Source organism: Octopus bimaculoides, chromosome 18, assembly GCF_046866305.1.
Source record: "Octopus bimaculoides isolate indiv1 chromosome 18, ASM4686630v1, whole genome shotgun sequence".
Taxonomy (NCBI): domain Eukaryota; kingdom Metazoa; phylum Mollusca; class Cephalopoda; order Octopoda; family Octopodidae; genus Octopus; species Octopus bimaculoides.
The window spans coordinates 25,690,705-25,762,793 of record NC_142945.1 but is presented as its reverse complement, the minus strand read 5'-3'; positions in this window follow the sequence as shown (position 1 = coordinate 25,762,793).

The window sequence follows — 72,089 nt, the reverse complement described above, 5'->3', positions numbered from 1 at the left end:
AGAATGTTGCACTCATGATCTAGCGATCGTGAATTTAATTCCTTGACCGGGCGGTGAATTGTGTTCCTGAGCAAAACACTTCATCTCACTTTCCTCTGCGATCACGCCCACACTTGACGCGTGGTACACAGTCCACCTGTTCAGATAACGTCAGTTTGATGGAGACAATGAGCTAATGTACAGCACATGTACTATAAACAAATCATTTGTGCAGGGCGTTCGGCAAAAGCTGGACGTTCATAAGTCGTCTTCCAGGGGATACTCTATCTTTATTATCGTTCCCTTTGGTATAGTGATACTAATAACCAGCTGGTAGAACTAAATATTCGCAAACTTAACAACAAAGCATCAGTCGGATACAGAGCAGTAATAAGAAACTAAAATGACAAGGGTGTGAGGAATTATGTCATGAAATTCATTGCCTTACAGTAGTTTCTGCTATAAGATGCAATGCACTCACATTTGAAAGCTCCTGTGATACATAGTTCACTTAACCCATCCGCTGAATAAATCTTGAACAAAGCTGCATAGTAATGTCTACCTCTGAGGAATATGTGCTGCAACTGAACCAACTAAATGTACATAAAGGCTACATCAAAGGACATCAGGACATTTATCCAGCCGAAAGACATGTCGGACTAAAATTGAAAGTGTATTTAATGAGAATAATACTGCAAGAAACATATTTCGAAGATGCATAATTCTCCATTCTCATTTATGGTACCTTTTGTATATATAAGGCAACCGAAGTTTCGGGCTTTACAAGCCATTAATAAATGTTATAAGATATGAAAATTATACATCATTATAAAAGCTGAATGTGTCTTTATTTTGTTTTACAGTAAATATATTCAGATTTAAAAATTAGGTCATAGCTATGGACCGAAATATAGTCATAACCCACCTGAAAGGAGGCGAAAGTAAAACAGCTATAGAAAAAATGATTAAAGTTAACCAAAAACAATCTGCAAAATTGTCACGAAATTTCAAGTGATAGGTTCCACTGCTGGTCGACCTAAACATGGCAAAAAAAAAAAGGTAAAAGCAGTGTGCGGACCCCTCAGAGCAAAAATAAACCGAACATCGATGTATCGTGTGTTGAAGGAGGATCGCAGACCCACCTCTGCAAGATGATCCGCCGTCATGAGCTCACGTAAGTTTATATGGCCATGAGAATATAGAGAAGTAGTCTTATACTACGTCAGATTGCTGAAGGCATGCTTCCAAGTTGGTGCTCATTGATGAAAAGAAATTTCACATCGAACAGACAGTAAATCATCAGGATGACCGACTTCGGAATCTATGTTATTCTGTGGAGGCTAAACACAGAAATCGACATCAAAATCCATAGTCAGTTACGGTTTGGTCGGCTCTGATAGCCACTGGATGGTCTCTCCTCATTTTTGTGCCCTCTGGTGTTAGAATATTAGGACTTTCGAGATGCCCCTTCCCACAACTCCAAACATACACAACACTGGATTTAGAAAAACATTCCATCCATCATAAGCAAGGATGTATACCTCTCTAGAAGCCCCGATTTGAACCTGCTGGATTTCGTTTGTTTGGTCCATTTTGGAGACGAGTGTCTCGAGCGCTCCTCCTGCTTCTCTCGGCACGCTGGAGACAAAACTGCGCCAGAAATGGGCTTCTATTCCGTAAGAACACCTGCGTGTGGCGTGTGAAGCATTCACACGGCTATGATTCGAAACAGATTTGGTCACATCGAACAAATGTGGTTGTCATAATTATGTTTGCTTTGCTATTGCATTGCAACGCACGGACCCGAAATATAACAATATTTTGCTTTGGCAAAATCGAAAAAAGTTGGTTGTCTTAATTCCGGGACAGCCTGTTGATGTAAACAGGAAAAACGGCTTGAAATAGGAATATATTTTTATTAATATTAGAACAGAAGTAACAGAGTGACTCAAGGCCATGCGTTGACATATATATATATATATATATATATATATATATATATATATATATATATATATATATTTATATATGGACACACACACACACACACACACACATATGTATATATATATATATATATGTATATATATATATATATATATATATATATATATATATATATATATATATATATATATATATATATATATATCCGTTCCGTGTCATACTAGTTATCGGTATACCAACATTAGCAGATAGTAGAGATAGTCGTTACAGTAACTTACTGTTTGCATACACATAGTTTTTCCGTCCAAATGATTTTGAAGACTGCGCAATAAGTGATAATAGGATAGGGAATGTCCGGCGAATATGGTGGGTGGGGCAACGTTTACCGTTCAAACTTCTCCAGGCTTTGGAATGTCATCCTCACTGTCTGTGGCCGAGCATTATCCTGGTGGAAGAACATGTTTCGTCTTCAAACCAAATATGGTCGTTTTTCTTCAAGCGCTGACTTAAGTCGCTCAAACTGCTCGCAGTAGATCTGCTTTGTTATCATTTCCTTTGGGTTTAAAAGTTCAGAGTAGATTAAACCTTTCATATCCTACCAAACATATAACTGCATCTGACGTAGTTGAAGACCTTCTTTAGCTTGGGGTGCCGGTGTTTCTCTTTTGCCTACACACTGTCCCCGGCGCTTGGCATTTTTATAGAGAACCCGTTTCTCATCACCAGTTACTATTCGGTAGAAAAAAGGTTCATTCGTGAGACGTGACAGCAAAGAAGAGCACTCCCTGCGCATAATGAGACTTGGAATGTTTGTGAGGAACCCATTGACCCAATTTGCTGAATTTCATTTTCCGATGGTACGCAGGTGTCAATGAATGGTTGAATTACCAAATCCAAGCTACTCTGCTAGTTGCTCAACAGTTACGATGAGGATATTGTCCCACCATAGTTTGTAGAAGTCTCTCGTCGAGCTCTGCAAATCTTCCAGGACGAGGCTCGTCTTCTAGGCAATAGCTTCTGGCTCGGAATTTCTGGAACCACCGTTGACACCGGCTTACGGTTATTGCCCGATCCTCATATACTGCATTAATATTCCTCGCATTTTCCGTTACGTTGTTTCTTTTATTGAACTCATAAAACAAAATACGCCAAGTATGCTCCTTTGTCATTTCCATCATAGCTTTGAAAAAATAAGTGTTAAAATCGAACTACACTCTTCAAAACACGCATGGGGAATAAGCACAAGGTAAACTACTACCTGCTTTTATAGCTAGTAGATGCAGGTAATTTATCCCGTCCCCATCCGACTTCTAGTTCATGTAATTGAAAAAACTGCATTATTTATGGGATGAGCTTGTAAACACACACACACACACACATATCCCTTTAAAGTATCTTAGTAGAAACATCAAAATGCAAAACGCGTCAAGTACATTTATGTGCAGAACAAACACATTTGGTGACTTGTAGGAGAAAAGCACTCTAGAAACGCAATGTCTCGGCAGAAAATGATAACCTACACGTAGAGGTACATCTACATATACAGTAAATATGCCTTTTATTGTCAAAGATTTATAGAGATTATTTGACTTCATAATTCCTGCGACATTCCATTTTATGGGTTGTAATATTTAGCATTAACTACCCCTATGTTTCACCATCTTATAGCATAAACAACAATTTCATATTTATTGAGCTGTAGAAAAGACAATTTAAAATGTGTTTTCTGTATAGCTGCGAGATATTTATTCCTGTTGTAATCAGAGGGTGATCATCTAAGAACAAAAGTTACATGAACAATCCAGCTCCAGCTCGTGTTTATCTCTTCATCATTGGTTTCTGCGAAACGAAAATCGACGGTGTTTTGCAGCGAATAATTTTCTTTTTCTTCCCGTTTTTATTCGTTTGACCCTACTGTCAGATATAAAAATTATTTTCCCGCCCAAACAACCAAATGTTGTAAGAAACGGAGAAGTAAGGTCAATAAGTAAGCAGTGGCAGAAAACTATTAGACAAACGAGACCATGACTCAAACGCAGTCTTAAAATATCCCAACAAGATAGATAGCGATCAGTGAGTTACAGAAGAAATTGCGGGGGTTGCATTAATTATCTCTACGTTCATAATCCAAGCTATGACACCCATATAAAGATGTAACTGCTGCTCAGTTTTATTTATACATACACTGTATTCACATTATAGACAGAACACTAATTTCGACAGTGAATTCTTGGGAAAGATATGAAAACAAAGCAACTTTTCCATACTATCAATAAATGCACTTTAGAAAAACATCGACCAAAATCATGCTGTTATTTTCGACATCATCACTTAAACTCCCTTCCTAATAAAATGTCCATATGTGCATTTGATTATGATGCAAATTTACATGGTCAGTATTTCCTTAACTCGACATCATTCTATTAGTAACATTACAATTAATATTGATATCTTCGCATGAAGGTGTAATAACTATTTGGTTGAGTGTCAAGTTTGTGTTCATTATAGATTAGCTAAGATTATACTTACAAAATAGCTGAAATTTTTCTTTTAATATTTCTCGTTGTCTAGAACATCATATTTACAATCAGACTAACAATCACCTCATTCGATTCTATAGACTACAATAGTTGTTTCATGTCGAATAATATGATATTTCTGAACCGTTAATTTATATGTTCCGTTTTTATTTCCTGTAAAATCATGTGAAATTTACATATGGAACACGCATCATTAGAGAAATCGAAATGGAAGATATCTTCCAAATGCAAAATTCATAACAGGAGTCGTTAAATACTAATTCGTCCAGTCATAGTAAATGTCTTTGATACTTTTTCCTAAGCTCATCGTTCTAACCTATTGCTTTCATTCGTCACTACTGTTCACCCTGCACAATGACCAAATATTCTACGGCTGGATGCACTTTAGTTATATTACTAGCAAAATATGCATATTAATGAATTACACAATACGCATTTTATAAAAACATTTATTGTCAATAAAATAACTTCATAATTGGACGTAAATCAGTATCTTTGACTTGAGAAAAAAACAAAAAAAAACGAAAGCTAAATAAGCAGTTGATTTCATCTAGAAGTGTTAACTTTTCTACCACTTCAAATTGTCATTGTTGCTAGGTACTCCAGCTTCTACACTAGTTTCAATTACAGCAGGATAGACAGTGTTCCTAAGAAGTGCGCTCACGCACACACATTCACAGACATACATACATACACACCCACACACTTACACAACACACGCTTAAACACACATTTTTCATAGGCAAACATTTCAGTAAATTGTTCAATTGATATTATGCATACAAGCATGAATGCGTACGTACATTCCTACTCACACACATAGGTGTCTGTTTGTGTGCGTCTGTGTGTTTTTTGCAGCCGACCATCTAGTGGTACAAAGGAAGCTTTGTTTCTGCTGGTTTGAAAGGGCTTGAAGTATTTGTCAATTTTATCTCCTGATATAAGAAATACGTTTCTTTTCCTTTTTTCGTGGCCGTGCAGGATATTTGAAATTATGATGTAAAGAAAGAGAATCGCTGTTGCCAAGCATTCGGTCTAACACTCTAAAATTACTGCCAACATACAATCCGGTGTTTAATACACTATTTATTGAGACTGAAAATATGACACCTATAGGATACTTGAGTGGGATTTGAAGACTGAGTGCGGATAGTCTAAACAAATGCAGCAAACTTCGAGTGACACTACCAATCGGTAGGTTTAATACTAAAATTTATCTATCTATATATTTGTCTTTCTCTGCACACACACGCACACAGACACAGACACACACACACACACACATGTATATACATACACATGTATGCATACACACACGCACACATATATATATATATATATATATATATATATATATATATATCCAGACATAGAAATAGTTGTACACGCACACACACACACACACACACACATACACACACACACACACATGCATATACATAGCTACCTACCCACAGATATGCGTGTCTGTGCGTGTGCGTCTGTGCGTGTGCGTCTGTGCGTGTGCGTCTATGCGTGTGCGTCTGTGCGTGTGCGTCTGTGCGTGTGCGTCTGTGTGTAACTCCATAGAAACCAAGGAAGTCAATGGATCTTCTAATATACGATTCGTTCTTGTAAAATTAATTAGGGAGGAGATAAAATGATAAAAGGAATCCAGCAGACAAAGAAGTTGTGAAACATGCAACATTGTTTATTGATTTGCGCTCTTGCTCTTCATAGAGAGCCACAGAAATCATATCAATGAGTGTATAAATGTTTTTCCTCAATAGTCCAAATACACAAGGATTTATGCAACTCAAATCTGCCGACACAAGCATTTACTTCTTCTCTCTCCCATTTTCTCCCTTACGCACACATATACATAAACACATGCAAATACATAGTTGTTTAATAAGTACCGAATATTGTATAATAGCAACAGACAACTATATAAAGTTGTTACGTCTTTCATGCGAAATTTCTGTTATTTGTAACTAGAATATTCTAAAGTATTTTTCAACAGTATTATAAAATGATAATAAAAATTAGAATAAAAACAAGTAAATAGGTATCTCACTAACCTTTCTATTTTGTTGCAACTATTGCAGAAAACAGAAGTCAGTCATTGTAAGTTAAAACGCACTTGTTTAAATGCGATAGCTCTACGACTCACACTCTGTTAAAGCCTGTTGCTTCTTCACTGCACTCGTTTCTATCTTTCAACACCTGCTCAATTGCAGTTATCTCACTTGAATAATAATGTGCTTTTGATTTATGATAACAATGCACGTTCATTTAAAATCTAAGGACAATATCTTATTTTATTATAAACTAATAGAATTTGCGAGATCCAGTAGATTCTGTGTATTGCATAATAACCAACGTGGAATTAATGTTGTGTTGCTATTATTGAATTATAATCAGGTGTGCGGCGGTTAAAGGCTGTGCTCATTTATATGCATATCTATATGTTTTGGATTCAAACGCTCCTGGTTGGTTTTACATTTGACTCTTCTGAGCTAATTATAAAAATGTTTGCGTTAATTATATAGGTGTAGACTTATTGCTTTATTTGGTACTACAATTTAGTAACTCTTCCAAATATTTCAAGATATTTTATGGACATTTTCTCTCGGAGTCAAAAGTAAGCGATATAAACATTTTATTCACTCGTTATCATACACTATTACGAGTGAGATATTTCTCGACATACCAGACATAATACATGATTCGGATTTACACCAGCACCTGACCTCAAAATATTCTACTCAGTTACAAGCATCATTAACAACAAATTTTTACTCTGAAAATAACTTTCATTCTACGTGTAGCTATTTTCCGATGAACTAAAATAAGGTGTTGGCCGATTTCCTTTATCCTAATGATTAAGTCCTCAAAAAATAAAAATAAAAAAATAAAAAATAAAAAGGCATGTGATTGTATCGCAATTACATAACTACATATTCTAAGTCATCTTGCAATCCAACGTTTGAGAACAACTGCTGAATTGCAAAATTGATGGCGATATGTAAACTGACTGTGTATACGGAATACACATGCATAAAAACATAAAGAACACACATATAAGAAAAGGCATACGTATATATATATATATATATATATATACACACACATAGACACCCACATACACAGACACACAGAAACACACACATATACACACACATATATTTACGCACATTGATGCAAATATGATTACGGATATACAGATAGATGAAGAAATAGCTCGTATTGAATACAAACAGAAATCAATTAGAGAAACCATATGTAAAAAGCACATTTTACTTCATTTATAGGACATAATGCAGATATACAGTGATATAACTAATCACACACACACACACACACACACGCAGAGAGAAATAAGCACACACACACAGAAGCACACTCACACACTCACACACACACACACACACACACTCACACACACACACACACTCACATACTCACACACACACATACACCCACACAAACACACACGCGCGTGCCCGCACCACAGGCATATAAAATCTAAATGATTGGAACTGCATAAATACGAATATAGGAAAATGTAAATACGCACACAATAACAGAATCACATATCCACTAATACACAGTTGGAATGACATAGGCACCGCTTTGATGTTTGATTTGCTCATTAGTATATTTTTCTACATCACAGTATTTGGTATTTTATGAATATTTTCAAATATAATTAGAATAGTTTGTTTTGTTTATCTTTTCTATTATTAATTATAGTCGCTCGAATTTCGACAGTGTACTGAACTTTCTAATACATCACCTGTACAATTTCTCGATACACGGATGTAAACAAACCGATACAAGTAGTCAAGCGCACACTCACACACACGGATACACACACACGCATCTCTCCCACTCTCCCAGACATGTATGTATGTATACATTCGCTGCTTTCTTCCAAGGAATCTAATGCTCTTAGCTTAGTTTTTTCTTGGCGCTGGCCAGATTGGAGCAATAGCAAAAAAAAAAACATCCGAAATTGCAAGTATAATCTGGGTGGCGACTGAGGAAAGAAAACACCTAATGACCTGTCCCTGTTTTCTAGATATCGTCTATCTGGATGTTTTGCGTTCTGCGTCCCATTCTGTATTATATATATATATATATATATATATATATATATATATATATATATATATATATATATTTATATATACACCTACATACGGAGGCTGGAGGTATCTTATGATGGAATCAATTTATACCATTAGTTTGGACCACCAACTACTCCAAAACAGCTGCTAGACTCGTAAAACTCCTACTCAAATTCCTTTAGTTCCTGATATCATTTACATCGTATCTCCTTACGTTTATTCCTCTAATATCTCAAGTTAAAAGCGCTTGAGCACTATCACGAGCATCCTGTACAAAGCGTACCTGTCTCTAATCTATCTATCTATCTATCTATCTATCTATCTATCTGTCAGATTCTAATAAAGTATTTAATTGGAAATCAGTTAGGAACAGAAATCGATTAGAAACTGTGTAAAACGGCATATATTTCATTACTAGCTCTAGAAGGATATATAAACTCAATAATCATACACACACACACACACACACACACACACATATATCACATATACATACATACATACATATATATGCATATATACATATGTATGTATATATATTTATGTGTGTGTGTATATATAAATATATGTATATGTATATATATATATATATATATATATATATATATATATATATATATATATATATATATATATATATATATATATATATATATATATTGAAGTCATAAAATTATGCTTATGCATGTTTATATGTACGTAAACACAAACATATCAGAACATAGTAAAAAAGCCCTCATCACGTTAGAAACGATAAAGAATTTTGTTTGATGTCTCAGTTGTTCATTAGTATATTTTTGCACATCATAGTGATTAGTATGGTTTCTGAACATTTGCTAGCATAATTAGAATTGTTTTCTTTGTTTATAATTCATAGTCGGCCAATGCAAACCAATTTAACCTTTCGTTTGAAGGTTAAATTAAAGTGTACATTTGTTTATATTGAGAGAGAGTGCTTGGCAAATGGGTTAAGGAGGAGCGTTACGCAGACATGTTTAGAGAAACTTACAGGTGTGCACAGATATGCAATGATGAAAACACGCGCACAAACACAAACACATTCCAACACCTATACAAAGACGCACGCAAGTACTCAAGTACACACATTAATACTACATGCATACGCGCACACGTATACAGACGAACACACCTATACACATTCACCTACACGCACAGATACACAGACACGCACATGTAGGCATACACATATACAGATATATTATACACAAGCAATCTCACGGAGAGGTATTCATTGAGAAGTATATTTGCACAGAAACATAGTAAACTATATATAAAACAGCCAAACAGAAAACAGGCAGTAAAAATGGGAAAGAGATCCGAAAGGGTTCCTATTCTATAATTTATATTTAATTTAATCGTTGCATTTGCAACGTGGACGTTGAAACTATGGAAGTTGATATTAAACTAAAATTATCCAGTGAGATAAATCATACTGGGTCAAAAATGTACGCATGATGCAGCTACTGCTTGCATGAGAGCCAATGTTTTAGCAAAAATCAGTGAGCATGAAATTATGCCCCCTCTCACCTATTTAGAGAAGAAATTTCCTTAGCAGTTGAATATGAAATCGAAATTAATTTCATTTGCAGTCGCATAACGAGAATACGGGATTAAGTAATTAGGGACAATTTAATTTTGTTTTTCATCCTCTCATAAAACATATGAATTAAATTTATTAAGTATTAGAAAAGAGATTTGTTCTTTTAGTTCGGCTATATACTGTTGGTATAAAAAGGAAAATTCGAATTATTTGAGAGGCGACTATAACGGCCTCCTCTCAAATCACTTCAAAACAAACGTTGATAACGTTATTAAAACCATTTCCATCAGACTATTAAATCTAACCGGTATTAAACAAATATCTACATATATTCAATGACTTCGCAACAGAGTGGAGTTAGCATCTTCCTAAAGATTAAATACACTTTCGAAAAAATAATTACATTTACGAAAACTTTAGACGCACTAATATTAGAAAAAAGGAATATACGTAATACACTGTAGCCCACCGGCAATATGTACTGCAGTAGAAAGATGTTTAACAACGTGAAGCCTCTTTTCATCGTTAAACACTGAATAAGCAATCCAATGTATATGATAAATTTTACAAAATCTTTGTCATTTACAGTTAAAGAATACCGTATTCTACCGCCCTGACTATGACCTTATGTTTTCCTCTGCCAAACTCGCAATAAACAAATACCTAGACCTGCAGCACAAATATTTCCAACAAATGTGCTTTGAAATCCAAGTTCCACCACAAAGACAATGCCTCCCTAGGCAGAAATAATGGGTCATACATTTATTTATTATAAGCTGACATATTTTGCGGATACCCATTTGGGTGCTTTCAAGATTTTATTCAAACCACTGTTTGACCGACTGAAAATAGAGAGAAAATCCTTACAATGGTGTTTTCGTCTCAGCTACAACAAATCAACTGCCAAAGAAAAAAAGAAAAGAAGAGAAAAAGGATGAAATTTAGTCCTTGTGGCATTTATTCAAAACGAGGTCGCCTGTTTCAAGACATCACCCTCAAGCTGTAGAAGCGCTGAGATGTATTGAAAGATACAGAAATAATTTATTAGCAAACGCATGATAATACAATAGCATGAACAGGATAACTTATCCATATATTGCAGAAAAAATGTTACCGGCCAGCCACGAGACTGAAACTCACATCCCTGTGATTACGTGGCAAGTGCTTTACCTTTAAGCTAAACTACCCAGTAACGAATTGTCCTGCAACTTGAGGATTTATAGATCTAGATTTATAAGACGCTAACATTAAATTCAACTTACGATGAAAGTAAACAAAAAGGTTTGCCTTAGAAGCGCTGAGAGGAATTGAAAGATAAAGCTAGATTTATAAATCTTAACAATTCGTTACTGGGTAGATTAGCTTAAAGGTAAAGCACTTGACACGTAATCACAGGGATGTGAGTTCGAGTATCATGGCTGGCCGGTAAACGATATTTTCTACAATATCTGGGTAGTTTATCGTGTTCATGCTATTGTATTAGCATTATCATGCATTTGAGCATAAATTATTTCTGTATCATCAAGTAATGAAATTTGATGACCCACAACCTCCTTATGGTCAGATTCAGGTTTTTAACATTTACTACAATATTTTTAGAAACGATGTTAGGTCAGTGGTAGGTTTGGTGTTTCCTGTTATATGTTGGGGGACTATATAAGGGGAAAATATTTGAAAATGTACAAAGCAAAAAGCAGCTATTATTTTCAAAGTCAATTATCAACTTCTACCTTATTAATTACCAGAATGTGACATAAATACAAACATTTAACCGGAGTAATAACAAATAGTTATCAGGAATTATAAATGAATAAACTATCACAGGTAAAAAACAGTGACGCTAAGACTACATGTAATACTAAATTATGGCAGTAAGTATCATAGGAATAGCTGCAGTAATAAGACTACGATATAATCCTTAAATAGGGTGACAGGATAAATTACACAAGAGCTAAGAAAAGGTAAACTCAAAACGAAATCAAAGAAAGCGAGAGGCAAAACAAAAGTAACAAAATTAAAAATAAATATAAAAGGTAAAATACGAAAATAAATAAAAGGAAACATAAAAGAAGTGATACATGAAAATAAAAAGTAAAAAGGATATCTTATCAGCAAATAAATAGAGAGAAGAGAAAAGAAAGGGAATCTATAATTCTAACAATTAAGAAGATTCTTAAATTAAATATGTATTATCTTTGAACTTTAGGAGGTGTGCGAGGGTAATCTATTTTAGTTATTACACTTGATGTTTGTAGTGGACTGTAACATCCATTTCACAAACCAATCGAAGATGTTAAGTATGTTAGCCTCAACTCATATCATACAAGATGTATTATAAATTCTATAGTGAAGCCAACAAAGAAATCTTTAAACCACACAAGAGATATTGCAACCTAGTCCTAATGGAAGGAAGTCTCACTGAACAAACTAAATACATTCCAAATAAGTATTCGGTATAGTAATGTTAAACATTGTACGTAATTACGATTCTGGTGACTGCCATAGTAATAGAAAGTAATCCAGGGCTAGTTCTAAAGAATACAATAGGAAATTTAATCATAACACGAGTCGTGTGACTGAATCAACGGACATAGAAACACCGGCGCTAATGCAGAAGCGCTCCTCTCCTTGAAAAATGCATCTTTTTGAAAAATCTTTTACGGATTTCTACGTTTTAGATGTCGGAGATTACGAATATACAAAAAAAAAAAAATCCCCTCCCAATTCTTCCCGCCATCCCCCATTTAAAATTTTGAACTTTTTCGAATTTCTGTTCCCCTATGCTTTAGATGATGGAGATTCCGAATATTCAAGAAACCCCATTTTCAAAATGTTAAATTAAACAAGCATTTAGATATGTGTATAAAGAGATAGATAGATAGATAGATAGATATGAACGTCTTTCATGGGCTAAAAACAACAGTAACACCGTCTTCTGCAGGACCGCCACATTTAGTTGATAAATATATTTTATGAATAAACGTACAGGGATAAACAGACAGACAAATAAATAAATGGATGAAAAAGTTCAAAATTTAAAATCGGGGGAGGGGGTAAAATTTGATTCCCTTATTAAAATTGATAACATTTACTATTAAATATTAATGTTTGTTTCTCATAAAATGGTGTATATTTAATTTACATTCAATTATTATTTATGATTATTTAAGGCAAACACAAGTAAAATGTAATTTCTTTTCACTTTAATATTTTTTTGTCGATATTTAATTTCGAGTTGCATATGTTCGTCAATTCGCAACAATCTCTTTAAAGTAAATAAAATCAAAATTTTAAATTGATGGAGGTGGGGGTGGTTGAAATATTTATCTATTTTTTTTTTTTGTATATTCGTAATCTCCGACATCTAAAACGTAGGAATCCGAAAACATTTTTTCAAAACAACGCATTTTTCAAGGAGGGGTGCGATTCTGCATTAGTTGCACCCTCAGCTAACTGTAAAGAATATAAGCTAAATGAACATAAACATAAAACCGCCAACATTAACACTAGTTCGAGTAAATCCATTGATAAATATAAATTACCCCCAACATGATAACGACAAGAGGAAGATATCAAAAGTGATGAATAGATAAGAATAGTAGTGAATGTAGTAACTCTAAGTGAAGGAGAGATAGATCAATACAAGTAACCTGGCATAATGCAATACTGGAGTATAATATCCCACCAAGAACATTCTTCACGACCTTAGAGAAGCATTTTCCACGCCGAGTAGCTTATCAAAACGCCCGTAGACTTAGGGAGTCCAGCTACAACATGCCTAAAGAGTTTACAAATTATAGTTCTTATCCACTGGAAATCGGACCCAAACCAGACCCCGAGCAGTTTAACTGGTCCGTCGGTCCAGTGTCTGATGATGTCCTCCGATTGCAACAACCTGCCTCTCCAGGAGTCCAGCCACAAGCCCACGGATTTTTCGGCTTTGATTTTAACTCCTGCAACCGACTCATATTAATTTAAGATGATACCAACAGTCTCCAATTCGGTCACGATGAATTCGTCCGCATATGCCGGCACTACCCTTCTGTGTCGCAGTTCCAAAGGGACGCCCATTAACTGTTCCAATTTTCGCAGCAGTGGCTAGAGTGCAATACAAACAGAAGAGATGATAACGTGCGATGCCAAACGGTTCCGATAGGTAAACGTTTATGTTGACCGCTGAATAGGTGCCGCTGTATTTGGGTGACTGTATCGTTGTTGTTGTTAGAGTAGCTCATGGATTGCGTAAAGTTTCCTCCTCATGTCTTTTCTATTTCAACTTAGGACAGACTTTTTTCGAACTATTTTTCTGCTTTTAACCAACACAAGTCCTTCTTGGCGGATACAATTCCTCCTCGTCGCATGATAAGGCTTCTGAATCGCCAGAGTCAGGAGTACATGGTGTATCCGTGTCATCCGTCTGTAGGGATGGTTGAAAGTTGCTTATTTCCACTGCTACAGTTGTTAGTGTCATTGTGGTGAGATTCTGTTGTTGAAGATATTGCTTTAATGGCTATTTCTGCATTGATTGTTGTTGTAGCTTTTGGTCTTCTTGTGGTGGTGGTGGTTACAGGGCCCACGTTCTCTAGCTCTATTTTGCTGTTTATGTGGGCAGAGGGCCTTCAAATGTTTGTTAAACCCACAAGTGTGACACCTTGTTTTTTTTTGCCTTCCAACACAATCTGGAGTTGTTCTCTGTTGGGCAGCTCGATGATGTCGAGAACCTTGTCCAGAAAATTGGGTTTTACCTGGATAAAAATCTCCGACTTGGTCCTGGACCAGTTCTCCTTCTGATATTTTTTAATTTATAGGAGCGAATCCGGGCCTTCGACCACAACGCACGTGACCAACCACCAAATGTCTAATTCTGGAGGCACATCTGATATTTTAACCTTTACCACCCGTCGTCCACGGTATACGGGGAGGAGGAGAATATTCTCGTGTTTGTACTGGACCATTGAGTGATTTGGGGTTAGTGCCTCTGTGAGAAACCCTACTTCCACACAACAATATTGTCTTCCCTAGGTGAGGAAATCAATATCAGTCCAAATGCCTTCAAGCATTTCTCTACTTCGATGTGTGGTGCATTGAAAATGTTCCTCGTATTTAGCGACACAAATCTGTATACGATGGTCCCTCTGGCCGTCTTCTTCATCAAATCTGAAGGGAGAGCAATCTTGGTTTTCCTATCTCCTCTATTGAGGAGTTTTTCTACTTCATTCAGGTACGCATGTTTTCCTTCCAGGGAGCAAAATCTCCCTGGATGGAAAACATGCGTACTCTTTGACACTCTTGCAAAGGAGTTGTTTTTATCGTTGCTGTTATTGTCGGTGTTAAGTAAATCGTTTTGGCTGCTGATTCTGTTCTTGTCGTTGTTGGAGTTGGAGCCAAAGCGACGCTATTTTTTCTGGCGAAGTTCATGTCGTCGACCGAAGTAACCGAGCTAATTGCTAGCGGTTGTAGCTGTACTGCTTATTTTTCTCTCCCGTCGAAGCTTTACTACTGTTGCTGTTGTTGATGGTGCTGTTGTTGTTTGTAGTGGTGGTGGTGGTGGTGGTGTCGAAGTTATGCTTTATGATGGAGATGTTGTTATGCTTACTTGAGTGTCTAGTAGTAACGCTAACAGGCGAAGAGCTGTCACTCTCTCTCTCTCATTTTTGTCTTTCCACCTCTCTCATCGACGACTGAAACTCCCTGGAAACTATTTGTTGCTCTCATTGAGCAGAAATTCTAAATTTTCCCACGGCGAACAAAAAAATTGGTTAAATTTGATAAGTAACCCAAGAAATAGGGAGACTGTAAAAAAAAACAGAAAGCAGAACCTAACCAGTAGAAGAAGACTCACCTATTCTCCACCCCGAGTGAAAATGACTGGAAAGCACAGCTATTTTCCGGAGAAAACTGACGAATTTCGAAAACAAAATACGGAGCCGAGGTCAAGTGTGGTCTCTCCGGCCGGCTGACGGCCATAATAATGATGATGATGATAATAATAACGATAATAATAATAATAATAATAATAATAATAATAATAATAATAATAATAATAATAATAATAATAATAATAATAATAACAGCACCGGGTTGAATAACAACATGGATGTGCTACACCGGGCTCCCTATACAAAAACAAATCTAATCCAATAACATCGATGGAATTAGGCAAAAGAACCGGTGGAAGATTTGAAAGAAGCGGTCTTTTAACGAAGATAATTTTTAAAAAATATTTTTTATTCTTAAAAAATGAAATTTTACTACCGTACAAAGCACAGGTCCTCCTATGCACGATGTCTCAGGAAAACACGTGCGGTCACACACGCAAAACCAACACCAGAAAGTTTACAAACTATATAAAAATGAAATGGAACAAAATAGTAAGTACATATATTGAATAACTACGCATACACTCGAATGTGTACACAATGATATATACGTTTTGATACCCATAGAACTACACATGCATCTTAATGTTTACACAACTACGTGAAAATCACAGGACACACACACGCATACGAAAACACATATCACACACGAAGCAAAACCAAACTTTTTTTTTCTTCATTTTCATTTTGTGAACAAACACAGACAGTGAACCATTCATAAGTTTAAAACGCCACACACACACACACACACACACACACACACACACACACACACACACACACACACACACACACACACAAATACACAATGCCCGGAGATAAATCTATCAACAAAAAAAATACAGATGAATACCGATCTGCTAGCCTTAAAAAACTACGCTACGAGCAATGTTTACATGCTGAGAACTCGGTGATGGTGTTGTCTCAAAAAACTGACCCTAAACAGACAAATCCGTCCCTTAATGTCAACGCCAAAGCTCGTCATGCCTCAATGATAACAAAGCAGATCACAAACCAGATTGGTCATCGACCGAATCACAAAGGGCTACTTACTTGATATAGATCTGCTAGCCTTAATAAGCTATGTCACGAGAGCTCGGAGACGGTGTTGTCTCAAAAAATTTACCCTAAACAGACAGATCCGTCCCCTACCGTCAAAGTCGAAGCTTGTTATGCCTCACTGTTAATAAAACAAAATACAAACCGGAATGGTCATCGACCGTATTATAAAGGACCACTTACTCGGATAATGAACCAGATCCGAGACGAGAAATCTGCTACTGGTTCAAATCTTTCCGACACACAGGAGCTGGAAGTACCCCACAACCGGAATATTCCAACAGATGGTCATCCATGCTCGTCATCAAATAACCAAAAGAAAAAGAATGAAAAATGGTCGAGGGAAGATAATAAAGAAGTTCTTACAGCCTTCTACCATGCCATATATTTCCCTACAGATAAATCTAATACTGCACAAACCTACTTAAACTGGAGACAGAAACACCTTGAAGTAAGACCCTACATAGACAGTAACGAACTTGCCAACGTCAGAAGAAGCATTATGAAAAAAAAATTACTAACTGAAATAGAGATTGACAAAATTAAACTAGCAGTAAGGGATAAAAAAGAATGAAACTGCAGCTAAAGAAGATACTACAGAGGAAATGATTATAAACCAACCCAAGGCTGATGAAAATACAGTAATGATTGAAAGAGTTAAGGTAACTGATAGGCAAAGTGAAATACTCTCTGAACCAACCATAAACACTAATGCAGGTGAAAATCAAATAGATGAAGTAAGTCATACAGAAATCGACGCAACAGAACTACATGATCTAAAACATCAAATCATGATTGAATGGCTGAAAATTAAAGAAACCAGTATGAATGAACGCGACACTCTCCCCAAACTTCGTAATTCTAACAAAAACCTGAAAATAATTGGTAAAATCCGCCTTGCACTTAAGGATATAATTTCAGCTAATGATGTTGATATTACAGATCTTAACCACCTGTACTATGCATCCGCAAAAATCTCAACGGTTCTATGTGGTGAAAAGATTAGAAAACGACAACACTCCCACAAAAAGCCTTCTTGGCAAGAGCGCATTCAACACCAAATTAAGATACTTAGATCTGACATAGAATGTTTGAAAAACCTTAAATTTGACAAGAGCATCAAACCTACAAAGACCCAAAAACTAAAGAAAAAATATAATGTGAAAACCATAGTTGACATTGATACCACCATAGAAACCATCAAAAGAAGAAGTGCAAGAATTTTGGAATACAATCTGGGCAGAAGATAAAACACACGATGAAAAGGCTCCTTGGATTGATAGAATATCTATAGACCTAGACTCCTTAGAGGAGCAAAAGTGGGAGGGGGTCAAGGTAGAAGATATAAGATCTGCTCTCAGGAGGTCAAGCAAATGGAAGTCTCCAGGAAACAATAAAATTCATAACTTCTGGTTGAATGCCTTCCCAGAGAGCCATGAATTGCTAACAAAACTTTACAACGATGTTTTGCAAAATCCTAGTTTCATGCCCTCTTGGCTAGTTAATGGTTTAACATTCCTGCTTCCAAAAAATGAGGAAACAAACGAACCAAAACATTATCGACCCATAACCTGCTTAACAACAATGTATAAGACGCTAACATCTGTCCTAACCGAGTACACCTATAGTTTTTTAATAGAAAGTAGCATATTCCCTAATGAGCAAAAGGGATGTAAACGTGGATCTTATGGTTGTAAAGATCAGCTACTCATCAATAAGATGATCTTAGAAGATTGTCACAAGCGCCAGAAAAACTTGTCAATAGCCTGGATAGACTATAAAAAGGCCTTTGATAGCCTACCACATAGCTGGATTAGGAAATGTCTGGAAATATATAAAATAGCTCCTACTCTGCGTAACTTTTTATCTGTAAGTATGAGATCATGGAGAACCACACTGACGTTGAACACTGACAATGAATCTCTAAATGCTGGAGATGTAAGTATTTCATGTGGCATTTTCCAGGGTGACTCACTATCACCACTCCTCTTCTGTCTAGCCCTAATACCGCTCCCAAAATTGCTCAATGATGCACAGTATGGTTATAAAATATTTGATAAAAATATAAATCATCTCATTTACATGGATGATTTAAAACTCTTTGCAAAAAATGTCCAGCAACTCAAAGGCCTACTAGCGATTGTTAAACAATTCAGTGATGACATCAGGATGCAATTTGGCCTTGATAAATGTGCAAAAGCTACCTTTATAAAAGGAAAAATGACAAAAACATCTAACGTGAACCTTGACCAGCAAAATGTCATAAAAGAGTTAGAACCAGCGGAGAGCTACAAATACCTAGGGGTAATTGAAGGGGACACTATCAAGCATTCAGTGATGAGGGAAATGATTAGAAGAGAATGTTATCGCAGGGTGAGAGCAATACTGAAGACAGAACTGAACGCGAGAAACAGGATCGAAGCGATCAATGCTCTAGCCATACCAGTCGTGACTTACAGTTTCAATATCGTTAACTGGGCAATTACTGAAATATGTAATGTTGACAGAAAAATACGAAGACTGTTGACAATGCATAGAATGCACCACCCTAAGGCAGATATAGAACGTCTTTATCTGCCAAGAAAAGAGGGAGGCCGAGGACTTCTACAGCTGGCATTATCAATGAAGGTAGCCACAATTGGCCTAGACACCTATCTGAAAAACTCTGAGGACTGGATGCTAAAACTTGTCTTAAAACATGAAAGTAAGAAAGCATCTTACTCAGTAACAAAACAGGCAAAGGACTATCTAAGTGAATTCCAATTGCAACAAATTCAAGAATTAGACGAACTAGAAACACCTGCAGAAAAAGCTAAGCGCTTGAAAACCCGTGCTAAAATTGATGCCTTAGATATTATGACTGAAAAATGGCATGGAAAACCTCTCAATGGCAAATACCCAAAGAGAGCGAATAATGCAGATATTGACAAAGCCCTTACCCATCAATGGCTAATGGCCTCTGGCTTGAAATCAGAAACAGAGGGGTTTATCATAGCAGCCCAAGATCAATGCCCACCTACAAAGAACTACCAGGCCAACATATTAAAGAACGGCAGCTCCCCATTATGTCGTATAAGCCAACAACAAAATGAGACCATCGATCATGTTGTCTCCATGTGCAGTCTGCTTGCGCCTACAGAGTATCTCAACAGGCTTGATAGAGCTGCACAATATATTCACTGGGTAATATGCAAAAATCTGGACTTGCCTCATGATAAAAACTGGTGGGAACACAAACCACCACCAGTACTTGAAAATGATCACATTGCACTCCTCTGGAACTTCACCATTCAAACTGACAGAAAGATAGACGCAAATAGGCCAGACATCATACTGAAAGACTTCAGACAAAAATCATGCCGCCTCATTGATATGACTGTCCCAATCGATATAAACGTATCTTTCAAGACCTACCAAAAACTGAGCAAATATAAAGATCTTGAAATAGAAATTAGCAAAATGTGGAATCTGAAGACGAAAACAATACCTATTGTCATAGGTACCCTGGGAATGACAGCGAAACGGGCTGATTACTACCTAGCTCAGATACCAGGAAACCCCAAAATGGCTGAAGTTCAAAAGATAGTGCTCATGGGAACTGCCCATATCCTACGTAAAATACTGTCTATGTGATCTCAAATTTTAAAGCAAACATAATTTTCTTATGGTTTCTTAAACATTCACTAGAACAAAACTGTACAAATCCAAATATATGGTACCCTAGTCATAACACCTACATGAACTTCTAACTTGTTGTCTCTTGAGGTCTCTGGGTGAGACTTGGATCCAACTTGTACAAATGCAAAACAAAAGTCAAACATAAAATAATAATAATAATAATAATAATAATAATAATAATAATAATAATAATAATAATAATAATAATAATAATAATAATAATATTAATAATAATAATAATAATAATACTCACTTCTACTAATGGCACAAGGCCTGAAATTTGGTGTAAAGTGACTAGTTGATTAAATCGACTATAGTATTTCACTGGTACTTAATTTATCGACCTCGAAACATGAAGGCAAATCAATTTTGGCGGAATTTGAACTCAGAACGTAAAGACGGAACCGTATAACGATTCTGCAACCCCACTCTCTTTCGCCAGCTTAACAACAACGATAATAATAATGAAAGAGAAAGAACGTTCCTAAGGAGTACGTGAGGAGCATTAAAAGGATGCTCAGAACAAAATTATCCTTCTGATGATCGTTCCTTATATTTTTACTTGATCAAACAATTAGCTGATAAAATTGAGCCACGAACACACCAAAATGTATAACTGAAACAGCTGTAAACCTATAATAAGTGAAGAAATGCATACAGGTCCATTCTTTCTGTGTATTTCCTGTATCACTCTGTAGTAAATTCTTTATTATTAAAGTTCCAAAAACATCCCAAAAGTATCACAAAAAGCTGCCCGATGAAAGGAACGTGAAACTCTGAGTACCCTTTTTTAATGATAGTTTTGCGATATTTTTGAAGCTTTAATAATAAACCATATTGCTTTACCTCCGGTTTTCGAGTACTATTTTTCCGCACCTTGGTTTGCATTTAAGTAGTAAATTCTATATCCGGTCACAGAGTGACCAATGGTTACGCATGTACAAAGGGCTTAAGCCCATGAACGTCTTCGCTTTTAGAGTCTGACGAGATGTTCGCCAGGTGAAACCATTGGTCACTCTATAACCGGACATTGACATTAATACTTATAAATACTTAACTGCTTTAGAGTGTGCTTCATTTTCGGATATATGATACATTGAAGATTTATAAATATAAATATATATATATATATATATATATATATATATATATATATATATATATATATATATATATATATATATGGGAGAATATACAAATAATAACAACAATATGCGATGGCATGCCTGTGTAGTATATCTTTTTGATATATTAATATATTGTAATATCTTGTATTTATATTATACACTTTGGCCATTTTCAATTTCTCGCTGGCTTTCAACGGTTTTTCTCATGAATTTTATGAGGTGAGTTAACCTTTTTAACCTGGCATACCAGTGAGTTCCTTGGATGAGAACTAAGATTATAATGATCAGAGTTCGAAATCACGTGATAAGGATATGCCTGTTTATTTCACCATGGGAATATGCTTTAGCTTGGATTCCAGCTTTCCGTCAATTCATGACTTTAGTGCTCTGTGTAGCTATTTCAAGTATATGTGTGAGTGTTTTTGTGTGCGAGAGAGTAAGTGTGTACGTGTGGGTACGGTTATTATCATTTCCAATTAAACGTATACATTGATAAAAAGAGTTTGTAATGGTTATATAATGAACATCTTAATGAAAATTTTGGAATATCTACCACTCGGCTACCATTAAGAAATATTTCCCTACGTAGCTAGTGAGAGAGCTAATTATGAAAATCGAACTCAATAATTTCGAAAAGTTACAGTATTTAATGGTTATAAATAGATAAAAGTTATTTCTCTAGTCTTGCACACACAGGAGTTAAATATTCCTGTTCAGCTAGAGCTCCTGAGATGCTAGAGATTCTGCTGTCGATCCTTCTGGGTTCGCTAAACTAAATTCTAGAGCAGTGGATTTTGTGAAATTTCTGGCCTTTTGCCTATATTATTATTGCGAGTACTTTGGTTCTCAACATTCTGGCATCGATGAAATTTACACCACTCAAATAATGAGTACTTGAGATAAATTATACTGACGGTCTTTCTGTTATGCCAATAGTCATCAGAAAAATTGTCAGTTATGAATTGTTTATTGGATGTTAGTCTCCATTTTTATTCATGTTTATTATTTCAATGTCTACATGAAAATACTGTCTTCGTAATATAAGCTATACCCGTCACTACTATGTAATTAGCGAAAAAGATTTGTCAGTCTGTTGTTCACATACACTCTCTCGTGCATACACATACATTTACATTCATATATAAATGAACAGTCGCATTTACACGCTTTCGCATATATTTTTCATGTTCAAACTTTCATTTTCTTCTGTTACAGATTCCCGTTCGCTTATTTATCCCTTCGAGTTTTTCTCGTCACCTACATAACCCTTCGTCGGTATAGAAAATTATATGAATAGCAATTTGCAATGTTTCACCAAAAGGCAGAATTACAGATGTCACTAAATGCGACTAAGGTGTTAGGAAACACGTACATTGCTAGAAATAAGAGCTAAACTGCTTTACTGCTGTAGTTAAAGTACATAAATGAAAATATATACATTAACAGGGACCATAATCGTCTGAAGAGTGCAGATCAAGAATTCTTAATATTGACGAGTTAGTTTCGGCAATTTCCGTTGCGTCATTAGTCAAGACAGATCGACTTCACACTTTCCGGACACGCTTCACTGTTTGTACTTATATTTTCGTTAATTGGATGAATTAGCGATTCGCTGATGTGTATATATAAAATTAATATGAACAACAGCTTGCAATGTTTTACCAAAAAAGGAGAATTACGAATGTCACTAAATGTCACTAGGGTGTTTGGAAATGTCACACAAAAACACTTCTTTGAAGAAGTTGCTGGGGCTTGGCTAAAAAGTTTTCAGGCACTCTCAGCCTCCAGTCTTTCCTCTGTTTTACGTCTTCAAAATTCATTGAATGGACAGACATTCAACTCTGGAGTGGATGTAAGGGGAATAACGGATCAGTCAATAAGGTAGCAAAATATACTCATACAAAACGATATGATATCAAAAGGATATGATATCAAAACGATATCACTGACTGAAATAATAGGTTTGTGCTTAAAACCTGTATCTTATTTTTACTTAAAAACACGAACTTTTTGACCAATCCAGTAATTTCACACAGACATCATACATTTTAACTATTTTTTTATATTGCTTTCATAAAGACGCGGTCGCGGATGTAACCTTTGTTTACATTTTTAACTCCTGTTTTTAGTTAGTTCACGATAAGACGTCAGTCTTCTCACATCCGACAAATTTTCCCATAACAGCTGCTCCCTTTTTCTTCTGGTGAGAGTTATACTGATTTTCTAATAGGATGAGTCTCGGCCCAATACGAGACATTCAAGAGAATCCCTGTGCTATATCAACTTCTCAAAAACGAAAGTATTCGTTTCTCAATATGTAATGCAGAGAGTTTTATTCATCGCATTTAATAATTTCTTCGTCACACAACATTTCGGACACAGGTAGCCAAATCACTGAAGGCGCCAAAAGCTCTAAAGCTAGTCGACTATTTCATGTTACTGGTGTTCTCTGTCCTACTATCATATGTACTTAAAAGTGACAGATATCAGGCCAAGGTTTTAACGTTCTTGGCTCATGTTCATTTTCATAATCAACAATCGATTACGAAACATTACGAATGAAAAACCACTTCCTCAGGGGATGATCTTTGCCATTTTTGAAAAATGTTGGAAGCAAACCATAAATTTAATTCTTACGTCTCCAAATGGTACCCGAACATAGTTCAATCGATAGTTGCCCAAATTTTGAATGATTTTATTCTTCAAATTGCATGCATTTCTGGCAAAGGATGTTGATATATTTACTGTATACACTATAACCATCCACTGGAATGTACAACAACAATCCTTCATGTGGTCACTGAAGAAACTGTTCAAAGCATTTATGCCTATTGATTTGGTTTCGTTTCTTATGCAGGCAAAATTTTCCGCGAGCAAGAAAGATACAAAACTTGATTAAACGTTTTAAAATCTGGAAATTCGAAACCAAACGAATGTCACCTAAAGTTCGGGTTGTTTTCTTATCCAGCAACATACTGCAGGCTTCAAACCATTATTTTCACTTTAGTTAATATAAAATAAATGATTTTTGTTTTCCTCAATGGCAATGAATTGGGTTTTTAGTGGCCTCAGACGACAAATTATGAAATAGCAATACAAATTTTAACGCTGGAATAGTTTTGGCTCTCATCACATTCATCAACATAATCATCTTTCGTGAAGTTTTTTCTAAACTGAAGCCAAATTTATCATGAAAGCGGTCTATCATTCATATCAGAATATTTCAACTGGCTCGAGGGAATTTACTGGTGATGCACGGCCTATTCGGTAGTTTGGGGTGCACGTGGATTAGTTGAGAGTGATAGCCAGAATTATCTGAACTTTGAACGCAACAATCTTCAAGTAGATCACGAACTTGGTATTTTAAAGACATTAAATTCGTCACAATCAATTTTAGTAACTGTTAAAATACGACATTCGTCTCTCTCTCTCTCTCTCTCTCTCTCTCTCTCTCTCTATATATATATATATATATATATATATATATATATATATATATATATAGACACACACACACACACACACACACACACACACACACACACACATATATATATATATATATATATATATATATATATATATATATATATATATATATATACATACATGTATATCGTCAGTATTGCATATATCCGCAGTAATATATTTTTAGGAAGTTGATGTCCGGTCATAGGGTGACCATTAGTTTCGCACTTATAAAACTCTTAGCGGTATAGGTCACCCATTTCACACAAATGACTGAATGTGCATAAAATTATTACAATTACAGGAATACATCACGGTTACTTAGTTTTATAAACAAAAAAAAATATTTGCCTGGGTAGGGGTGCTATAGACAGGATGGAGTTATCCCCCTTATATCAGCTCCCACCGTGGTGGTATTCGAAGGAGCTGCGGCAGGCCTATTCAACGAATGGGGAATTCCGAATGCCCTCATCTACAATGTTTACTACTACAAAGTTGGTATTCCCAATTCAGCCGAACCGCTGTAAGGGGTATAACCCCCCACTATTCCCCACCTGCAGCACCCCTTTATGGACACATATTTTTTGTTTACAAAACTAACTGACCGTTACATATTTCTTCCTTCTGCTGTACAGAGGTTATTCGCCTTCGGCCATTTGAATCTAACATGTCAACTATACTGCTAGGCAGATTATGGTTGCGAAAGCAATAGTCAGTCTATGACCAGCCATAACATTTAGCTTATGGTTATCATTAGGGCTCTTTATATGTTCTTCATTAGTACCCTTGTTGCTGTTTCGAATACTGCTATTAGTGAGATTTTCAGTATTTTGAAAATTACTCATATTATTTTTGTCACCGTCTGTATTATTACTTTTATCAGAATTATTTGGACGGACTTGATTATTTTCTCCTTTACTATTGCAATCCTTATTTTCTTTACCCCAACTAATGGTGATAACGGTCTCCTTGTTTATCTTCCTATTATTGAGTTTATAAATGTGGCATTCTAAGTTATTATATATTGCGTACGATAATTATTACACGATATGTCTGTTAAAAATATTTTGGTATTCATATAGATCTAAGAAAGTGCCTATCTAATGCAGCAAAGAAGTCCCTAGCAGTATTAGATGATACATGTAATCCCAAAATTGGATTATACCACGAAACGTTGTATTTTGTATACTTGTTGTTCGGGCTATTATGAATAGTATCATCTGTAATAGAGTCACTATGTAAGAAATTAGAGTTAGGCTTATAATTAATATTTAGATTAGCCCTATTTTCCATTTAGTTTTACTTATTGTGCTCTTTTTTCTCTTTCTTGAGTTGAGACGACCACGCCCATCTCTTTCGTATGTATAATTTTTTGTACTAAAGTATATGTTAGTCCTACTACTATCGTTGTGTGGGGTGCAATGGCACAGTATTTAGGGCAGCGGACTCGCGGTCATAGGATCGGGGCCTCGATTCCCAGAACGGGCGTTGGGAGTGTTTATTGAGCCAAAATACCTAAAGCTCCACGAGGCTCCGGCAGGGGGTGGTGGCGAACAATGCTGTACTCTTTCAACACGAATTTCACTCACTCTTTTTTTCCTGTTTTTGTTATACCTGTATTTCAAAGGGCCAGCCTTGTCACACTCTGTGTCACGCTGAATCTCCCCGAGAACTACGTTAAGGGTACACGTATCTGTGGATTGCTCAGCCATTTTCCCGTTAATTTCACGAGTAGGCTCTTCCATCGATCGGATAAACTGGAACCCTTGTCGTCGTAACCGACGGTGTGCCACAATTGTGGCTATATACATTGATAAGATTATTTTTCGGTATGTATTTGGTTTTCTCAATATAATCTGTGCTACCTAATGCTACATTGTTATAACATAATGTGCTTGCAAGCTAAGTATCATTTCATTTACCGAAAGTTGATATATTACATTGCATAAATTGTTTATAATTCCCTTTATGATAGAGAGTGGGTGGTTATATGTTTTACTAACATACCTTACATTTTTGTTCTGTTTATGGTATGGTTCAAATAATCTGGTATCCACACTGAATATTACATGAAGGAAAATTATCTTACAACAATTATTTTCCTAAGTAAAAGATGCCCTGAAATTTTTGAAGAATTTAAATTGTCATTCCTTATATCTCTCCATTTCTACTTTACTACATCCATCTAATATGAAGAGAGCGTCGTCCCTGTATAGACCACCGTTCCCAGCTTTGGAAACTACGTTTTCATCTGGAATACGTTATATATTCCTACGAGAGCAGTGATTTGTGCTGAGTTGTTTGATCCCGTTGCTATGTCCAAACAGTGAACCCTATCATATTTTGTCCAAAGTCTGTTATCGAAATCTATCAAAGTGCTATCGGTGGCTGGTATTATATCGGTGTCTGGTATAGATAAATCATAGCTCAACTTAGAACCTTATTAATTAGTGATGGGTTAATAGTAGATTTATCCATCACTGAATTAATAGTACTCTAATAATTTGAATCATCTAATAATCTCCAGTATGTCTGACCATAGTGTGAGTTTATTCTTAGATCTAAGGTTCGGTAGTATTCTATCAAAAACGTATTTACTATACCTACATATATCCGCCTTGAAGCAGGAACCCTAACCCTAATTAGTCAAGGAGTAGGGTTACTATCAAAATAAATCTTGTGCTCTTTTTAATTTAAATCTATTTTGGGGTTGGAAGGCATATGTCTCGGTTCTACATTCTTTTCCTAGTTCAGTGACTATTTTAAAGCCCTTCCTATAGACACTAGACAATCTGTCTCTAGGTGAATGTTTATATTTACTACAGACTTCTTTTATAGACACACAAACACACAAACACATAAACACATCCACACACAAACACGGACACGTACACGCACATGCGCACACTCACATATGTATATATAGAGCATTCGATGTGATTAGATAAGTGTACCGGGCTTTTGAACCGTAGCAATATCATCTCGGTATGTGGTAATACCACATCAGAATATATTTATGAAACCAATAAGCATATGTTCTACGGAAATAGTTATCACACTATAATATCACACGTAATTATTATAGAATACCGTGTGAAATGTCATTGATCTTTAGCATAAACGTAATTACTCGCTTAATTATAAATAGGATTCTAGTGCTTACGATCTCCTCCTACATATATTACAAAGGTGGGAGATTGAACGAATCAGACACGTGACCTTGCAGTATTTTGTTGTGGCTCTTAAACTTCTAATCTCTTATCCAGCTGAGGTTATCATTGTCTCTCATCCTTATGGATGCGATGAAATAAAACTAAACCACCAGTCATGTATTGGATTCGACATAATTATATCTCTCCTTAAAATCCAAAGAACTGGTCATGTCTTCGAAATCAAGTTTCTCGGTATTATTTTCCTTCTGTTAATTTATCTTCAACATCACCACATCAGTTCCCTCCATTTCTTTATGACAAACACCGATTTCATTACTGTATCATTTTACTGAATAATGTCAAAATAAGAAAATATATGAATACTAGCAATGCATCCTGGTGTTGCCCGGGTGTTATGACCTACAAGCACATTATATCATTTGCTCCTTTCTTAATGGGCAGAATTGACACAGCTGATATATAGTTAATAGAATAATGGAAGTTATTTTTATTTAATAGTGAAGGTTTGCATGAAAGTGCTTTCTGTACTTAAGAAGGATCAGAAACTATCTATTGTTTCATCGTATAAAAGGGGGTTAATACGATTTTGCCCAGAAATCACGTTTTCAAAATTTTTATTTCCCACTATCCCCATCGCTATTTCTTAATTTGTAACTCTTTCATTTTTTTTTTTGTTATCAACGTAGAAAAATGCAGAGAATACGAATATGGGAAATATATATATATATATATATATATATATATATATATATATATATGTGTATTCATTTAAAATACAGAGATGCCTGTAATAGGACATCTAACCCGCTAGAAATAGCAGCAAGACTACATACCACAAAAAGTAGCGATAATTTCGAAAGGGAATGAAAAATAAAAACATTTACCGATCTATATTCTGTACCATGGTTTCAAGTCAATTTTAGTAAGATAAAAATTATATATCTCACAAAAGGTTGGACTATCATCAGCAGAATGACCAGACAACATTCGAGATACGAGTCAAATAGAGAGCATGGTTCATATTCGAATATCTAATTTTCCAAATTTACCGCGTATTTGCGGTTTACCTAATTCGGCAGTAAATACACAAATGCCGATTTTAAATCAGAAATTAGCCCAAAAAATTTTTATCATTATTAATAAAATACAGGGTAGCAAAGAAAATTTTAGAAATTTTATTTTACCACCAGTGGTCTAGCGAGGGTAAAAGAACAGTCAATAGACTATGTATTATTCATTTAAAATACAGAGATGCCTGTAATAGGACATCTAACCCGCTAGAAATAGCAGCAAGACTACATACCACAAAAAGTAGCGATAATTTCGAAAGGGAATGAAAAATAAAAACATTTACCGATCTATATTCTGTACCATGGTTTCAAGTCAATTTTAGTAAGATAAAAATTATATATCTCACAAAAGGTCGGACTATCATCAGCAGAATGACCAGGCAACATTCGAGATACGAGTCAAATAGAGAGCATGGTTCATATTCGAATATCTAATTTTCCAAATTTACCGCGTATTTGCGGTTTACCTAATTCGAAAAGGTCGGACTATCATCAGCAGAATGACCAGACAACATTCGAGATACGAGTCAAATAGAGAGCATGGTTCATATTCGAATATCTAATTTTCCAAATTTACCGCGTAAATTTGGAAAATTGACTTGAAACCATGGTACAGAATATAGATCGGTAAATGTTTTTATTTTTCATTCCCTTTCGAAATTATCGCTACTATTTGTGGTATGTAGTCTTGCTGCTATTTCTAGCGGGTTAGATGTCCTATTACAGGCATCTCTGTATTTTAAATGAATAATACATAGTCTATTGACTGTTTTTTTACCCTCGCTGGACCACTGGTGGTAAAATAAAATTTCTAAAATTTTCTTTGCTACCCTGTATTTTATTAATAATGATAACAATTTTTTTGGCTCATTTCTGATTTAAAATCGGCATTTGTGTATTTACTGCCGAATTAAGTAAACCGCAAATACGCGGTAAATTTGGAAAATTAGATATTCGAATATGAACCATGCTCTCTATTTGACTCGTATCTCGAATGTTGTCTGGTCATTCTGCTGATGATAGTCCGACCTTTTGTGAGATATATAATTTTTATCTTACTAAAATTGACTTGAAACCATGGTACAGAATATAGATGGGTAAATGTTTTTATTTTTCATTCCCTTTCCAAATTATCGCTACTTTTTTGTGGTATGTAGTCTTGCTGCTATTTCTAGCGGGTTAGATGTCCTATTACAGGCATCTCTGTATTTTAAATGAATAATACATAGTCTATTGACTGTTTTTTTTACCCTCGCTAGACCACTGGTGGTAAAATAAAATTTCTAAAATTTTCTTTGCTACCCTGTATTTTATTAATATATATATATATATATATATATATATATATATATATATATATATATATATATATATATATATATATATATATATATATATATGTGTGTGTGTGTGTGTGTGTGTGTGTTATAGTTTAATTTTTCTTAAAGAACCATTCAATGCCCCTTCCTCCACCTCGCCCAGCCATCACCTACCAGCTGTCAAAAGCTAAAATTTCCCCATCTTTCACTTTTGTCTGATGTTTCCCACATGCGTAGAATACTACTGAAATAGAAGACTTAAAAATACCAGACCACCACCAGAAAACCCAACATGCTAGAAACAACAAGTAAACGACATTATTTCTGAAGAAACTTCACTGCGTTCCAAAATGTTAAAGGTGAACATTGGGAGTATGTAGATTTTTGAAAGTGGTGAAGTAACGGGTAAAATTCTTAAAGATTCGCACTCTCTGTTTTTTTTCCTCCATGGATTACCAAGAATAAAAATTTGAAAAAAGTAAAAAAATTAATTTGGTGCGGAGAGGGAGAAAAATAAAATATTGAGAACATGTTTTGTGTGAGAAATCCTAATCTCCTGTGTGGCGAAGATAGGAATCGGAAGATATTTAGGAAAAAAATAAATAGAGGACGGAAATGTCACATCGGACATGCTAAAAAGAAGAAACATCGGACTAAAGTGATACATTAGAAACAAATCAAAATATTGTCCGAAAATGACTTCAAAATTGTGCGACCCAACGTAGCTGCCGAGGTTATTTTTGTTGTAAAAAAGAGTTATTAAGTCAAAAACAAAGCTTATTTGGTAGATGGATAATATGCAACTTTATTATAATACACATGTGAGTAATTCGGAGAAACTTTACTGTCATTATTCCCACATCGTCACTGCAGTAATGCAACACTTTGTAATTTTGGTACAAATTGAAATTGTGAAACTCTTTTCATTTTGTAATGAAACCTGGTCGTTGTAGAGAAGGGTATTTGAAATAACTATAGCTGGTTATCGAGATAACGTAGAACATATGTAAATGAAAATAAAGTTTATTTGACATGTGTAACTGATTTAATTTGTCTGGAAGGCGGTACGCTGGCAGAACCTTTAGCATGCCGGGCTAAATGCTTGAGCGGTATTTCGCCCGTCTTTACGCTCTGATTTCAAATGCTGCCGGGGTGAACTTTGATTTTCATCTTTTTCGAGTTCGATAAATTAAGTACCAGTGAAACAATGGGTTCTATGTCTTCGACTGGTCCCCTCCCCCGAAATTTCAGGCCTTGTACCTATATTAGAAATGATTTGGATTTTCTGGTATTAGCATCAGTTGTTAAGAATAGAAGTCATATGACGACATCCTTTTCTTTGTAATTGGGTATTCTGTTGCAGGTTCAATCCGACGAATAATGAAATAACACCCATCTTATCCATTCCATAAAATATAATTATACTGGAGAGCATCATAAGATGTATAAATCTGTGAAACACGTTTAAGGTTGCTATCTTGAACACGAATGAGAATATCATGATTTTCAATGGAATTACCAACCATAAGAATGGCTACGTTATTAGATATGGGCTCATTAAAACAGCATAAAATGTTCTTTATTATGGTTTACTATACACGTAACGAACGCAGAAACACACACACATACACACTCATAGACGTGATAATATTGAAAACAGCAAAACGTACACACACAAAGTTCAAGCGAAATGAAAAGTATTCAATACTTTCTGTATCATAGTTATTTTATAAAAAATGAAAGTCACCAATTTAGCAAAAGTTAGTATGCGTCACCAATGTAAGAAAGTACAGGAAATCAACATTTATTTGAAAAATGTACTAAATGTTATAAAATTTACGATTGAATGAATGTCACGGTGAAGAAAGTGAAAGTTCAAGAAAATTCAGAAGGAATAGTTCAATTTTTCATTAAAAAATTATTTATTTTACAATTTTGAAACGAACGCTGAACCAAGTGCATAAAAAAGAAGATGATGTTTTTGAACTGTGTAACATTATATGCTGTAGAATAAATACTGAATAATGCAGTAAAATAGTTGTGTGACGTTGATACTCACTGTGATGAAGAATACAAGGACTTTTAAAAGAGCATTACCTTAAAACTGGTTAGAAGGAGTGAAATAAGATCTCTGTAATTATATTGAAAGAGCCGCTGAGGCTCTCTACTTAGCCAAGTTTCCGAATTTGTTATAATAACCACAATAATATTTTTTTGTCAGATATATTTGCGAGGATTAGGTGTTAATTCGGCCAAATCTGTATGTTTGTAGTACTTGAAAGTGAACGTTGTTGTTTGTTTGAAGTGCGGCGCGTTTCACTGGGGGTGGGATAGTTACGTACATAGACTAAGACACACACACACATACGTACATGAATGCACACCTGAAGCCTCTCTCTCTCCCTGAGGGTGTTTGTCTCTGTCTTTCGATGCATGTGTATGTGTGTGTGTGTCAGTCATCACAAAATTGTATGTGTACTGACAGACACATACACCGTCACACACATATACTTGTCAGTTATCGGCCTAACGTAGATAACGAACGTGAAAACACACTCATATTGAAAATGTGACGTCATCGTCATTGTGGTGGTGATATGAAATGTCGTTTACGATAGGTGACTAAAAGAAAAAGGATAATGTTAAATGTTTGTAATGCCAATATGTGAATGAAAGTTTAGTTTAGTTGGTAGCCAAAAGCTTACTGAATCTTTTGATACCTTTACGTCAAAATCGGCAAATCGGTTTTGGAATGCATAAGGAACATACGCGCTCATACACACACACACACACACACACACACACACACACACACACATACACACACACCCACACTCACACAAACTCTCTTTTATAGTTATAGATAACGAGAGGGAAATCGATAAATTGTAAAGGAGCAACTCAAACATTAAAAACATACACCATAGATACAAAACTATAAAAAGAGCAAGAAAACACATTTAAAATAGGAAACATTACATGAGGTACATCGGGTATTTCATGCAGAGAATTAACAAGTATAGGAAATTTCAGCATAAGCAGTGAAGTTGTAAAAGAATAGCAGCAATAGTGGTAAGAAAAGTATATTTTAAGTAATATCAGGTGTACATCTTGCAGTTAACGATTTGCAAATTATATGTACGCGCATATATATATAAATATATATATGTGTGTGTGTGTGTGTGTGTGTGTGTGTGTGTGTGTGTGTGTGTGTGTGTGTGTCTGTCTGTGTGTGTGTGTGTGTATATGTGTGTGTGTGTGTGTTTGTGTGTGTTTGTATGTATGTATATATATTTACATACCCACGCGCGCGCACAAACACATATTTAAAATCAAGTTCGGTACCTCGAGAAGCAGAAATTAACTTTAGGTAGCATTTGTGAGAGACAACTTAGATATTTGCTTGTCTTAAATTGTTTACAATTTTATAGTTAGCATTTTATCATCTCCTTGTCGAACTCAACATATCTGTGTCCGTTATTCTAAATATTACTGTAAAACTACATCAAATGCATCAAATTAATATGTAACTTAATAAGAGTTGCCGATTGCATCTGATATATTGTATAAAAGAATATTTTCTGTTCAATAACGCTTATGTCATGAAATGATTATCAGTAATATATTGAGATGAATATAGTGTATAAGACTCACGTTTCACTTCACCCGCAAACGCCTCATTTTGCGTATAAAATGAAATATGGTATTTATCATGACCATGGAAAAATAGTGGGAGACATTTATTTAGAGCGTCTGTTCCTAATGTGATTTCAAATTTAACTGGAGTTGACTTTACCTTTTAGTCTCTTTGATAAATAAAAGGCAATTAATAAACTGTAATGGGTTCCATTAACTATGAAATCCATAATGAAAATGTATGGTTTGTTCATATATTGAAAGAAAGTTGACGAAAGTAGAGGATGATCCAAGCTAGAAACATAACCAAACTTTCGTGTTGCAAAGCATATCTTTGAGATGATAACGCCAAAGTGCTGTGATTTTCGAATCTGTACGAAAATTTAAAATTTCAGCTGAAAATTGACATGCTGATGAGAACCTAAAGAAAACTGTATATATACAAAAGGTGTGCATTTCATAATCTGCTTATTATTTTCGTACTCGAGGAAAAAAATTGAAAAAAACTGTATATATATAGCGCTCTGGCATATATATATATATATATATATATATATATATATATATATATATATATATATATTTATGTATGTATGTATTGTCTTTTGTTCTCCGTTTTTTTTATTAACTATTTACCGCACGTTCACACCGACCCACGTCCTTCCGACTGGCTTTGAAGCACCTAATTTGCGGAATTCTTTTTACCATTCCAAAATATAACTACACGTGGACTGTTGGCTTTTCCCCCCTCCTTCCTTTTCATTTGGATTTTCCGAAGAAAAGTTTTGCTCTAAACGTAAAACAGTTGCTCTTTCATTCCTTCTCTGAGCGTCATATTAGTACTTTGTATGTAATGTACCACATCCTCGCATTGTTGTTTTTTTTCTTGTTGACCTTTTGCTGTTTTTTTTATTAATCAATTTTGTATATATATACATATGCATATGCATATGTATGCATATACATATGTATATGTGTATATATATATATATATATATATATATATATATATGTGTGTGTGTGTGTGTGTGTGTGTGTGTGTGTGCGCGTGCGTGCGTGCGTGCGTGTGTGTGTGTGCATGTGTGTATATATGTATGTATATATGTATAAATATTTTTAGGTTTTGCGGTGCCATGAAAACAACTGCGCTCACGTTTAATTTGTGAAGGAACTGTCAATTCGGATATTTCCAACAATGGCAACAACATTAAATTAAAACTTTCATTGTACTGAAATGCAGTTAAGTAAACAGTTTGAAGATGTATTTTTACATTTTCCTCCGATCTGAATTAGACACTATTGCACGTGCTCAAAAGCATTGTCAATGATTTACTGACACTTTGCACTCATTTTATCGGGAGTGAAATAAAAACCGTTACTTTGTATATGGACTAAAAATAGAAAAGAAAATGCAGTCACGTTATCCTTTTCCGAACTTTTGACACTTTTGGTAGGAGGAGATGAATATGTATTTTGTCATGAAACCCGTTTTGAATTTGGCAACCGAATGATATCCACTTAAGTTAACCATTATTTATTTACAAATTGTTAGTGTCTAATTAGTACACATAATTTTGATACAGAAATTACAGTTTTTGACATTACCATATTTCAAGTGCTTCTACAAGGAACGTTTTCTTCAAAATGATTTTTCTTTTACAAGTACAGAAATCGCTTTGAACAAAAGATTAACAAAAGTATGTATAGTCTCTGAATAGTAAAAAACGTAAGAGACAAAATCATTACATCTTAAGAAAATAAGATATCAGACATTATTAACATGTTAACCATTGTTGAATTATATGTTTCAAAACAAAATAAATTAAAATATTGTCTCATATTAGCTTCGTTTGAATTCTCGCCCAGTGATAGTGGTTTTTGACGTTGCAGATGAAAATATTTCTTAAAAGATTTCAAATAGATGAATGACTGAAAATTGAACAGTCAAGGGATATATATTAATCTGCATTCTACAAAAATATTCAGCATATTCTTTCAAAGGATTGAAAACACTGAATGCAGTTAAATAACAAATAAAAAATGTCAATATATTTTTTATTATCAGGATTTGTTTCACTTCTCGGCCTTTTAGCAAAGATTAAATTGTATTAATGTTATGTCTCAAACTACTGCTATCTAGCACCTTCGGATGATCTCTACTCGACTGCTACTCAACAGCTACTCGACTGCTCCTCGTCAGCTACTCGACTGCTCCTCGTCAGCTACTCGACTGCTCCTCGTCAGCTACTCAACCCCTCTACCACGGCTAGACTACCTTTATTTATATATCTTGGGTGACCTACTTCTTCGCTTGGGGGCGCCGAGAAAACAATTAATCAGGATTTTTAAAACCCTGAATGCGATAAATCGTTAATCTCTACATACAGATATATATTTCTACTTTCCAAATGGAGACTATAAAGGACCATATTGAGAGTATTAATTAGAAACGAGAGGAATATTTAGAATCAAAAACATAAGCTTCAATAAACTAATGGTATTTAATTTATCATAACCCAAAGAATATAGAGCAACATAGACAACGAGAAGGTATGAAGCGAGAATGATGCTGAAAATGTTTCCTTTCGTCTGCTTCGCAGTCAGTTAAATCAACCAAAACGTTTTTATATCTCAATTGTCATTGTAATTAAAACACTAATTTTCAACTAGGATGATCAAATGTATAGAACAACAGCTAAACATCGCAACAGCAAATCCATAAAATGTGTTTTCATTTATGGTCTGAGATAACCATAATAGGCAAGAAATGCCATGAAGGAAAGAATGTCACCCCATATTTCTCTCTCTTATGTTTGAGAGCCGAAATTAAAAATCAATATTTATAAATAATATCGTGATGGCTGTGGAGCATGAGATAAACTGTTGCTCAAAAAGATGAATCATATTTTTCACGTCTTTTTAATCACCCTATTACTATTTTCAAGATAAACAGAAAATTCTCACTGATCACCCAGTCTTGTATTCCTCAAAATGAAGCGGTATCAGAAATAGTTTCTAAATTTCTGGTAGAATGTATTGGGTCATGGTGCTGTTTTTCTCACACACGGTGCTCAACTGACTCTACTATACTGTGTAGTCGACAAAATCAAAAACAAACAACGCGCATACGTGGAATTGAAAGTATTAAATAGTGACAATTTACCTATTGCAGAGTGTATTTATATATATATATATATATATATATATATATATATATATATATATTTATATACATACATACATATATATATAGTTGAAATTTACTGAAAAAAAGACGAAGACAGGTTTGTGACCAACAGGCATGTGTAATAGTTTGACGCTCGGGAAAGTGAGAAAGTCTTTTACGTTTCGAGCCTTCGCTCTTCAACAGAAAGGAAGAAGAGAAAATAAGGAGAGAACGAATTAAAAAGAAAAAAAAAACTTGTGGATTTAGCGATCAAGCATTGCGACTGGTTTGGAAAAAAAGTTTGACAGAAGAGATAGTAAGAAGGGTACATAATGAAGGATTGGTGATCCCAAAACGAAGAAGCGCGCACGTGTGTATATCTGAGGATGTGTAAATGCGTGTGGATAGGAGCTACCGACTTTGTCGTGTGAATATGTGCGTGTGTAAGGGTATGTATGAATCTGTAATGTGTGCGTGTGTGAGTGTGCGGATGATGGTGTGTAGGTGTGCAGATGGTGGTTTGGGTACTGGGAAGTGGTCAGTGCTAGTGTGTGTGGAGTGGTGTATGGTGGTGTGTGATGTAGGAGTGTTGTATGGAGATGTGGGGGTTAGGTGTAGGGTGGGGATGTAGGGTGGATATGTAGGGTGGATATGTAGGGGTAGGAGTGGGGTATGTGGGAGTGGAGTGTGGGTAGAGGGGAGTATCGATGAAGAGAGAAGGTGGTTAGGAGTAAAGATAGGATGCAAGTGTCAGATGTAAATAATAATAATAGTATTTCATAAGCTTAAAGCTTATAGCGATCACCGTGCTATGACTAAAGAAACTAGTCTAATAGTGGGGCATATAAACCCGCGACAGAAAGAAGGTAGGTTCTTTACAGGATTGTAAAAATCGACACTGCTTAAAAAACATTCGCCATATATATATATATATATATATATATATATATATATATATATATATATATATATATATATATATACATATATATATATATATATATATATATATATATATATATATATATATATATATATATATATATATATATATATATATATATATATATATATATATATATATATATATATATATATATATATATATATATATATATATATATATATATATATATATATATATATATATGTGTGTGTGTGTAAGTGTTGGCAGGTAGTTCAATCAATGTATTTCTCATGTTTTGGCAATGTTCTGTTTTGAGGCAGCTGTAAGCAATCTGTCTAAATGAGGAATATTTTGTGGACGGAAGTAGGAGTTATAAACACGTTGTATAGTCGTCTATATATACAAACACTTTTGCCTAGTTATATTGTAAAGCCATATTGTATAGCATGTATTGATAGTATACTATATATTTATAGTATATATATGTATAAACACATACACACATATGTATTTATAATATACATGAATATATATATCATTCTTTTATTATTTCATTCATTTGACTGCTGCCATGCAAGAGCACCACCTTTAGTCGTACAAATTGACCTCAGGACTTATTCTTTGTAACCCTAGTACTTATTCTATCCGTCTCTTTTGCCAAAGAGCTAATTTACAGGGACATAAACAGCCAACATCGGTTGTGAAGCGATGGTGAAGTGGGGGACAAACACAGACACACAAACATTTACATATATATATTAGGTTGTCTAGAAAGTTCTTGCGGAATTTTTTATTTTGGTTTTAAATGATGTATTTTGAAATTAATTGTTGTTAGATTACTTTAACTTGATATACCATTTAAAAGCCCGTTCTTCGCTCTATCTACGCGTGTTACTCTTTTTCTTTTTGAATAATTAGACCATTTTTTCTGGAACGTTGAATACAACATAGATAAAAGGCAAATTCGCACAATATTCTTATTCCAGTTCAAGCTAGGCTGAAAAACTGCTGAAACAGCTCGCGATATCAACGATGCGTTTGGTCCAGGAACCACTAATGAATGTACAGCACAATGGTGGTTCAAGAAATTTTGTAGCGGTGATGAGATTCCTGAAGATGATAAGCGTAGTGGTCGGCTATTGGATGTTGACAACGATCAACTAAGAGCCTTAGTAGAAGCCAATCCACGCACAACTGTTCGAGAGTAAGCTCCTGAATTAGACTTAACGTATACAACAATTTCCAACCACTTGAAAAAATTTGGATAATCAAAAAATACTTCAGAAATGGGTGCTGCATGAATTGAACGACAACCAAAAAATAAAAATAAAAAAAAAACATTTTGGGTGTCGTCTTCCCTTCTTTTACGCAAAAAGAGCGACCTGTTTCTCGACCGGATTGTGACTTGCGATGAAAAGTGGATACTTTACGACATCTGGTGAGGCTCAGCTCAGTGGTTGGACGCTGACGAATCTCCACGGCACTTCCCGAAGCCGAAGTGGCACCTAAACAAGGTCCTACTGACGGTTCGGTGGTCTGCGGGCGGTCTCATCCATCACAGTTTTTTTGATCCAGGCGAAACCATTACGGCCGAGATATGTGCACCTGAATTTAAAGATTAAAAACCGCATGAGCTTTCTTGACAACCGAACACACACACACACACACACACACACACACACACACACACACACACAAATATATATATATATATATATATATATATATATATATATATATATATATATATATATATTTATGCGACAAGCTTGTTTTAGTCTCTGTCTACCAACTCCACTCACAACGGTTTGTTCGATCCGGGGTTATAATAAAAAACACTTGCCCAAGGTGCTAAGAAGTAGGACTAAACAAGGAACCATGTGGTTACGAAGCAAACTTCTTTCCACACAGACACGCCTGCACCTTTATATATGGGGTACGTAAGGCATCTTTTGCTAAATCTGTATAATCTTTGTTTCAGAAAATAGTAACCGCGGACTCTCAGCTTACTCAAGAAATGAAGATGCATGCCATTATTGTGGTTATAAAGGCTGAGCATAGCGATTTAGAAAAATCTCGGTTTTTAAATGTGTCCAGATCTTTAGTCTACATCTTTGTAAGGAGCTAGAAACAGAAGATGGAAACATGTCACGAGAATCAAAACAAAAATAGCATTCTAAACGCTTTGAAATCATCAGAACACCTGAACACCTGAATTTATCCAGCAAGTTCAACAGACCATTGATTACAATCCCAGAAAATCCATGAGGTCAATTGCAAAAGTCTCCAAGTGTTAGAAGGAACATTCAGAAATGTTATCTTTGAAGACATCAGATTTAAGTCTTATATGATAAGGAAAAGTTAATTTGTTAAACAAAGCAAAAGAAAATTATTACATCAGATCCAAACGGCTCTTAAAAAAACTGAAAAATCCAGCAGAAAAAGATTTTATTTGGCTTTTCTCAAACGAGAAAACCTTCGACCAAGATCAAAAAAGTTAACAGAAGAAATGACAGATGGTTATGTGAAGACCGTTCTGAAGTTCCATGTGTTATGCCTACAAAATTTCCTGCGACTGTCATAGTTTTAGAATCTGACAGCTATGAAGGACATGTGATACCTCCTTACTTCTTTCTACAAGACCTTAGAATTAACTCTGATGCCTAGATTGAGTTACTTGATATAATTGTTAAGCCCTAGATAAACAGTGTATGCAATGGAAGGCCGTATGTGTTTCAGTAAGACGCTGCACTATCACACATGGCTCTAGTAACACAGGGATAGAAGGCTGAAAATGTTCATGATCACAGAACCCCTCACATTTGGTCTCCTAATTCCCCAGATTTCAATCCATTGAACTATTACATGTGGAATGTTGTTGTCGAGAGAGAGAGAGGGGGAGAGAGGGGGAGGGAGAGAGATAGGTCAATGAATACACCCATAATAGCAAAGATTCTTTGAAAGCTGCCATAGTCAGAGTAATGTCCAAAATGAACCAGGACCACTTGATTCGAGCATGTAGATGATATAGATTTCATACAAAGGCAGTTGTTGAAGCTGAAGGTGATTTAATTGAATAACATTTGAAAGAAGAAGATTTACTTTTATCCTCATAGCATTTTTTGATAAATAAAGTTATTATCTATTATTATATAAATATAAATCTGTCGTTAAATGTCTTACGCACCCTGTATATACATATACGTACATACATATAATGTGTGTATATATATATATATATATATATATATATATATATATATATATATATATATATATATATACATATATATATATATATATATATACATACACACACACACACACACACACACACACATATATATATATATATATATATATATATATATATATATATATATATATATTCATTGTATATATGTATGTGCGTGGGTTTGTGTGTATGTGTATGTGTGTGTACATAAAGTTTTATAGAACATTATAAGATAATAATAATTGTTTTAGATTCGGCTTCAGAACTAAGATAACGCATATTCAAAGCATTACTTACATAGATTTTATAAGAGTAACATTGTTGTCAATAAATGTGTACATAGTAGAAAAATGTTAGGTTTCTACTTAAAATGAATCCTCGTACCAATCTCAATCTTCTTTCTTTAAAAAAATAATAATAGACTAATCATTATAATTGGCAATAACAGAGCCTAATATTTAAGGAAAAATCTTTTAGACTTTATGTTTGCGTGTTATATGAAGTAAAGAAAGAGTGTGTGAAAAACGGTGCTATGACCAATGTAAATTTGCTGTTAGAAACCTTAGATGACTCCGCTTCAAATTATGTTCTCAAATATTTGTCACAGCTAATACATGTCAGTTGGCTATTTTTGAGATGTGAAGTTAGTGATAAACAGTTCGTTTCAATTCAACAATTCCCTTTAAGTTTTTACATATATATTCGTCATTCGTCATTAATATAAAATTCACGAAAGTGACTACAACTTAAATAATTCCTTTGGATTTTCTTTCTTCAAGTTGCTGGAAGTCGATTTATATGATCGACCGTTTGATAGCTTGCAACATTTAAAAAAAGTTACCCAGGATATTAAACTGGCTCCCTCATCGGTTTCGTTGCAATGTAAACCATTTGTTTATTAAAATAGCTCCTTTCCAGTTATTTAAAGGTTTTCTCCTAAACATTGTTTTCTGGTGATTATATACAAAAAAAAAAGTTAAAGGATTTGCGATAGGACACTTGTAACGCCCATGGTTTTTCTATGGTGAATTAGTGCTACAGGAAATTGAAATAGCGTTTACAAGATATATTTCATATGTTCCAGCAATCTAAACGACGCCAATTGGATAGAAAAACATTTACGTTACACGCGAGAAGAAAAAAACGCAAATATTTAAAGCTTATTTTTTTAAAATATATTAATAAGGCGGCTATAAACACTATTACGATTAATTTTACTAACAATGAAATCTGAGAACATCAACTGATACGTGATAGGTGATAAAAGTTAAAAAAACATATTTACAAAGGTAACCAATTAAAATATCTCTATTTCAATTCGTCTGATGTTGGGCTATTAAGTCTATAATGTTAAATGAAAATCTATCATCCCTGAAAATATTAAATGATGTTATAAACAAACCAGGTGTATCGACCCAAAACAATAAAAATTTGAAGCAATTACGTGGAATATTAAACTATACACCTCATTACAAATAAAACGTATAGTGTATTTTATTTGATAACTAATATAATTTTATGTTACCGTTGTAGGAGTGTGGCTAAATTTAATCGAATATCTTATCAGATATTCATATTAAATGTTCACTTTATTTCAACCATTGTGAGAACCAACGAAACTATAGACTGCAAAGCCTTTGAGTTTCCATCATTAGCGTGATCTGGCTGTAATGATTTGTAAAGCTGTTACAGGTCACAAGTTCAGATCGAATGGGAAAAGCTAATAGCAATGCGCTCAGCATATTGATGGCACATATTTTGTGTCTCTTCAAGTCGGCTGATATACGTTTTGAATCTTAACATAAATCTGCAAAGCATTGATTCACACAGGTTTCTTCATAAAATATTCTCTTCTACTCTAGGCACAAGGCCTGAAATTTTGGGGAAGAGCACCAGTCGATTAGATGGACACCAGTACGCAACTTGTACTTAATTTATCAACCCCGAAAGGATGAAAGGCAAAGTCGACCTCGACAGAATTTGAACTCGAAATGTAAAGATAGATGAAATACCGCTGAGCATTTCGCCCGGCGTGCTAATGTTTCTTATTTCTTTATTACCCACAAGGGGCTAAACATAGAGGGGACAAACAAGGACAAACAAAGGGATTAAATCAATTACATCGACACCAGTGCGTAACTGGTACTTATTTAATCGAGTGAGAATGGATGAAAGGCTAAGTCGACCTCGGCGGAATTTGAACTCAGTACGTAAACGCAGACGAAATACTGCTAAGCATTTCGCCCGGCGTGCTAACGTTTCTGCCAGCTCGCCGCCTTAGCATCGGTTTACACTAACGATTCTTTCACTAACTTAGAAAGTAATTTATAGGTTCTTCTTGTATTTAAAACATATGGAAATTTGGCAGACTACAGAAATAAAAATATAATTATTGCGCTTCTAATTTCTGAAATATAACTATTTTACAGGGGTTTCGAGACATATCTCAATGTTACAAACGGATATAATAGCCTTGCAATATTCGATCAATACATCACAGAATAGTTAAATGAGATATAATAATCAATAAAAAATGAAATTATTTAATGAAAAGAGTAATTGGTAAAATAAAATATATTATTTATGCAAATAGGAAAACTTATTGACGACGCTAAAGAAATTATCGTGAATGTGCTATTTATTCTCATTAAAATTTTGTATCGTCTCCCTGAACTTTTAGTAGTTTTCGAATACTTTTTTATTCTGTGCGTTCTATAGACTATAAATATTCGATCACCGAGGCATCATGATAACTGTTTTCTCTTTTCAGTCATTTAATGATAAATAATTTCCTGTAGTCTCAAGCTGTTAATAAATCTATAAACTCTATCTACTTTTACCTTCGTGTTCAATAATTCCCAGGTGTAAGTTTTGGTGGTATGCAGTTCTAAGCGTATAGTATGCATGGCTGTCTCTTGTATAAGATCCAGGAACAGATAATATCGATACACTTCCCCATAACCTAGTGAAAATTAGGAATAGCTACAGAGAGGGAAGTGATTATGAGATAAGAACGGTAATTGACATCTTCAGAATATTCTTCCTTCTCACAGCATCCTATATAATTTCAGATTCTGTTTGGAGATAGTTTTATCTAGACTTTAAAACTAAAGAAATTATTTTTTCATTTCTAACGATCCTTTTGTCGCTTCTATATTTGATGTAGCAGGTGTTATTGTTTTCTTAATATGAACAATCACGTATCTCTGTCCCTATTCATTCCGAAATAGTTTAGAAGTTCTTGAATTAGAGTAAGTATTAATCACCAACGAACGTATATAGTATAAGTTTATTATAGTATTACTTGGTATGTGCAAGTATGTGTTCCTGAGAGAGATATATACAAAAGTACATCTCTCTCTCCCCCCTCTCTCTCCCCCCCTCTCTCTCCCCCTCTCTCTCCCCCTCTCTCTCCCCCCTCTCTCCCCCCTCCCCCCTCTCTCCCCCTCTCCCCCCTCTCTCCCCCTCTCCCCCTCCCCCCCTCCCCCTCCCCCCCTCCCCCCTCCCCCCTCCCCCTCCCCCTCTCTCTCCCCCTCTCTCTCCTCCTCTCTCTCCCCCTCCCCCCTTCTCTCCCCCTTCTCTCCCCCTTCTCTCCCCCTTCTCCCCCCCTTCTCTCCCCCCCTCCCCCTCTCTCCCCTCTCACCCCCTGTCTCCCCCTCTCTTCCCCCCTCCCCCTCTCTCCTCTCTCCCCCTCTCCCCCCTCTCCCATCCCCTCCCCACTCTCCTCTTCATGTCCCCTCCCCCCTCTCTCGCCATGGCAGCCGTGGTACCCCGGACGTACTTTCCATTGCTCTGTTTGGTAAGTAGTTACAGAAACAGCAATCATATCAACTCAAAAATGTCTAAATTTTAATTCCTAATTCTTGCGAAAACTACGATAAAAAAATCAACCGAAGTTTAATTTTGACCTCATACTGCCTGCAGTAACGTGTGGAAAAAGATATGAGTTCTCGTGAGTACAGTATAAATTTCTCCTGTGATTCTATTGGATATATATGCACGTACACATGCATCCTGCGATTTTATTAAATTCATAGAGCACTCAGAATTTAACCGCAGACTTTTCACTTCCCACTCCTATATCTCTGTTGAAAACTCTCCCATTAAAACTAACGGCCACATATACAAGACTATACGTATCAAACTATCACAGAATTTCGTAAAACTTAAACACCCTTCACTTTCGAACTACAAATTTCTTCATCAAAGCAAAAGAAAAAAAAAGAAGAGAAATAGTGTAATAAGTATAAAACAACTTGCTGTAAACGAATATGGAAAAATAATTGCGCGTTCGCGAACAGTGGGTGGGGGAGAGGACTCGGAAAAATCACCTCATGAATGTTCCGAGTCGTCTCACTACAGCCAAAATAAAGAGAAAAATAGTGTAATAGGTGTAAAACAACTTGCTGTAAACGAATATGAAAGAAACAAAATGCGCACGCGGGAACCCTAACTAATATAAAACACACAACTACAAATATTTCCAATTCTCCAAGCAGAATCCTTTTTTAGCCAGAATGAATCTGGCAAAAGAGCTACAAAAGAACATTCTAGCGATCACAGAAGACAACTCCCACCAGCGTCCTATCGCAGAAACTCCTATTGCTGCCATTAACAAGCAAATCATCAAAACAGTCAAAATCAGTCACAACTACGCCTCAACATTTTTGCTCAATGCACCAGGCATCAGCCCAATTTATTGAGGACTAGGTTAATGACCATCCACGCCATATCCGTTTTTTCGTCCTCACAGAGATCCATCTCAATAATCTCCACTTGGAAGCCGAGAAAGGAAAACATAAAGAAACAAGGAGGCCATGATAGATCGGTAGCCACTACACATTCTTTATTTTCTCTCCTTGTTTCATTCTGTGTTCCTTTCTGTTGAAGAGCGTAGGCTCGAAACGTTAAAGACTTTTTCATTTCCCGAGCGTTATACTAATACATGTGTTTGTCGTCTATACCGCTTGTCTTCGTCTTTTGTTTTTTTTTGTGAATTCTCCCCCTATATATATACATACATTTATATGTAATTAAATCTATGTCTGGTTATAAAGTGACCAATGGTTTCGCATCCACAAAGGGCTTAGCCCCGTGGACGGCTCGCCAGATTCTAAAGTCGAAGACAAATGTAACTCTTCATCTGGATGAAGCAGCAATCCGTTACAGTCAGGTGGTTAGTAAATCACCAAAGAATAAACACTCGGATCGGAGAGGATGGGTTACCTCCCTTAGAACAGTTTATTTCAGCCAAAAGGTGGGGAAAAGGGCATTTTGCGTTTGGGCTGCTTTCATTTCGTAAGGTCTTTTCCGGGTCTAATCAGAGAACGGAGATGGATGCAGGGGCTGTAACTTTCCTCACGAGCATTCAGTAGTCCAGCTTTCAGTGATCCAGCTTTCAGTGATTCTTTGAGGTTCCTAACTCGTTTAGCAATACAAAGCTTGCAACATCAGCTTTCGGTAACGAAGGGTTTCCGGCCGTTCTATGAATTCTTCACTTGATATCGTATGGGGTTCCTTCATGCTAGAGGCGTCACATGTGGCTGGCCAGGAATGTGACGAATCGTCTTTCCGTAATATATATATATGTATATATATATATATATATATATATATATATATATATATATATATATACATACATACATATACATACATATGTGAGTGTGTATGTGTTTTTGTGTGTGTGTATGTGTGTGTGTGTGTCTGTCTCTGTGTATAAATATATATACATGTATATATACACTAACCGTTAAGCACATTATGACCATGTAACCCTTTAGTAACACAGCTTCTCACTATCCTACCAGGTAAAATTTGCAACAGTTGTTTTTTTTAATTGCATTTAAATTTTAACAATCACTATTATTCTCACCCAGATAACCCGAGTTCTATTTTGATCGACACATTAACGCTATTTCTACGCACATCCCATCTAATTTCTATTTGGGAATATTTATCTTATTTTTATTTCTTTTTATTATTTTCGAATTGTTTTAATCTTACTCTAATTATATCCTTACATTTTTACACTAGTAACTAAGTTTTACAATCGCTTTCACAGCTATACGACTACTACTACTCCTACTACTACTACTACTACTACTACTACTACTACTACTACTACTACTACTACTACTACTACTACTTTTCGTGGTCGATAACATAAATACTTGTTGCACACTGAGAACCGCCTCCCCTAAAACTGCTGGTCGTGTGTCCGAATTCCATCTTAACATCAGCAATAAAACAGTGGGGAATATTCACCAAGTATCTTACTTGTATCGTATTCTTGCCACAGCTTTAAATTATCAAGGATGATTGGCACTCTGTATTTTTCCCTTGAAATGATATTCCTGGTCTATTTTCGTCAGCACCAATGTCAGAGGTTCATGCATTGTCCAAAATGCATGGCGATAAGCTACCTCCGTGTAAAATTCCTGTCGTCATGCCCAGAGTGCCCAAGCTTTGTCTGTACGGTAACAACTCAGATTTGAAGCCCTCCATATTTTTCTTCAGAAAGCATGTTACAGTCCTTACAATTCCAAAGATATCGAAGAACTCCACCAATTGGGAATCATATCGTAAGTGTTGCCGTAATCAATCCAGCCATTACTAAATTTGTCTTCCTTTGTTTACAATCTTTTATTACCATTTCATGTATCAATTAGTCTTTGGCACCACTGCATTTCTTTTTACAATCCTTGTGGTACCATTGGTACAATGTCATTACCATCAAGAAATTTGTACATGTCTGCAATCCCCCACCCCCGGCAGTAACCACCAAATTAATGGAAGGCAAGAAATAGGCCTTTAATTGCCTGCGGCATTTCCTTTCTATATATCATTCAAACACAACACTGTTCGTCCTTTGGTTAATCACCCTGGAATTTCTTCTGCCCCAACAATCAATACATTAAATTCTCTTTAATCAATTTATGGCACCTCCTGAAGTTTTTTTAATCCAGAATCCCTGAACAACAGGTCCTGCTGCTTTCCGATTGCTCATGTTTTTGCTCTTACTTTTGCTCATGTTTCTGAATGTCCTCGGTAGCGAGGATGTTTGCTTTAGACTGCAGGGCCATTCAGCTCCAGTAGTATGTTGTTCTTTCATATTCCATATTGCACTCAAAACTGTCGAGTATCACCTGCGCCAGGTATTAATCTTACGCGTGCTAAATCATTTCTTGATAAAATTTTTCAGGTCGATTCTAAACCGATATTGTTTAATCGTTTGCTCAAACCTCGTTACTTTGGACTTCTTGGCAAGTATGCGTTGTTTCAGCTCTTCATTTACAATATTCAGTCCTTTTGTTTGTTTAGTCTTTCAGATCATCCTTCAGTTCCCCTTTCCTTTTCCAGTCAAGTATTGACGCTGCACTTTTCAAAGAGCTTATATCTTCTGATATTCTCCTTTTTCACCAAGGTTGTTTATTTACTTTACAAGCTTCTGTTCTCACTAATTTTCAGTCGTATCCTTTCTGCAGCAATCCTACTTGTAGCCTTGAGGAGTTTATCTGTTTTAGTGGTGTTCATTATTTCAATATCTTTCAATACATTATCACCCTAAATAATCTCTTGATTTAGCCATCATTGATCAGCTTTCTTGAAAGCACACATAAATGCTGTCTGTTCCTATTTAGTAGATTCAAACCTCTGTTGATTATCATCTAATCTTTATCGTTTAAATTGTCTCTGATCCCGATTCTTTCACCAATCACAACACTATATTCTCGTGAGAAATTGTCCATTTCTTCTATTATACCCCTTTCATTTCGTATCATCTCAGAATTCTCAGATATTCTTCTATGATAGCTTCTACCTCCAACCCGATAACCACACATTCTTTCGTATTGCTCTTGTCTGACCACATAATCTCTGCCTGCTCTGTGGCTTCAAACAGTTCAATCCTTTTCCATTCTCTGTACATTCGTTGTCTGTATCCTGTGACTGGTACACCATTTGTATCTACAGAAATGCTCCGATAGTAACACAGCATAACCATCATGTTTACTTGTTTAATCCACTTTTGTCTTGCAGCATAGCTGGCAGTGGCTGTATTACAACCGGACCCAACCTGCTGCCCCTTAAGATGCTTGCCTGGTCCAGCATCTTCACTGTTCCATACCCGATCACACCGTTTATAGTTAGCGATTTTGTTTGATATTTTCACTCATAAATGAGGAACGTTCTTAGGGGGTGTCGCCAAGCAATATTTTTAACGAGATACTATCTCTAAAAAGGTTGCTCATCGAGGCCTTCCACCCGTGGTTTTGGAATCAGAGTGGTCTTACTTCTGGGCTGAGTGCTATCCAGGTCTAAGGAACTCAACCTACCCGGAGCACTGGTTATTTGAAGATGCCAGACACTCACCCTTTCATTTCCTTTCTACTGCAAGTTCTGAACAGCTGAGCCACGCGAAGGCCAAGATTTGACTGACATACGCCTTCTTCTTCTTATTCTTCTTCTTCTTCTTCTTCTTCTTCTTCTTCTTCTTCTTCTTCTTCTTCTTCTCCCCCTCCCATCCCCTGCTCCTCCTCCTCCCCCCTCCTCCCCCTCCTCCTCCTTCTTCTTCTTCTTCTTCTTCTTCTTCTTCTTCTTCTTCTTCTTCTTCTTCTTCTTCTTCTTCTTCTTCTTCTTTAAGGCGGCAAGCTGGCAGAATCGTTAGCAAGCCAGGAAAATTCTTAGCGGTACGTCATCCGTCGCTACGCTCTCAGTTCATTTTTCGCCGATGTAGACTTTTTCTTTCATCATCTCGTAGTCGATGCAAAACGTACCAGTCGAGTACTGAGGACAACCTAATCAACTACCCCCCCCCCCCAATTTCGGGCCTTGTGTATGTAGTAGAAACGATTATTATTATTATTTTTATAGACACGTATTGCACATTGTAAGTTTGTTATTATTTCTATTTTTAAACGAAGACATATACTGAACAATTGTTATAGTTTTCTACATAAATTAACCAGGCCGTTAGAGCGCTGGTTACTTTTCTCAATCTGTAATACTTAGGAGCTAAAATGGGGTTTGATTAGCAAAGACACACCTCCCCAATTTTTGTTTGAAAAGTAAAAGGTGGCGAACGACGATTATGTGTCCGATGGGGGGGGGGGGGGAAAGAGAACAAGGCAGTGACAGCAGCAGAAGTAGTAACAATGATAACAGCAACAGTAGCGACAACACAGCAGAGGAAACCCATGACCGTAATTTCAAGACCTTCACCAAAACCACGGAATCAAAAAAGAAAAACGACAACGAGAATCAGGAGCACTAGCAAGAACACTGCCGCCTCCATCGCTACCACCATAGGCACCACCACCACGAACATTTCCTCCTCCTCCTCCTCAGCCACCACCACCACCACCACAAGAAAGACACCCAATAACAGATCTGTTTCTTCTGTCACATGCAGCTTTGGCAGGGATTTGGATGTGGGAAACGACAGTTTGCTCCATTGACTCCATGCCAGCAGACACCGCGTAGGTAGAATTTATACGCTTGTATGTGATCTCTCATCCCATTTCTATTGTGTGGGGTCTTTCTTGTTACAGCGTTTACTTTCTTTTAACTATTCGTACTTTCGCGCATGGTCAATCTTTCCTTGGTTCTTCTATTTTGCGTTTCTACTTTTTTGTGTCCGCATCGTCATTTTCCTGTTTGTTTTCAGAGGCTTTGCTTTCTTTTCTTCTTTCTTTTCGTTTCCTATTTTAGCTTGTTCATCTCCTTGGTGTTCACATTTGTGGTTGCAGGGCCATTAGAGCTCGTGTCTCCTTTCCTGACAAATCTAACATTCGTGTTTTATCTCTGTTTCCTTGGGTGTCAGTGGAGCCAGGGAAACATCTCTCACGTCATTGTATCTGTCTTTTTCAACTTTTTATGTTCATGAATCCACTTAGAAACTTTCAACACCCTATTAAATGTCTCAATGTTTCTTATTCCTTTAAGTGTTTCGTTTCAAAGTTGCAGTTCTCTTCAATTTGTACATATTTAGTTTCCATTCATCCTCGAAGCTAATATGCAACAGCTTACTTCAATTGCGTCAGAACAACATTCATTTGTTTAAAATTCTGACTTTTCGTAAATCGAATGTTTTTAGTTAATATTTCCCCAGTATATGTATTCAATTTTTCTACATTAATTTCCTCGATTATTTCAGCTAATATTAGAGATAAATACTTCCGATAAAACTCAGATCTGTCCATCATTAGATCTAGGATAATTCACGCAGGTACCTGAAAGTGCAATATATAGCAGATAAACAGGTATGTGTATATATCTGTGTGTGTATGTCTGTGTGTGTGTATGCTTGAGCCTGTGTGTTGTGTGTATATATTTGTATGTGTGTGTTCGTGTGTCTGTGTTCCCCTCCACTGCTTGGCCACCGGTGGTGGTGTGTTTGCATTCTCCTAACTTAGCTGTTCGTGCTAAAATACTGACATAGTAAATACTTATTTATTCTTATATACTTATTTGTGTATCACATATACTTATGTGTGTATCACATGCATACATTGAAGCCTATGAGTATATAGTAGCTACATTGTACGTAGATCTATACACCCACACACGCACTACTAAACCCGACCCTCCCCCCACATATACATTTATAAATATGTATGCATGTATGTATATATATATATATGTGTATATGTGTGTGTGTGTATATATACATATATATATATATGCGCATAATAATACATAGAAATATACACATATACGAATATATACATACAAATACATAAATACAGGTACTTGTGTGCATAAGTGTCTTTGAATCTTATGTTGAATATATTTTATATATAAAGTATAAAAATCTAAAACATTAAAAATGTAAGCACCAGAATAATGTCTATGAGGCAAACATAAAGCGTTATTGCTCACTGGGGCAGGTGGAAATATTCATGACAAATAGGATATGAAAAGTAACATTATAAACATTAGAACTGTATTAAGTTTAGTTGTTTAATTTATCAGAACAACTCATAAGCAGCTGCAATTGAATGACTACATAAGTCATATATTTCTGTCGTACGACATAATGACTAGACGCCTTTAGAATGTTTGTATATGTATGTGTGGATTATATTCACGTGTTTAAGAGTGTGTAGTATGTATAGACATTTATTGAGAAGATTAAGTATATTTAACCTTTATCATTTCCATCGTGATGTTTAATGATTATATTCAGATGTAGAATATATGAAAAGTCGTATCTATAATTTATAAGAAACATAAAGAGAAGTGCTTTAATGCAAACCCGTAATATCCCTTAATGTACAGAATCACGTAAATACAAATTAATTCTGAAAACTATTTAGCTTTCCGACTTTGTTTTTACTTTCATCGAAAATATTTCTGTCATTGTTCTAATGAAAATGAAAGTTGAGTTAATAATTTAGAATAGTAGCAAAGATTAAAAAAGTGTGTGATGAAAGTTATATATAAAGTAACAAGTAATTTGAGATTGTATAATGTGTGAAAATTGGAGGGAAAATATCAGGGAGATAAATTGATATTTATCTAAATGACATATATAGAAAAATCCTCTTCTCAGTTCACGTAATGGCTAAGTCGTATAGCAAATGTTGAAAATAATATCTGCTCTGTCTAGATGAATTCAATTCTTCAAGATTGATGACTAGAGCAAACAAATACAACAAGTGGAGTTGTAATCACGATAGTAGCCGAAAGCCAAAAAGCAAGGGAATTAAAAGTCTTTCATTTCCTTGTAACTTTAATCATTTAAAGACTCCGATATACATTTCTGATATTTCGTTTTAAATATTGTATCCACAAATATATTATTCTTGTCAAGTCTTAGAAGTTTTACCCAGCTGCGAGTTGCACAAATATTACATTATTAAACTACAAAATATGTGGCAGCAAGGCTTGTGCGTGTATATGATTTGGGGCAGAAGTGTATTTAGCTGTAAAGAAGGACATGGTCAAAAGGAGACACAAATAAACAGTAAAATATAGATAAACATAAGAGTGTGTAAGAGATAGAGAAACTTCTGTATGTGTGTTTGTGTGAGTACAAGCGTAAACTGAACCGCTAAAGAAACGCGATTTCTTCAGATGTCATTTTTATATGGTAAATTCTGAAAACTTATTTCGGGGATGTAAGTGTAAATATTCCAAGACATGCTGGTTTATGGCTGAGGTCCAAATTGAAGTTAACCTTTCAACTTTCTCAGAAACGAGACGCCAAAACGCAGCTGCATTGAATGCTGCGAGTGGCAGTCGCCAAAACATTGTCATGAAAACCAAAATGCACGTGCATCTCATTGAGATTATGAGTATAAATATCAACTTGAACCGCGTTCCTGGCATTCAAAATTTCACACTTTTTGAGTTCGGACGTGGTGTTTCAAAGTTTCAAGGTTTGTAAGCTTAATTGCTTTTGTCTCAAGCTGCTGCGTTTCTTAAATTAGTTGTTGTGGCTTAAAACACCTTGTTTCTCCCGTGCGAGCGGATTTGTCGACGTTGTATCCACCTTGTTTGAAGGAGGGAAAGTTTGATATTTATCATGAAGATCAACTTCGAGGAGATTGGCTCTTCCCACATAGATTCGTTGGAGAACGAGCTCCTACAATGTGTGAAAAGCATGGGGGAGGAACTGAGGGATAGAAATACGGCGAGTGAAAAGAAGAATTTTTCGGCTGCGGCCGGTTTAGAAAGGAAACATTTGGCAGTGGTAACGAACGAATTAAATAAATACAAAAGCAGGTTGTATAGGGAAGGACAGAAAATAAGATAGTCCCCTCCCGGTGAAGTGGCTCAGAGTGTAACCAGGAAAACGGTAACATTCAAAAGTTTTAATAGAAAAGAAAAATCCATCAACGTGGCTGATAGAAGGGAAATCGAGAAGTTTTAGGCTCCCTTCTGGTCAGGTATAACATACCTGGGCGGGGGGAGCAAATTCGCAACAGTGGAAGTGAGGCTTCCCGCTGAAAAGAAGGCCAGGCAACACTCCATGACCTCGTTAGCAACAGAGAATACAATCCTCCTACCGTCTTCGTCGGAAGACGGTCTTCCAGGGTGAGGATGGAGGAGATACCACCGGAGGTGGATGCTGCCTGGCTGATTGCGGCCATAGTATTGGGCCTGGAGGAGAAAGTAACAATCCATCAGGCCGCGAGAGTACCAGCACGGAACTGAATAGACCAAAGCCTGAAAATGGTCATCCAGGCTGCCCCAGACACTTGGACACGATAATGAACACCATTGTAGTGGGGGAAAAAGCTGAGGGTTATGGTGGAGGGCAGAAACCCCGGTGTTTTAAGTGCGACCAGATGGGCCATATAAGAGCTGAGTGCCGTCCCACCTTGTAGAGATTCCAGTTGCTCAACCAGTGGAAACCGTACTTCCACCCACTATGGCACCAAAGGCGATGGAAATACAAATGGAGTATCCATGTGAACAAGAGCAAGCAATGAAAGAATGGACGGCCGAACCTAAAATAAGGAAACGAAGGAAGAGACAACCTACCAGTGAACAAGATCCCCGACCCGATCCCACCTCATCCCTCCCCACCCTTTCCTCCCCACCCTTCTCCTCCATGCACCAGCCCCTGCCTTGCACCACGAAACACTGACCCTGACCCTACTCCTACAAAAAAAAAACAAGCAGACATGAATCGAAAAACCCCAGCCTTCACCCCATGTAAAGTGCTACATTGCAATATTCTGTAGGTCGACTAAAAAGTTGGCGGAGGAGATGGAGAAAATTGACAAGGGCGTGAATCTGTGCAAAGCTGATAACTACTTTGATAACGCGAGTGGCATAGTTATTAGTAAAGAGCATCTTAAAGAACTAAAAAGGAAGTATGAATCGATCAGTGATGGGCGGACGATAGAAATCGACCGTGCAGTCGATTAAAAATTTGTAAGTTTGCACGATTAAAGTCTAACAGAAAAAGAAGAAAGATAAATTTAATTAATGTAATTGTTTGTAATAATATTCAATGAGGTTGCTCGGAGCGTTGGGTTTCGAGCGGCAGTCATTTCATCCTCTCATTTAATTATTTTACATCTTTTGCACTGGTTTTAAAACTTTTTTCCCCCCACTTTTATGTTTGTATTTGTGCTGTCCCCTCTATGTAAGGCCTTCATGGCCAGAATAAATTCATTTGTAATTTTGACACCTAGAGTTAGTATCGTGAATTACAGTCCGTATCACTTGTTTTATTACAGTTGTTACTTTGTTATTGCTTGTGCTTGTCAGACACTCATGTTTCACTGCTTTGCGGTGGTCTAGTTGTCGTTCCCACCTTGTTTGAAGGAGAGGTGTTATGAGGAAACACGATGTAAGTTCGTCCAGCGTGGCGTTGTCGGACAGTGAATTGATGTATTACGCGAGTGGCAAGGAGGGAGAGCTGGTAAGAGGAGGAAAAGAAAAAGAAACCGGAAAAAGTATCGAAAGTCATGGGACAGCAGCGGGCGTGTCGAAGAAAAATATGGAGTTTGAAAGGTAGGACTTGGTAAAATATCAAGGAGAGGGGTTCGAGGTAGAATTGACCCCTCCTAACGAAATTACGAGGGACATTTGCAAGAAAACGATGATATCTAAGACATATGTGATAAAGGAGAAGAAAATTGAAATGGCAACCAAGGTACAAACTGAAAAGTGCTTGGCACCCGTCTGGCCGGAAATATTGTAACCTGGCCGAATACGCTCCAGTGGAAGTACGATTCCCAACAGAAGAATTGGCCAGGCAACACTCTGTGTCCTCCCTGAAAGCAGAGGAAAGTATATTACTACCAACTTACCTTGGAATACGTGCTTCCAGAGTAAGGGTAGAGGAGATACCACCTGAGGCGGATGTTGCCTGGCTGGTGGCAGTGTTAATGATGGGCTTAGAGGAGAAAATATTGATCCTCCAATCTATGAAAACACGAACGCGGAACTGGCTGGCGCAGGGACTGGAAATGATCATCCAGGCTGCCCCGAAATATTTGGAAAACATCATCGATCCCATTGTGATGGATGATAAAAGATTGAGAGTTGTAGTAGAGGACAGAAATCCGCGCTACTACAAGTGTGGCCAGAAGGGCTACATAAGAGCGGATTGCCCTCCCCCTCCCGCAAAGGCACCGGTGGTCATAACGGTAGTGAGGGAAACTGCACTTCCAACTATTGCAGCGTTGAATGAAGGAATATGCGAAGAAGAGCCATTTGCAACGGAAAAGAAATGACAAATAAGTGGAAGAAGAAACAGCAAATGGATGTAATAAATCACCAAAAGAAACAGAAAGAAGAAGAAGCGAAACCACACAAGTGATGATGACCCCAACCATACACCCGCCCTTCCCTACCCCGTGCCACCAACCCTACCCCTGCAGGCACCAGTCCTCGACCTACTCCACCAATCACTGACATCGACCCTGACCCTACAGACACAAAAGCAGAATTGCAGGAGCCCCAAATCCCCCAGCCCACACCCTGTGAAAAGAGCTGTGTTATAGCTTTCAATGAACTGTTTAATGAGCTGACGAAGGAAATAAACAGTTTAAAAGACATTGTGAAAGTTGATATTCCTGCTTGTATGAAGTATCCCTCAAATATTAGATGTGTTTTTGTTGGCGGAGGGTAATTTCGCAGACTGCAGGAGAAGTTCGAGGAAAGTGTGTACCTTACGAACATTGAAGCCGATATCGGTGAGTCTTCTAGATATTTAAAAAGAAATGATATAAAAACTTTATTTATGTAATTGGTTGTAAAAGAGTTTAATCTTGTCATTCGGAGTGGGGTGTTTCGAGTGGTGGTCATTCCACCCCTTCATTAATTTTCTCTTATTGTTTTTCATTCGTTTTTTTCCCCACATTTGTGTTTCTTTTTTTTTTTTGTACTGTTCTGTTTGTATTTGTACTGTCCCCTCTATATTTAATCCCCTGTGGACAATAAAGAATTCATTCGTAATTTGGAGGCATCATGTATGACCCGATTGTCAGCAGCGCCTAGAGAACAAGCTATCGGCTGATTGCAAGCGGAGTAGCGTGGTCTGGATATTGCGAAAGCTTACAATGTCCATGTCAGCACCATCTATCGCCTGCAACAGCGATACAATTACACCAACAGCACGCACTGCAGATCGTGCTCGCAGAGAGACGCGTGGGGTGGCCCAAACATTATGGTTTGTGGGTCCTATAGACCTGAAACAGAGAATTGGGTTCCATGTGTTCCAAAATATTGGTCCAGGCAGAGAGAATGGCATCACTGAACTGCGTTACGTTGGCCCGATCCTAAAACCGCACATCGTGCCCTTCTTCACGTGTAACCAGAGCCAGTAGGACAATGCTCCAGCAGGACAATGCTCCTTTCCACACGGCCAGGGTCACCATGGACTTGCTGCGTCAGCACAACATTAGAACGATACCGTGGCCGGCTCTCAGTCCGGATTTGAACCCAATTGAACACCTGAGGGATGAAATCCAGAGACGGCTAAACTAGGTGGCCTCAAAGCCGACAACTCATGTGGAACTGGAGACTGCTTTCCTCAGGGTGTGGGCACAGATGCAAATGGCGTTTGTGAACCACCTCATGCATTCCATGTTCCGACGGTGTATAGCCGTTTTGAACATAGGGAGGGCATTACACAGTATTGAACATGTCACGCCTTACAATCAGGATGTGCTGGATCCACCCACTACCAGAACACACGACAAGAATCCATAGACTGTAGTCAAACTGCATGCAAGGACTTGACTTCATCAGATTTATCAAAATTTATCTCTGACATAATGAAATTAAAACATATTTCACAGTCACACAAATCTCGCGTTTCTTTTCCGGTTCAGTGTATGTGCATATATTTAGTGTATATGCGAATGTACAAACAAAACCTATAGCAAATGTAACTTATATTCTGAAATTGTAAGGTGGTACCCATTTATCTATTTTTCTATCCGTCCATCCATCTATCTATCTATCTATCTATCTATCTATCTATCTATCTATCTATCTATCTATCTGTCTGTCTGTCTGTCTGTCTGTCTGTCATCTCTCTCACTGTCTCAATACATAGTATATCCTCGCAGCATGTTTGCAACATTGTACAAGTAATTTGTTGTAGAGCGGTAATTTTTTCGTTAGAGTACGAGTGGAAACTATCAGTATGTGGAAGTTTCATACAAGCGATTGCTACTCAGCGCTGAGATCGCATACACTCTCCCAACAAACACAGCCTCCGCTCGCTCATTTCACGTGTTTATTTCGTTGTGACAGCATTCTTATTGTGTTTTTCCTAGTATTTCTTTTTAGTTTTGCGCGTTTTTTGCTATCATTTTATAATAAATATTTGTGTTAGCCATGGGTCCCAAGAAAGGTAGTGCAAAGGACAGTGCTGAAAAGAAGAAAAAGCTGATTTGGACAGAATTGATGAACGAAATCATTGAGAAACATGAGAGAGAGAAGTGCGTATAGTGGACATAGCATGTTAATACGACTGAAAGACTTCGACGATCTGCACGATCCTGAAAAAAAAGGACGAAATCAAGGACGTTACAATAGCAACGGGTGTCTCCAGGCTCTCCAAGTAATACACATCTGTCCACGAAGTGATGGAAAAATTACTTCTCTTGTGGATCACAGAGAGTCAACTCGTGGGGCATACGGCTACGAAACCATCAACTGCAAGGACGTAGGAGCACTGCATGGAAATCCCCTGAAGCAGAACCCTGAAACATCGACGGAGGAGACATCAGCAGACGTATTTAAGGCCAGAGGCAGCCGGTTCGACAATTTCAAGAAGAGGACTGGTGTCCAAATCGCCGTGAAGTATAGAAAAACAGCGAATACTGACACGATGGCACTTGAGGAACTCATGTTTGAATGCCGTGAGCTCACCACAGCAGAGCGGTACATTTCACAAGTATTCAACTGTGATGAAACTGGCCTGTTTTGAAAAAAGAAAATACCCAGAAAAACCCACGCAACTTTAAAGGAGAGGAAAATACCAAGCCACAAGTCTATGAAAGATAAACTAACTCACCCTTTGTTCCAAAGCGAGTACAGACTTAGAAGTTAAGCTGCTCCTTGTCTAGTATTCCGAAAACCCACGAGCATCCAAGTCGCACAAAATCCTGAAGGAGCGGCTACAAGTTATATGGAGAGCAAACGTTAAGGCCTCGGTCACCAGGCAATTCTTCACCGAATGGTACACCAAACATCTGTTTCCTCGACGCTTTGAAGTCACCGAAAATACAAATCTAACTCTTCGTGTGTTTTAGAAGGAGCTCTACGATATTGCTAACTGCCTGAAAAGCATCAATATGGCCTTACAAGGTGTAACGAGGAGAACGCTCAATTCTGCATGTTCGAAAATGTGGTCTGACTATGTATCAGGAAGAAACTTCGAGGGGTTTAAGTCTGAGACACCTGTAGTCGAGGGGATAGTGTCTCTTGGCAAGCCCATAGGCCTCGAGCTTGACGATGGGCATATTAACGATTGCGCCGAAGAACACTCAGAGTAGGTGACGACAGTTGGATTCATGCAGCTTCAGGAGCAGCAGTATTCGGATGCGGTAGAAGAGATTGGTTCCCCGGAGGGGAAGGTAGGGTTGTCAAGGGTGGCAGTATGTTTCTGAATCTGTTGAACAAAATCATCCTGAAAAAGTATCTACAGTTCGTGCTGCTGCCTTATTTAATGTCATTGCTCTGGTACATTTTCGTAACATTTTGAAAGGCAGGAAAGAGCAGTCTTCTCTTCATATATTTCTAATGAAATGCCCTGCAAGTGTGAAAAGTGAAGACAGTAAATGCAAAAAGCCTAAATTAAGCGAAGTGAGAGCGAAAACTCTAGGTATTCTTCTTCTTGAATTCTTAATGAAAGTTTCTCCTTCCAAACAATAATCCTTCTCTCCCTATCTTTGAGGTACTTAAATTAAGAAAACCAGTTTAGATATTTCTTTAGCATTCTCTTATATTATGTTTATATAATTGCCATTTTCTTTGAAACTGCACCTTTTCTGTTTTAAAACCCATAAAAATTGTTTTGGGGTAGTTTTGTGGGTCTGGAACGGATTAATTATATTCTAATTTTTTTCAATGAGGAAAATTGATATGTAAAACGAGTAAATCGAAATAAACTCGTAGGTGAAAATAGCACTAAACGAGGAAAAGTAAAATCGATGAAAGATAAAGTCAAAGGTAAAGGATGAAAGTTAAAATCGATGAAGGGTAAAGGATGAAAAGTAAAGACGAAATGCCGCTAAGCATTTCTCCCAGTGCGCCAACGTTTCAGCCAGCTCGCTGCCTTAATATACTTGAAAATATTGATTTTAAAATTGTGGCATAACACCAGCGATTTCGGAGCAGGAGATAAATCGATTACTTGATAGACTGGTACTTATTTTGTGGGCCTCGGCTGAGAACGAAATGCTGTTGAATGAAGAGCATCCAGCTCGTTGCTAACTCCACCCACCAAAGAATCATGGTAACTATAGATTACCCCACTGGGCATCCTAACAATATATTCCCTGTCCTTATAACTGAACTTTGGTCACAGACTAACAGTGCAGCTCCTCCACGCCTATTATATGATACCTATAGCTTCTAAATATGTTGTGCACAAGAACCCAGCTTTGTTACACAACATGACAAACAACATACTGATGGCAGACTTAGTTAAGATAATGAATAATGTGTTCCCCTTATCCGAACCCTATAAAGCAAGGTATTATTTACAGAAGTTCTTGCACAGCATGAAATTCTCTAGATATTACCAGAAAGATTGGATTCGTGTATACAGGAGAGCTAGAAATAAGTTAGATAGCACTATGTGTTATGAAACCAGTGGTACCTGTCATGGATATAGAAGTAAAGACTGGAATAAGATAGAGGGAGTTTGTGACAAGGCAAACAAGGCCGGCAGATATTACGGAGTGATGTTTGTAGAGGGCACAGCCTATGGAGAACTAACTCGAAGATTTAAGAAAGCTTTGAAAGAGACCAAACTCAACATTAAAAACGTTGAAAAACTCCATCATATCTCACAGTTAGGTACGGCGTACCCATTTACGAATACTGCATGCACCAGTCAGAACTACATGGCATGTAAGATCAACCCTGGCATTAACTGTAGAACTAGAAATGTAGTGTACAGCATAAGGTGCACAGAGGGTGCTTTTAAAGACAAGAGCATGACATACATTGGTGAGACGTGTAGAAGCATTACGTGGAGATTAAATGGACATTTGAAACAATATGACGACAAAAATCAATCCTCCACACTCTACAACATGACAAAGACCAACATGGAGGCCCACTGGGTCGACTGGACATCAACATTTTATCCATGTACCAGCAGGACGCAACAATCAGACAAATACAGGAGTACGTCCTCAGAAATGAAACACTCCTTGTACTAAACAGATCTCTATCAAAGTGGTACAACAAAATGTGTTTCATTAAATATAATACAAGCTGAAATATAGACTAGGGTTCAAAAATTGTACAAGCACCATGCATGGTAGTGCTTTAGTATAGCCATACTCAAATAATTAAAACTAATTACGTGTGAATGTCTGTGTGTACTGTGTTTGCTTGAGTGCTGTTTATGCGTTTGCATGTGTACGTGTTTGTATGTGTTTTTATGTACATTTTTAAGCAATGAAAATCCATGTATGAGATTAGCTAAAGAAATACCGAAATATAATATGTTTATGTCTATACACAAAATTGCTTCATCTGATTTCCGCATATTACTGCAGTTTATTATACAATATAATCCACGTATTTAATAAACTATATACAATAGTCCATGTAAATATAATAATTGGTGATTGACTGACGAGCTATGAAAAGGAAATCAATATTATATGAATACACTTTCAAAATACACGCTTATGCTCCAAATGATCAAACGGAAATTGCCTAAATCTAATTGCTTAGAAGAAACTGGCAAAATTACGAATTTGCAAGAGAAGCAATATATTTAAAATTATACGTATGTGAAATGATTTAGTCATTGATCATTGTTATTATAAAGTAAAATAATAGGCATTGGAAACTATTCGTGAAAACGATAATGCAATTTAAGTAAAATAATTATTGTAGTTGTTCGGTGGAAATACAGATGTAATCATGTTAAGACATAATTTTAATGTCATAACAGATGAGATTATATTTGATTGAAATACTCGACTAATAGATCTAGTAACGACAAAACAGCGTAATACCATGATGTATGCATTTCGAACAGGTAGCCATAATTTGTTGCCTGATTTACTTTTCCTTAACTTTTCGTTTAACTAACCATACAAATAATCTTAATCTTCTCGTTTCGCCAATGTTGAATCCTGCACCGAATAAAAAATAATTCATGATAGTGGACAGGAATCGAAATATCGGCCTTGTAAACATGAGAACGGTTATTTCTATGGATATTTATTTTAGAAATAGATACTTTCAACCACAGAAAATACTGATTATATAATTTATGATCGTGCTTATATTTGTTATACATCTTGGAGAAAACTATCGCCGTTAGTTACTTTCCACCAGCTCAATTAATAGTCGCAGAATATGCGGGGAAACAGCAATTGGTTGAAAAAAATTGAGAAGCTATTTGGAATACTTGCCATTATCATTAACATCAAAATATTAGTTGGAACTAACTTTTAAGTTCGTATTGTATTAGCGTGTATCAAATATTAGGCACTATATCATTTTTGGGAGTGAGGAGCGCATATTCGCAGAGATCAAACAATATGTTACATATATTATCAGGCGCCATCTATCATGAACGACTTTTCAGTATTATGTCTCTGCATATTATCCCATAATTTCTACTTTGTTTCAGTTATTCATAACATACTTTACTACTCACTCATGAGACCTAAGACTGTGACATTTGAAATTTTCTGTTTTCATCCTTACTAAATTTACTGACATCTATGATAGAAATTCAAATTTCATTATTAAAAGTGTTGACAGGCGGCCTCTGAATATATATATATATATATATATATATATATATATATATATATATATATATATATATATATATATATATATATATATATATATATATGTGTGTGTGTGTGTGTGTGTGTGTGTGTGAGTCTCTGTGTGTGTGTGTCTGTCTGTGTGTGTGTGTGTGTGCTGGTGTGTGTGCATACGTATATATATATAAACATACGCATACGAATCTGTATGTTTATATATATAGGCGTAAACTTGGGTGTGTGGTAAGAAGCTTGATTCCCAACCACATGGATCTGGGTTGAGTCCCACGGCATTGCACCTTGGATGAGTGGCCTTCATTATAGCCTCGAGCCAAACAAAGTCTTGTGAGTGGATTTGGTAGATAGAAACTGAAAGAAGGCTATCGTGAATACGTGTGTGTATATATATATATATATATATATATATATATATATATATATATATATATATATATATATATATATATATATATATATATATATATATATAAAATTAAAATAAACAAAGGGCACAGGAGTGGTTGTGTGGTAAGTAGCTTGCTAACCACATCCAGTCTTGCGTTACTCTCTGTAGAACAGTGGAACACATATATTCGAGAGAAAGTCAAAAATTATCCCCACTTTCGCTATAATATATCTTTATTATTGTTGCACTGCCTTCTGCGCATGCCTACTTATAGTTGATACTATTTTAGTCACTTGATCGAAGTTTGGGCCTGATCTCACAGTTTTTCTCTCCCAGTCTTTACAGTGTAAGCATGGCTTCTACACAAGCAATGTGCACCAAAAAAGAACAAAGAGCAGTGATCCAATATCTTTAGTCGGAAGGTGTGTCAAGTGCTGAAATTCATCGGAGGCGTTTAGCACAATTCGTTCATGGTTTCAACTGTCTAGGCGGTCATTATCATGCAGCAGGAAAACGTTCTTTGACAGTAGGCATCGGCATTTGGTGTGAATTGCTCGCTTTAGTTTCTTGGCCAGCAAAACACTGACACTTGCGCTGTTGATCGTACACCCTTTTTCCAGCACTTGATAAACTTTCCGACCATAGTAATCGGATCACTGCTCTTTGTTCTTTTGTGCACATTGCTAGTGGAACGGCCATGCTTACACTGTAAAGCCAGATAGAAAAATGGTGCGATCCGGATCAAACTTTGATCATGTGACGAGGATAGCATCAACTATAAAGGTGCATAAAGATATGTTGTGGCCCGGCACTGGTTGTCAAGCGGTGCTTGTGTGTTTACTTCCCCGTAATTTAGCGGCCGATAGAATAAGTGATAGGTTTTAAAAAATGTACTGAGGTCGATTCGTTCAGATAACATTCAAGGCGGTGCCCCAACATGTCTGCAATCTAATGACTGAAATATTTAAGAAATAATATATATATATATATATTCAAATTCTGAGTTTTATTATACATATTTCTCAGTCATACACATAGTCCTGAACAATAGAAGCAATTCGAATAAACCAATCTTGCAGTATAACGGGTAAGTATATGGGTAAGTGTTGTGTCACTGTATTCTGTTTAAGGATAATTCTTTGTCATATAAACTCTATTGCATAGAAGTATGACACTATTCTAGTTGTACAATTTCTCTTTGCAGATAACATACGGGGATTGATGAGATTCGAAATGCCCTTTAAGTCAAAAAGAAAAAGACTAAAATACTGAAAAGAATGCTATTTTAAATGGAATCTCTGAATAAAAGATAAAAGTATCTGCAGTTGTATACTGGTTCCACGTATATAAGATTTTCTGTCCGTGGGTGGTTTCGATAACAATAAGACATATAAATCAAGCATTCAGAGAAATATTTCCAGTGTAACAGAGTCACATTACTATTATCAATCATATGTTATATAAGCAGCAACACAAGCAGTAACATTTGGAATTAATGCCAAACTAGTAATTCTGCCAATCATTGAACTACAGCGAATGTGTAACTGCGTTGCAATAAAGATAAGTATGAATCAAAATAAACACGAATCAATTGCAAGTATTAAACTGAAAACAAAGAATATAAAATATCACATGGAAATCAATATATAAAATAGGAAATCAAAGAAATCCATTTCAAACGTAAAATGTAATCCGTGCGAAGGCAAAAGAAAATATATAGTAATTTGTAACACGATAAAGCAATTTCAGTAAAATACACTTTATTATATTTACAAGAGAAAATATTTATGATATTACGATAGCAAAACGTGTCGAAAAGAATCACAGTATAAGAATATGAATATCCTAATGAGAGAAATAGCAGTTTTACTATTGTTACGTTCCGAAATATATTTGTAAATAATGATACTTTTATTTTTTATTTATGAACGTTGTCACAAGCGTATGATGGATGATGCAGTTAGTCAAACTTACTTTACAACTTGGAAATTACATATTACGTAGATGATAGATGCCAAAGGCATTAAATGCAATGTACTCAGAGTTTTGGACATATATCTTAGAAGGCATAAAGTAAATAGTTTTAAATATTTAATCGGAAATTGTGCAGTTACTGCCATTCGATCATTCTAATTTTAAATTATTACTAATATGATAGCTTCTAATCTCATATTTTAGATGCCAATCATTCGCCTGAATCCTCTTGATTGAATGACTAATACACACTTTATCGACATCATTATCATTAAAGTCAACCCTCAGGGATTTGTACTGAAAGTTTAATAGCTACGATGATACTTTTAACTGCCACTTAGGTTTATTTAGGGATGTCAGAAGTACGAATTCTGAATTCTGCTAACTAATAGTTTCATATACAATCGGTTTTCAATACATTTAGTTATTGCAAGGGAAGTCTAGTGTTTATCAAATTTCTCTAGACTGGAGAGATCCCTCTATGGATCAAGTGGTACTCGTTTTCCTACAAGCCGGATGATATATATTGATCTTGCATATAGTCTAGGTTGAGGGCATTTATAGGAATAAAGCCATCACAGATTTAAGAACTATTTTCAGTTATGGAGTTCAAGTAATGATGTAAAACTCTATTTCCCTTTTGCCTCTCTTGACTCTAGAATATACCATTTTTCGATAGTGTTCTATTAACCTTCTTACAAAAAACGTCATTATGTTAACTAGAAATACATTTGGTAAGTATACCTAACTTATTTCTGGAATTTATTTAAGTCCCAATAGTGACACTCTTCAGTGAAATAACAACGTACTTGTGCTGACGATTGCCTATAGAATCTTGCTTGATTATCAATAGTGTAAATGAAGTAGAATTGATTTCAAGTTCAAAGCTGAGGTGTAAAGTGGATGCTCCACATCGAGTGCGTGTATTTGCACTAATGGTATGACAAATTCACAAAACATTATTCAGTATCACTCAATTTTTCTTTTCATTCAGACAGCAAAAGAAAACTATTTGAATTATATCCTGTGAAATATTTGCATAAACGTCGAAGAGATTCAGCGTTCATTGGTTAATACGAAAATTCTACTAAAACGTTTAGTTTTCGTGGAATGCAGTCGCTGTTAAAAGTATATACATACATACATACATACATACATACATGCATGCATGCATACATACATACATACATACATACAAGTGCAAAGCTTTATTCATGTGTATATAAATTTATTTGTATATATATATATATATATATATATATATATATATATATATATATATATATATATATATATATATATATATATATATACATACACACACACACCTGCTAAGTGTACTTCTATAGCTTTTGCATAGATTCTATTCACTTAATGCATTTGTTAGATACCTAACGGGATTGGAGCGATCAAGTCAAAGCGACAGCAATTGCAAGTAAACATTACTTTAAATGAAATCTATATATAAGCATAGAACATAGCCAATAATAATGATTTAAAACAAATAGTTAAATATTTGCCTGGATAAATATATCTGGTTTTTGTTATGTTTTTCAGCAAATAATTATACTTTAGATACATACATACATCCATACACACACACTCTCTCTCTCTCTCTCACACACACCCACACCCACACACCCGCTCACAAACACACACACACACACATACACACACACACTCACAAACACACACACACATGCATCTATTCAGTTCACTGACAATTTCCAATACTTCTTTTAGTGTGTGCGATTGCCTTTGAATTGTAATATCTATTTTCGCAATATGTTTTATTTTCTTTATTCTTTCCGTAATTTTGATTCTTAGTATTCGGTAAATGATTACTGCATTGAGAGCTAGCATCTGATATTTTTACTTTGCGCCATGTTGTATTCAGCAGAGCGATTAGTGGAACATTTAATAATCTTTAAAACTGCCGGAAAAGAATGTTCTGTGAGTACTTTAATAGCAAATAAAAGAGATACTATCACCAGATGTGTATTTACTTATGAATAGTCTAAGTTTATATATCCATTAATGATTTCTGTCGGGCCATTACTGATCGATTTCTACATAAGCAAAGATTAATAATGCCATTTGGTCAGGAATTCAACAACAGTTGGTTCATATGATTCAAATACTTTTAATATTATTACTTCTCCACTAACCTGTTATACCGGATTCGGCACTCATAGAAAACTAGTGTATATAGGAAGGTACATGGGAATTGGGCTATTACTGCCCATTGGTATATGCAATTATAATGAACATAAATAAACTGTCGTGTATTCAGTCAACCTCAGAATCGAAACCTGGATATGGATACAGTTCACCAAAGTAATGTTCTAGGTTCTGATTGGACAACTGGTTCAGTTTGACTCTTAATTCAAGCAGGAGAGGAGAATCATACATGCTGTAGTTTATGGTTCCTTATACGAATTTAATGTCGTTGAAGCAAACAACTTCAACAGGACACTATCTCATTGAACTAGCTCGCGCAAACTACAAATATACTACGATAAAGGCGTTATTCTTTGCTATTATGCATTTTTTTTTAATAGATTTCATTGTCGTATCTGAATGAAAACATCCAACGCAGTGATCTAAACGGCAAACATTATCTTGTATCGTTAGCTTTCTGCTGCGCTGTCACTGTTATTAGATTCAATGACACTGGCGCATTTTGCACTATTTTGTTACAAAGGCTGATACCAACCGCATAATATGGCGCAATCCAATGATTAATACGATAAATATGTCTTTTATTGATTCTTGCTCTTCTTACGACCGGGAGAATATCATTACCGAAATCAAAGAAATAAATTAATGAAATATACAAAACAATTAAAATTTTGTTAAGATATTGCTAGAAAGTATAACGATTCATTTACAAATTCATCTTTGATGTAATAATTAATCAAAAATTTAATCGATAAATCAAATGAAAGATAAAAATGGAACATTTAAATTTTATGATTGAATTACTTCGCTATACATATCTTTACTTCTATAATGTCAAAGAGGTTCAATGCATATTATAAATGTATTTCGGAAATAAGAATTACTCGTGATATGTATCTTTTAACTTTCACTCGGGTGCACCAGCAAAGAGCAGCGGCTCAAACGTTTTAGTCGAACGAATCGACCCCAGTATTTATACGTTTTAAGCCTGGTACTTATTATATCGGTGTCTTTTGCCGAACTACTTTGTTACGATGACGTAAATACATCAGCACCCATTGTTAATCAATAGAAGAGTATACACAAAAACCCAAAGAACATAGGTAAACACAGACACAGACACACAGACACACACGCACACACACATACACACACACACACACACACACACAAAAGCACAAACACACACATAGCGTGTGTATGTACAATTGTTGGGGTTCTTTCAGTTTCTGTCTACGAAATCTACCTGAGAGCTTTGGTCGCCCCGAGGCGCCACGTCACGTAGTCGGGCTGAACCCTGAACAATATGATTGGCAGCCAAATTTCTTACCCATAGCCGCGCCGGTACCTATCTCTCTCTCTAACTCTCTCTTTCTCTCACTAACTCTCTCTTTCTCTCTCACTCTTTCTCTCTCTGGATATATATATATATATATGGGAGAATGTACGAAAAAACAACAGACGAGGACAGGTGGTGTAAATAACAAAAGGATGTATTATTATGACGCTCGGGAATACGGAAAGTCTTTTACGTTTCGAGCTACGCTCTTCAACAGAAAGAATACGGAGACAAGGAGAAAATCACGGAGAGAAAAAATTGAATAGTATTCAGTCAACGGTCAATCAATGTATGATTGCTTTATCTTGACAAACGTTAGCGGTCCCATCAACACACACACCACATCCTATCACACAGCACAATCCCTCCCTTCATGAGTCCGCAGATGACTTTTAAGATCAGCTGTTGACTGATAGGGTTTAAAACACAATTGACAGATATTCGATTTCTTCTAAATCTTTGCCCATTGGAATCTGATTCTGAAGAAATGTCTTTGTGAACTAGCATATGCCTTTTAAGTCCAGATATTGTCTTACAAGTTTTGTGACATATGACACAAGTCATAAGAGGCGGTTGGTGTCCAAGATTATTATCCAGCTGGGTATTTCGATTTTCGTGTGACTTCATATGACTCACGTATCCTACTTTTGACAACAGAAAACGATCATCTATAATACACATCCAATGTTCTCTGTTGACTGAGTTTCAATTGTTCCTTCGCGATAGGCCCTTTTAAGCTCAGAGTGCTGAATCATCATTTCCTGTCGGGTATTGCAGCCGCTCCTAACAGCACCTCTCCACTTGTTCCGATCTAGAACATCAATTTCCCAATCCCTTTTGATCAAATATAGTTTCTGCATGTTTTCCTTCACACAACCATTGTACCTTTTCCTCCGCTTATGTTGTGGCCGCTTTGGCAATCGCTCGCCTTTCATTTTAATAACACATCCAGTCCATCTCATTTGAGCCAAGCTAACATGTTATTCACATGAGCTACATCATGCCATACCCCAAACTTCTGTATCTGATATGGAGCATTCGCACTTGACTCCTAAGATACGTGTGAGGCATTTTTGATGAAATTTCTCCAGCATTCCTATATGAGCTTGTAAGTTGCCCACGTCTCACTTGAATAAAGAAGTGCAGTCAATACACACTTTATAGACACTGATTTTTGTCTGCAGTAAAATACCTCTATCCGCCCATACTCGCTTTTCGAGCCATCCAAATGTAACACTTCCCTTCCCTATTCGATAGTATATCTTTGCATAAAGGCCACCATCTCCTGACAGTGTGCTTTCAAGGTAAACAAAGGTGCCAACGATTTCTAACCTTTTTCAATTCACAAACATGTTTGGTTCAGAATATATTTGTCGTCGCACGGGAGTAAACATTACTTTGGTTTTCCCCAGACGAAGCGTGAGTCCGAAATGTACACATTTAGTGGAAAACCCGCCCATTATATGTCCATATTCCTCTGTGATTGTGCCAACAAATCAGTATCATCAGTATAAATTAATTCTGTAACAAGTGTTTTGAAAGTCTTTGCTTTGCAGTTAAACCGCGACAAATTGAAAATGCGACCAGATCTCCAAAATCTGATACCGATTACCGTGCTAAAATCTTTCCAAATGTAACACTTTCCTTCACTATTCGATAGTGTATCTCTACATCAAGGCCACCATCTCCCGACAGTGTGCTTCCAAGGTAAACAAAGGTGCCATCTGCTCAATGTAAAGGGTTCTCACATTCCAACAGGCCTGATTAAGAGAAACCTTAATACTTGCATACTTGTTATCATTGTTTATCAATTATTTGTTCATTCCTGCTAAATTGAACCACTGCAGTAAACTAACCAGCAGAGAAAGGACATACAATTTTTAGTGCACATTTTCTAGTATCTTCCCAATATATCCAGGAGAGCAGTGTTCGCCATAAAAAATGCTTCTCAGACACAGGATTCTCCACCGAAAACAGTTCTTATCCATGAAAACATGTTAGCGATGTTAAGATGAGAACCTTGCCGCCTTTTATGTAGATTTGTAACTGTATGCTTCCAACCGATCAAGTCTGCATACGTCACCGCGCCTCTATTGCAATAGGACTTCTAAAAAGTGATGACTGTACGATGATTGGGATTGTCGGGGACCTCTGTACCTCACTGCATTTCAGTAACAAACGCTTGTACAACAGTTTTTGCCACTCTCTAGGTTAAAATATTGGATTCCAGTGACAAGCAAAGCAAGATGATTAGTACTAAGTTCACTGTAGGTTTTAAACCGGAGTACCTTCTCCCAGGCTTTATATATATATATATATATATATATATATATATATATATATATATATATATATATATATATATATATATATATATATATATGTA